Here is a 72089-nt window from a genome sequence, read left to right as displayed (position 1 = left end):
GCCCCAAGCAAGATGCTGATAAAGGAGACACGCCGTACCCCTGAGATATGCTTATTAGGACTCATGCACACAGCCAATACGGGGCAGGTAGGTACCAGGGGGTTGTGTCAAGTTGGGGTGCAAGGACAGCACAACTGCTACATCAGATTTATCATCCTTGCTTGGTTTGATACTTCTAGAGTAATGCAATGCAGAGACAAGTGCTGCATTGCGTTATTCTGCCCCAGGAAGGCTTTCTTTGGGTGAGCGTTGGTGTTCCCGCGCATCCGTCCATGGATTTTGGTTCATTCCTAGATTTACCATAACTAGTAGACCTGAAAATGCGTCAAAATCCCCAGGTGAGGCGTAGCAAAGAGAAATATATTCCTCAGAAAAATGCCTCAAGGGATTATTTTGTGCAAGAAGGTGTCCCTTCCTATACAAAAACAATCCTGTCTGCAATGCAGATACCTTTGCACCATGGTGTTTGTGCTAGGCAGCACACTGTGCGCCAATGCAAGATGTTCTTCTTTAAATAATGATAAATCTGCCCCTAATTATTAACATTAGCACTCACGTCAGCCAAGCAGAGTATTGCTATGCATTGGAAGGCTTAAGACACACAGCCAATCACTGGTTGGAAGAGAGATGTATCCCAATGGGCCCAGAGCGAACATGCAGTGCTGAAGCAAGAGGAAAACAGAGGCTGTAGGAAATACCCAAATGCAGATACCTTGGGAGAGACCCTAATGGCATTTTGAGCACCCAGACCCAACACCACCCAAAAGGCTATCCTAAATAGCTTATAGAATTCACTTAATGCCGCAGGAATGCAGGGGCAGCTTCTCTGTTTTAGACTGCTGGGGTAGAGAAAGACCTCCAGTGTTCTTAGGAGCATTGAGAGGCCTGCTCTATCCAATCCTGGCACTGCTTTCAGGCTGAGAGACCAGCACCAGGATTGGTTAGTGTAGTTTCCTGTCCCATCGTGGAGCCTGCCTGGAGGGTAGACGACTGGTGGAGGAGGATGTCGTGATGTGCCTCAAGGTAAGTTATTATTTTATTTTTGTAATCACCCCCCCACCCACCCTCGGTACATGGCAGCCACCACTGAGGAAGCAGGTTTATTTACCCACAGCACACAGACCGCAAACACAAGACGTGTAGGCAGCAATGCTAGCAACCAGAACCAGCGACAGTCATGTTTAATATCCTTATGTTGTATTTTGGATGGCAAAGCAAATCTGTTTTTGCTTGCAGCAGCTGCCAGTCTAGGAAAATAACTGTATTGAAAATGATTCTTGTAAACTGTATAATTGCACCCTCTGAATACGATATAGATGTGTGTCTATGGCTATGGGCTAAAATCCTTGCACAAAAACGGAAAATGCAATGAACAGCGTATGAAGAAAAGACTGGTATTTGCACACATCCATTCCAAGGGAGCAGCGACATAATCCACGCAGTCATCAGTTACTTCGTTCAAAGACACTTTTCCTCTCAGTCTACATTCAACAGTTCTATGTATGGCCAGTGGCGTAGTGACCCCCCCAACCCCTCACTTTCATAGCTTAGTGTGGAAGGGGGAGTTGCCGCATAATTATTTTCAAGCCTGTTGGGTCAGCAGCTCTGCAGCGAGAAGCTATTAACAGGCATTTGCAATGCAATAGGTCTCGCATTTACCAGAGTTTGAGCTATTGGCAGTGCAAATGTCAATGGTTTTTATTTATCTGTTTTATTTAAAACAGATAAATAAAGGGCATTGTCGATTACAATGACAATAGCTTGAACTCTCGCAAATGTGAGACATATTGCATTGCAAATGCTTTAGGAGAGAGCGTGCCCTGTCTTTTCCTGCCAACAAGAGCAGGCAGGACAAAGCTCTTTGAGAAAATAGTGCTCGTATGCTGTAATTAAAGCCTACTGAGCAACAACACACGTAATGGAGGTGTCCTCATGAGAGGTTACAAAATGGGAAAAGGTGGTACTAAGGAGGGACTACAAAGCCTATTGACTAAAGAAAAGCCACAGTTTACAAAGGACAATGACACAAGTCAATGAAAAAACTGGGCGGAGAGTGGGCAGAGCTTTACGTCCATACCTTAATACAGCATGCCTTGCAGAGCAGCGCATGCGCTGCCAGGCGCGTCCTAAAAAACTAAGCAAGAGTTAACTGTAACAGAGGACAGGTATGCAAAGCCAATCATAGAAAAAGAGGCCCAAAGGGTGAAATGATGTGGAAAAGAGAGGAAAAGAGTGTGCAGAGGCATAGGTTCCGTATGTGTGGCAGGTACAGTGGCACTGAGACCCAGAGGCCCAAGGGCCCACTGAATTCAGATTTCTGTGCTGTATTTTATCAGTTAAATAGCAGCTTGGGGCCTATTTATTTCCCTTGCACTAGGACCCGTAATACACTGGCTATGTGGCAGAGACTGTTAGAGATCGAGAGGGCTGGTGGAAGGAAGAGTGAAATGAAGGGCATCTGAAAAGAAGAAAGAAACTGTGACAAAAAGGAAGGCCAATCCATAAGCATGACAAGATGCATGTGAAGGTGAAAGGACTGATGGATGGTAGTGTAAAAAAATATTTGCATGGGTTGTTTGCATGAAAGAAATAATGGCCGGCATGATGAAAGTCTGGATTGATGAGTGGATGGACGAGTGGAAGTCTAGATGGATGAGCCTATTGCTAAAAGGAGGGTGAAATGATGGATGGATGAAAAAGAATGACTGTATGGATGGAAAAAAGCTGGGAGAATGGCTCTGAGTGGAAGGATAGAACGATTGATAGAAGAGTGAAATGATGAAAGGGTGGATAGACAGAATGATAAAAGGAGGATGGATGGAATGGTGAAAGGATGGATGGAAGCATAAAAAGATGGACGGATTGGATCACTGACATAATATCGCCAGCCAGAATATCGAGTTACCAGAATATCGTGTCCAAAATATCGATGGACAGAATATCGACTTCCTATATCCATAAAAGTAAGTACCAAAATATTGATTCCAAAATATCCTTGTTAAAAAATATAGTTGTATAAAATATCGATTTTTTTTAATGTCTTAAAAATAATATAACATTAATTAAAATATAAGTATAATTAAATAAACATAGAATTTTTTTTTAAATGTGCAAAGTAATATATAATAAATGTAATATAAAAAAATATTAAACATGCATATTTAATTTCTTTATATATATATTAACTTAATAATATTAATAATTAATTATCAAATTTAATTATAAAGGTGGCGATTCCGATCCGTTAAAAATAATTTGCGTACAACCCGTATCCGTATTTTTATGTCGTACAAGTACCGTACAAACGGCCAAGTACGATTCTTACGTGAAAAATATCTACGAATAGCGTCGGGAAAAGTCTACGAGAGTGCGTCGGAAAGTTTTTACGTCCGAATATCGTCGGGAAAAGTGTACGAGAGTGAGCCGAACATTTTTACGTGCAAATCGTAAAACACAAGTCCGAGCACGCAAGTACGATCCCGACCGTCCGTCCGAATACACAATCGCACGAAAAATGGCCCGTACAGAGCCAACGCAGTAGCACACATGTACACGGGTAAACTTATGCCCGTGTACGAGCCGTAAAGCACCCCCACACCCAAATATGTCAGCACCGTACACCACCCTGTCCGCACTGTACCACAGCCCCGCAACTGTACGCGCCGTACCCCCCATGTACGCGCCATACCCCCATGTACGCGCCTTACCCCCCCGTCTGCACTGTACCCCAGCCCCGCACCTGTACGCGCCGTACCCCCATGTACGCGCCTTCCCCCCATGTACGCGCATCATCCCTGCATGTACGCGCCGTACCTCCGCATGTACGCGCCATACCCCAGGGCCGCACATGTATGCACCATACCCCCACCGCATGTACGTGCCTTACCCCCCATGTACGTGCCGTACCTCCGCATGTACGCACCGTACCCCAGGCCCACACGTGTACGCACCGTACCCCCACCGCATGTACGCGCCTTACCCCCCTATGTACACGCCGTACCTCCGCATGTACGCACCGTACCCCAGGGCCGCACGTGTACGCACCATACCCTCACCGCATGTACGCGCCTTATCCCATGTACGCGCCGTACTTCTGCATGTACGTGCCGTACCCCAGGGCTGCACGTGTACGCACCGTACCCCCACAGCATTTACGCGCCGCACTCCAACACCGTACCCCAGCACCCTCACCCAGCATCACGTATGTACGGATCGTACCTACGCGAAAAAGACTCTTACAGAACCAGGACACTGTAAAACAGCACAAGGAGGGTCAATTCGACTCGCAACAACACCACAAAACACGTCTACATGACAAAATACATCTCAATGACTGACCTGGCACATCCAAACAGGCAAACAGAGGCCCCAAATCACAACCACCTCATAGTACACCCACCAAAATTCAACCACAGCCACACCCAAAAATTGACCAATAAAAAGGGCCCACACACACAACCCATGTGCCTTTGCAACAGACCCACTGCTGCCAGACCCCACAGAGAAACAACTCCACATTGCTCATACCTTCACTACACCTTCACTCACACACCTTCACACAACCTCCTCCACAAACATCCCCCTCTTCACATTCACACACACACTGTCACATTCACACCCACACACCCACAACCATCCACACCCACACCCACACCCCACACCATGCCCACAGACAAGAATCCAAAGTTCACAACGGTGGAGCTGGACCTCCTTGTCAACGAAGTCATCAGAGTCAAGCCACAGCTGTTTGGAACATTGGTCAGACAGACCAGCATAGCTGAAAAATCTGCCATGTGGCAGAGGATTGTCGACAAGGTGAATGCTGTTGCGCCCATCCGAAGGACCAGGCATGAATTCCAAGCCAGGTGGTACGATCTGCACAGGGTGGTCAAGAGGAAAATGAATGAAGAATATGCCCAGAGTAACATCACTGGAGGTGGGCCGCCCCGCAGACCCGTACACTACCATCCCTGGGAGGAGAAGGTGATGGCCCTGCTACCGCCGGTGGGAGTACACAGAGTCGAAGGAGTCGCAGAGCCTGGTGAGTACACAAACAACTTACGTAACATGGGGGCAATGGGGTCCACACCACATAAACACCAAATGCACGCAAGTTCCCCCAAGCACTCACCGCACACAACCACACTCAAAAACCACGCTCATGCCACTAACATCTCCATGCATCCTTCATAAATCAAGGCAAGGCCATGTCCAAGGCTACAACAACCACAAACACAAGACTGGATGTCTGGGAGGCTGGGAGGGTGGGCCCCACACAACACATTGTGAAAATGAGACGCAGACACCAATGCCCTCAGCCCATATGGCATAGGTACATACCCATGCACAATGCACAGGGACTGGCAAAGTACTGACAAGGTAGCTGACACTTGGCCCTGCTGTATGCAGCACAAGGCCCTCCTGGGACCACTGTACACTCAAACACCAACTCCACAAGCACAGGTATCTAGCACAGGAACTCACACTCACTGTCATGCCAGCATGCACCATGAGGGGACAGACACATCACCTGGGAGACCCAATGACAACTCACACTACACACAACAGCAGGCACGGTCACAACCCCCCCCCCCCTAACACAAGCACACACCCCCGGGGCAGGCAACGGATTTACACACTCCCACAATGGACATGTGACACAACAAGACCAATCCAGAGCCAAATAAGCATCAGAGCCAACAATCTACAGGTCAAACACTCAGGAGAACATCCCAATCTGTCCCCTGCAACATACCCATCCCCAAGTGGACATTGAGAGGAATGCTAGGCACATCCAACTACCTGGAGGAACTGTGTCAACTTGAATATGTATGAAACATAGATGTCGCATGAAACACCATTAACATTGTCTCTCTCTCACACACAGGGCAATGTTATCGATCTCCCCCCAACACTGGGGGGGAAGAATCACAGTCCCAGGCTCCGCGTGAAGACGATCCCACCGGCAGCGACGACTCTCACCACTCCGTGGATGACCCCGACCAACCTGGACCCTCTGGTGCCCAAGCCCCTGCAGTACCTGCGTCAGGTACATCTGTGCCAACCACCCCCCCCATTCCTGCCACATCCCAGGACACACCCAGGAGCCCTGCTCACACTGAACAACAGAGCCAGTCTGACCAGGAGGGACAAGGTTTCCGGGCACCCAGGAGGAGGCAGGCAACCCTGCAAATGCCATCCCTCAGGGGTCCCGTAGACCCGATGTGCCCACAAGGGCAGGCCAGGCTCAAGTGGGCAGGGGTGGTGGGAGTGGAGGCAGGCGGAGGCGCAAACCTGACCAGCCAACTCAGGACACCGGTATGTCACACATACGCAACATCCTGGAATCATACCGGCGTGACACCAGAGGCATCAACCAGGTTGTGTCAAGACTCTCTGAGATGCAGGGGACCCTCGATGAGATTAAGAACCTGCAGGTCGAGCATCATGCCAGTCATCAACTACACCAAGGACGGATGGAGGCAAGACTGGCTGAGCTCCTGGCGGTGCACAGGGACATGAGCCAATCACTCCGTCAGATCGCCCAAAGCATGGGCAATCCTCCCTGTGCCACCAGGCGTAGACCAGCACCAGACACAGGGAGGGAGGAGGAGGAGGATTCATCTGACGGAGCGTCCCCAGCATCGTCAAGGCCTGCATCTGAGGGTCCCCGGAGGAAGGTGGGTCATCCACGGAAAAGACCGTGAGAGTCAGCGGACCATCCCCATCTCCCAGGTCACCTGGCCTGGCACCTGGCCCTCTGGCGCAACAGCAGCACCTCATCCAATGACATTCTCTGCCACATGGACTTGCCGGTCACAGTCTGACCAATGATGACCAACACTGTGCCCTGGACTCTGATGACTTCCAATGCCAAGGATACCATCTCCCCCTGTGAACTTTGGATTCTATTCCCCCGGTAGAGCACCTAATTTCATCTACCAAAACACGAACCCCACCACAAATAAATATATCACTTTGGTCATGAGACGTTCCTGTCATTTTGAATTATTCAACGACATATGTGTGTGGAAATGTCTAACTATGCCTGAGTGTTGAACTAACTCCAGCCATCCATACCCTGGGATCAGAGTCTGGTACAGGACACACATGGGTCACAAGGTATCATTCAATGTAGGCATGGAGCACAACACTCACCTGTGATGGCCTCTGGCTGCTGAGGGGGTGCTTGCTAAACTGTGCGGAGAGACCTATTTGGGACTCTATCATCAAGGCGTAGAGGTCATGGCTCATGTGGAGGTTCCCGGGGAGGGAGACACAGGTATGTGTGGCCAGGTGGGAGAACAATGTCCTGTATGCTGGAGTAGGGTGGATGTGAAGAACGGTGGCCAGGGCAAGGTTGGATGCACGGAGATGGCCCAACGGGATCTAGGATGACAGACGTACAAGGTTGGTTTAGGGTCAGGGTTGTGGACTGCCTCCTGAGTGTGGGTGGGGAGTGTGGAGGTCATCATGCAGCAGACAGTGATCCATTGCAGCTATCTATGGTGGACGGTGAGGTGGCTGGGGCGCAGGGTGTTGAAGCTGAGGTGTGCAGATGCCCCCTAAAAGTGGACCAGTTTCCTGGGAGTTTGGATGTACTTGCTCCGTAGAGGGCAGGGCAGTATTTGACACGGATGTTGTCATGGACCTGGGGGATGGTCTGTCTTTTCTTGGAGTGGATCTATCTGTGGATCATGTGCATAATGCAGAGGGCGTTGCAGCATGAGGTACAGATGCTGTGGACTAGCATGGCATATGTGAGCGAGCCAAACATGATGCACACCATCATGTGTGTGTGGCCACTGGGTGCTTGTGCAGGGCTCTTGCGGTGGGACACAGGCACTTGACCCAGCTGGAAGGGGACAATCCTCAGATGATCACCTCAGTCCTGTACAAGTCCAGCCTCAGGTGGCTCGTGTTCAGCCATTCATCAATGGATCTCATGCATACTTGAATGATGGAACTGCCAATGTCTGTGTCTTTGTTGAGGGTGAGAAGCACCTGGCTGTCAATGGCATACGAATTGATGATGAAGTGCTGTGCGCATGTGATGGTGGGGAGGGGGGTCCTGGACACTCTGTAGATTGACATGCTGAGAGATGATACCTGTGCCATGTCCCAGACGATGACACCATACTACATGCTGAAGCCTTAAGTCCCACTCCCATGCCCTTGCTGGGCTACAGAGCCTGTGGGGAGTATTAGGGACGTGACCTGGTTGGTGTGACAGGGCCTGGAAGGTGGGGCAGTGCAGTGTAGGCAGTTGGAGTTGCACACTCAGCATGCAAAGGTGTCGTGTGTGTGCCCAGGGTATGTCTGACAGCAGGCGTTAGATGTGCGGATGGACATAGCTCGGAGTGTGGCTGATACATCAGACTGTAGTGTGATGTGGGTTATGCAAGGACAGGATGGTGGTGCAATGTGCACCTTGCATGTGCTGATGGTCCAGCCTTTGCCACCACGTGGCGGCAACAGTGGCATAGACAAGCTGAGGACAGCCAAATGAATGGGTGGAGGGAGGAAGTGAGGAGCATCTTGGAGGCATGTGTGTTGCCAAATCTGGATACTCTGTGGGCCCTTGCTGCAGGGGCCGCAGCAGCAGGCGGCATCTCCTTGCAAAATGACAGAATTTGCACACAAAGACTAGGATGTCAGAAGGACAACTGCAACAGGCGCGTGTGTAGCGTAAGTAGTGTCCAGTGTCACATGGCACACCCAGAGACAATGCATGCACAATCACCAAAGAAGCATGACACCGGATCAGGAAACTGAAGGCCGACCTGCGCACAGGAGACACACCCTCAGCAGCTGTTGATGGCCCATTGTGTGGCCCAACATGCCAAAAAACATACACGACCATGTACTTCATGCCCAATAGGGAGCCTAATCCATGAGCAACTGCATGCATGTTGCTAAACGACACATGGACTCCTATGCAAAATCTTCCATAACTATGCCAGATATGCCGCATGCAAAGTGGCAAGAGACCTGCATTGACAGAGATGAGGCACCTTGGAGTGTGACGAACACCTTTATTACTCAGCCTCACACTAAGGGAAATGCATCAATTGGAACAGACTCACAGGTCATTTGGCTGACCATGTGTGACCTACACTGGACACCCCCTTCAACACACAGATGTGGTAAATCCTACTGAGCTGGCACACAAGTGAAGGGGTTGAGCCTAACACCCCTTGCTGCACACGGAGAGTCTACAATTCCCCATTGAGCCTCATATGGGGATGTCCCACACTATGTCCACCATTAGCATCCCATTTGTTCCTGAGGGACGTTATACACACATTGATGACTTCATCAGAATCCACAAACCATTACAGATGACTGTCAGGAAGGGTGACTATCAATTCATGGGAGCCATGCAACACGTCATGTGGCCCATGGTGAGTCGACATGTATGCATGGTAACACAACATGCACAGGAGCAGACCCCACATATCACAAACACGTACCACCCACAAAATGCCCTCCTTACCCCAAATGACTTTTCACCATGTCTGTGCATGTAACTCTGATCCAGCACACGTTGCAATACTCATGAGGAATAGCAGGAGGGCAATGATGACATGAGCAGACGACAGCCGCAAGAACCTGGGGAGGCCAGACACACAACAAGTCAGCGAAGAGCTAGTAATCCTCAGACATGTACATGTACTCTACAGGAATGATGTTGTCACCATGCCCTTAATAAATTTAGTGTCCCAGCTAATATGTGTGGAATGACATCATCACTTGAATGACACATCAGAACACACCTCCAAGTCACTTAGCACACAGTCAGCTCGACACACACATTGCAACACATGCCACACAAGGCTCAAAGCGTGCACACTCAGACACAGGGACTCACCATCATGAGAAGAAGTTGCGGATAAGCTGACTCCGGATGTCCTCATCCTCACTTGCCCCGTGCCCGAGACCTTCATCCTCCACGGGTGGATGATCCTGCTCATCCGGATCAAGGATGAGTGGCACGGCCTTCTCCACTGCCATGTTGTGCAGCATGCAGCACACAATGAAGATTTTGCAGACCTTCACCGGGGCATATGGGAGGGCGCCGCCGGCCTTGTGGAGGCACCGGAACCAGCTTTTCAGGAGTCCAAACGTCCTCTCAATCACGCGCCTCGTCTGCCCATGGGTGTCGTTGTACCGGTGTTCTGCGGCTGTTCTGGGGTTGCGGAGAGGCGTCATCAGCCATGGCATGTTGGGATAGCCAGAGTCCCCTACATGGAAACATCATGTGAAGAAGTGGGTCAGGAGATGCCGTAAGATACAAAGATAGCGCTAAACACAGGACTAACAGAGTATACCCACCAACAAGATATGCTCGTTCCGCGTGCAGCTGCAGCATCGTTTCTGGCACCCTGCTACGCCTCATGATGTATGCATCGTGTGCAGACCCTGGAAAACGGGAACAGACATGGGAAATCAGCATGTTAGCCACACACACCACAAGGGCATTAATGTGGTGGTAAGGTTTTCTGTTTCTATAGGCTACCTCCTGTGCCTGCGGTGGTACCAAAGCCACATGTGTCCCATCGATGGCCCCAATTACATGAGGCATCCCTCCCAGGGCATAGAACTCACCCTTGACACCTGTCAACTGCTCACGAGTGGGAAATGGATGAATTCATCCAGGTGCACCAACATGGCTTCTATAACATCATGCAGGACACGGCTGAACATTGTCTGGGTATGCCACCGACATCAGCTATGGTCAATTGAAACGTGCCGGTGGCAAAAAAATGTAGGGCTGCCATCACCTTCATCTTGGGGGTCAGAGCTGTAGGATACCTGTGTTGTGGTCGGAGGTGTGGTGCAAGCCGGCGGGTCAAGTCCTCTATCAACTCTTGCGAGAAGCGGTATCTGTGTATGCAGTCATGTTCACGCATGGCATCCAGGTCTGGCATTCGTCTGGGGAGAGGCGGTGCCCTGCAGAGATTTGGAAGGAATAACGAAGAGTGAGTACATTACCACACCAATGTCACTGAGGTGAGCACATGTTCAACAGCTAATACACATCTGCTTAATACGGAGTCTGTGCTGTGCAATACATCCAGGACACGTAGGCCAGCCAGGTGATACTCCTACGAAGAGCCAGCCACAATAGTTGCATGGCAATGTTGACGTGACATGCCATTAAAATAGCTGTGGGCCAGTGTAAGTGACAAGCCAGACAAGTTAAATGAGTGACAGACATCCACATATCAGCATTTGAAGGATGTCATCTCAAACAGACAACTGGCGGGAGTCTAGACGCACAGGTCACATGTCATCTGGAAAAGGACAGATAACACACATTTCCATGAAGGGGTACATGTCAAAAACTGATGACACAGACATTGAGAGAACGCAGATATTGCCTCATGTCAGGAAGTCATCTTCGAACCATCACGACACATGTAACGTGTGAGTCCACATGTGGCATGGTGTGCGTATATGTGTGTCATGAACATATGCACACAGACACATGTTGGATGCTGCAACAGCAGATGGAGTTGACGGAACACCAACGGAAAGCTCATGGGAACACATGACACACACATGACATAGTCACATCGTGGCACGCTGGGAGTCACATGTCAGGTGTAATTATCCATGTACCTGGCATCAGGGGACAGTTGCGGGTGTTGCTGACTGTGCCATACCAGTGATGCAGTGCTTGACACGTGTGTCGAACATGCACACATGTGCAAAGTGTGAAGGGGAAGTGTGCCATGTAGTGCCCCTTCACACATGACATGTGTAAACAGCTCATCACACATCTATTGTGCCACAACATGAGGAGACATGTGCCACATCACTGCCTGACACACCTAGGCCCTGCACATGAAGGACTGCACTGACAAGGACTTGATGTACAGCCTTGTGCGAGTCTGACACCTCCATTCCTTTCGTGTGCGCCTCCTATCACCAGTGTAAGCTGTGAAAGCCAGTACACACGCTCTGAGGGTGTGTGTAGGGCCCGTACTCATGCGTGAGTACCTGCTGTACACGCGTGAGTATGTGCCTATCACTATAGTTGTGTTACTGTAGGTCCGAGTGATACAGCACGTACTCACACGTGTACGTGCCATATCACTAGGCCCTACGGTAACACAACTATAGTGATAGGCACGTACTCACGCGTGTACGGGCCGTACACGCGTGTGTACGTGCCATATCACTAGGCCCTAAGGTACCCCAACTATAGTGATAGGCACGTACTCACGCGTGTACGGCCGTACACGCGTGAGTACGTGCCGTATCATTGGCCCTACGGTACCCCCAACTATAGTGATAGGCATGTACTCACAGGTGTATGGCCCGTACACGCGTTAGTACGTGCCGTATCACTAGGCCCTACGGTACCCCCAACTATAGTGATAGGCACGTACTCACGCGTGTACGGCCCGTACACGCGTGAGTATGTGCCGTATCACTAGGCCCTACGGTACCCCCAACTATAGTGATAGGCATGTACTCACACAAGTACGGCCCGTACACGCGTGAGTACGTGCCGTATCACTGTAGTGATGGTGCTCTAGGGGTGCGTGTGAAACGCGCCGTACCTGTGTGGGGATTTAAGAATTACAATGGGGACACATGAGGGACAAGTATTAGGGCCTAAATGCATGCTGGTTGTCATGGATACCGAGTTTCAAGTTCAAAATGTAACATCATGTGGTCTGGAAAAAGCAGTTGGCCACATTATACATTGTTGCAAAGTGGTTGGTGACTTGACATGATGCTGCAAAATCGAATGATGCAAAGGCTGTCACTGGTGTATGTTTAAAGGGATTGGAGGAAGCGTAGGATGCAAATGAGTTTGACCAATCACTCTGTACTCCTGTAAATGAAATAGGCCAGCAAGGCAAATATAAGGCAGGCAGAACCCATGAGAGGGCACTTTCCTGCACAACATGTCAGTCGATACCACTGCTGCTGTATTGTCTCCCTCTGGCACCATGTCAAGGACTGTGGAGAGGGCCCAGCCTTTCACCCAGGAGGAGAACGAGGCCCTGCTGGATGTGATCCTCCCACGGTACCCCATGCTGTATGGTCAACCAGGGGAGCAGGTGAGTGCTGACTCCACTACCTTTGCCTGTGCACCTTTATTGTGTCTGTCACTTCTAGCATTGTGGCCAGGTGTGACAGACATGCAATGTTGGTTGGAGTGGGTCCCAGGGGGGGGTGGCTTATGTCTCTCATGCAGGGCTTGATGTAGTACATGTGTGCACTCCTCACTTGCATTGTGCTTACTGTGACATTCACTGCATAGTGCATGGCACATTCAGCCAGCCTAATCCTCTTGGGCATTCTAGTTCTATTGCCCTGCGGTGATTCAGTGGTCACCCCGGTGTGACAGGTGACTGCACCCACAGATGTGTGTGAGAGTTGAGTGGAGCTGTGCTGAGAGTGGTGAGAGTGTCAAATGATGTGTATGCCCCCTGGACATTGATGTGTGTGAATGTTTCTTGTCATGTGGGTGAGTGTCTATGTGGAGTGTTGCACCACAGCTGCATGGAGGAGGCAACTGCTCAATCCATCTGACGTGTGAAGTAAGCCGTGCTGTGTGTCTGACTTGCTGAGCTAGCCCCACACCTGTGACCCCCCCCTGGCAAGTGGCACATGTGCAGAGTCAGGTATGCATCCGCTGTTGCCAATGGCAGGTGATTGATGTGTGCCTGTGTGTGTCTGTGTACTCTGCTGAGGTTTCGTCAGTGGCCTGGGGAATGTGACTGCTTTGCGGTGCTGTCCATCAGCCTTGTGTTGCTTGGGATGCACAGTGTGTGCCATGATCAGGGATTGTTTCGCCCCCCTCATGCCACCTGTGTACTTACTATTCCATGTAGTGCATTGGTGCGTCCACAGTGGAAAAAGTCCCTATGACTAAGATGCTATTACTTGCCAGCATACTATGCCCTGTTCAACAAATCTAAGATGTTCAAATGTGTGTCTCTGTGACATGGTGCAGGTGTAGTGATGTTGTCCCACTTTGTCATCCACACAGGTATCCCCCTACCACAAGGGGAAGATCTGGAAGGATGCAGTCAAGGCCGTGCAATCGGTGGAGGGTCGCAGTCGGCGCCTGCCACAAGTGAGGAAGAGATGGCAGGACATCCGGTGCTGGACCCGGAGGATCGCCCGGGACATGCTGAAGGACTCACCTCCTCGCAAACATGGCGGACGCCAGCGCCAGACCCACCAGATGCGGCGTGTCCTGGCGGTGGTCTTCCCTGACCTGGATAGGCGGATACAGGAGTTACAGCAGCAGGAAGGGGGTAGGTACATGTGTGTTTGTTGTGTGTCGCCAGCTTTTGGAGCTGCTCAGTCGCCTGGATACACTGCCAGGCTATATATGTGCAGTGCATATCCTGTTCCCCAAAGTCAACCTGTGCTGTTCTTCTTCCCTTCCCCTCCTTGACATGTGTTACCTGGTCTGTGTGTTATCACTATTGCACGTGGTCATCTAGGCTGCCAGTTTATCAAGGTGCACACTGCTTTCAGCATCATGTGTGGGGGTGGTCTGCCTGTGCCCTGTCCTGTTCAGTCATTTGGGGGTGCATAATTGTTGGCACTGATGCTGAGTCTCAACATAGGAGTGTGAGGGTTCAAATGAACAGACTTGCAGCATGCATTACCAATGTTGTGGCCTCAGACATGATGTGCATGAGTGGGATATATGCATAGTGCCGGGACGGTTGCTCCTGTAACAGTCAGCTCATTCCAGGACCATTGAGCAGTGTGCACACTACAGTCCCCTGACACAGCCTGCCCTCCTACTCATGTGTGTCATCCAACACTGTGCACATTCACTGTGGGTTCATCATGGCTCTGCCTCTGTGGCATTGTTCCCTGGCCTAGGTAGTAGTTTTCACATGTGTGATACATTTGCCCACTGGACAGGGATACACCAGTTTGCTTGTGCATACTCACACTGGGCAGTGCCTGTGTGGCTATTCACAACAATCTGTTGATGTTTGTTTGTGACCAATATGTTTTGGCAGCCCTACAAGGTGATGTCGTGTTAATGAAGCTAGTTTTCAAGCACAGTTATTGTAACCCTGAATAGGAGGTGTCACTTCTTGATCGGTATCAGTCACATTGACTCAGGTATGGGTGTGTGTGTGCGGGAGGGGCGTACATGTTCAACCCTGATGTTTCATTGCCAGTTCTGACTTGTGTGTGATGATTCGCAGTACGGAAAGTCATCGTGCAGTGCCCCCGTGATGTTGGCCAGTGCTTAATGTTCGTGCTTCATTGCCTGTGTCAGTTTTTGACAATCATGTATCCTGCTTGTACATTTTTGGCACCTGTGTGTGGTTCAGATGCTACACAGTTGTGACTTTGTGTGCTGACATCTGTGGGTACATTCTGGCTTGCCATGAGGGGGAACCCACAGTACAGCTAGGCTTTTTTGCTAAACAATTGCAGGCCCATTAGCTTATGCATTGTCCTGGGTGTGGATATGTGTGCCACTCCAGATGACAGTCAGTAGGTTATATGTGTAGCCAACTGTGTGATGAGGTGACGGATAGCCATGTGACAAATGACATTATTCAAGTTGTTACTCAGAGAAAATGTCCATTGGCACTCACTACACCTGTCAACATGTCTCAATGTTTCATATGCTTGACCTTGTTGTTTTGTTGTGAAGGACAATGATGTGCCTGCATGACAGATGTCTCCCAAGGAAGTGCACATGACACCACCTTTACACTTTCCAGGGACACGCTGGCACATTTTAAAGTAAGGCACAGTTTGAACAAAACTTGTTTGGAGCTCATACATATACATGTTCCCACAGTTTGCTAGCATTTGGGTTAGTCCTTGGTTGTTGCTGATACCAACTTACGAGTGTCAAGTCATCCAGACCACCCTGGTGCCATGTATACGTAGTTACTGATACGCCATTTCTGCCTAACAGTGGCTGATTTGAATGAGTCTGGCAGCACAGACAATGACTGTGTACATGTACTTTGGTGTGCACCTCCTTGTGTGACTTCTGCTATACAGACACATGTGTGTTGTGTTCACAGAGTGCCACATTCACACATGCTACACATGTCCATTGTGTAAAGGGTTGTGATTCTCCAGGAGTCACAATGTCTTTCTTTGGGGTGTCAAAAGTACTCACAGGTCTCTGAGTGTGGGGACACCTTCTGCATTGGCATGTGGTATTTGGCCTTGGGAGCGACAATATTGTTTGGTTCACAGTGAACAAGAGGTGGCATGCCTTCATAGTCTTGCTGTGCTCAACTGATCCCAGACACTAGCTTCTCATGATCTTGTGATTTCAAGTTATTTAATGTTGTGTCCTAATTTTCATTGTTTCCAAGTGGCATGGTGGGTCAACCAACTGGGGAGTGCAGGGCTTACATATGTGGGGAGTATCCTAGATGTTACTCATGATGCCTTTCCTGATATGCACTGTTGCCTATTTTGTTTGGACTAATGTGTCAGATGTATACAGGTGACTGATTTTTTCCTGTCTCTTCACCTTGCCCACAGCATCATCGGAGGACACCGAGGGAGACACTGGCACGGACGTGGAGGAGGGATCGAGTGCCACCACTGCTGAGGAGTCGGTGGAATCTAGTGGCACGGAGGGCGAGGGGAGTGAGGTGGAGGACCTGCCCAGTACCAACACTGACTACGAGGCAGACGGGTCCGAGGCTGAGCTCCCAGAGTGGGCGGAGGCTGCTCCCACAGCTGAAAGCAGCAGTACATCTCTCGCCGCCCCCTCCATTCCCATCACCGCCCTCCCACTTGCTCGGGTCCCTTCTGTCCGTGCTAGGCCACGCCGTGTCTCCTTTGTGCCAGGCACCGCACCCCCTGCCCCTGTCCCCCCTGCTACCCTCACTGCCGAGTCTGTGGACATTCAGCGGCAGTTGCAAGTTGGGCACACATCGATCCTGACTGTCCTCCATGGCCACACCAGACTGCTGACCCAGATGGTGTCATACATGGAGGGCATGTCATCAGCGATGTCTGACCAACGTCTGTTGCTGAGGTCCCTGGACTCGTCACTGATGGCAGTAGTGAGTCACCTGCAGCGCTGCGTCCCCCCCTACCCCTGCCCCATCCACAAGTCCCACACCCATGCCTGTCCCAAGCACACCAAGACATCCACACACACGCACCCCACCAGACAGAAGCAGCACACCACCACGTAAGGGCAAGCGCACACCTCCTGACACGCACACTCAGGGGGAAGCAGGCACACCCACTGGGTCTGGGGCACACAGGCAGGCACGCAGCCACAGTCCTCGTCCACATGACTCACTCCCCAGTCCCTCTGATGTCACTCCCCTTGGCTCCCCTGCCCCAGATTCGGAGAAGGAGGCCTACTTTGCTAGGCTGGGCCTCAGCCCCGCTAGTTCACCTGGCCGGAAACGGTCAAGGCACTCCACGGATAGGGGAGTTAAGTCCCCCAGCCCGTCCACCACCTCCCCCAGAAGCGCTGCAACCCATCCCTCCGACCCCCCCCCTCCTTGGGGCCTGTTGTTTCTCCGGGTGCAGGGGAGACGCTTGAAGAACTGGCAGAAGTGTACAGCGCCGAGCTCGCCTCCACCTTTGGCGCTGTCCCACCCCCTGTGGTGGAGTCGTCCGTCCCTGCAACCACACCTACCCTTCCCCCTCCTGTCCCTGCGGTGCCTGGTCCTTCCCCACATGATGCCCCCCCCCCCCCCCAGTCGACGACACAGTCTTGTGATGTGCAGGCAAGCTAGGGGAGACGCATGGGCCATGTGTTCCCCCCCAAGGACTGATGATATGGACTGGCCATTGGCCTTTGTGAATAGTCTCGTTTACACATTATTATTTTCATGCTGAATAAAGCATTTTCTTTTTCCTTCGAAAAGTCTTGCATTTCAGGTATTGATGTTGATGCTGATGCTACAGGAGTTGGGGTTGTGGGCATGTGTTATGTTTCAGGGAAATGTTGTAGTCTGCTGCTCATGGGGTGGGACCTGGTATCTGCGTGCCATCACAAGGTCTCTGCAAAGATTCTTTGTCTTGTATGCTCTTTGTGTTTGGAGACATTGTCCCAAGGAGTGTTCCTTCCTCTGTGCCACCTGACATCTCCCCTACAGAGAGTTGCACAATTGTTGTGTTGCCCTGTGTCTACATTTCCTTTGTTGATGATGGATCCCTTCAACTCTGGCCATGCCTGCTCAGCAATGTCTCCGGCTGCATCGTCTGTGCCATCCTTGGTACTCACTGTACTTGTGTATAGAGTATTTGGCATGCCTTCATGGAGAAATTGTCCCTTTTCCGCACAATGCATGTGTGTAATCCCAGCCTAGCACACATATGGTACTTGTTCTGCTGGGTATTTGAACACCTGACTGACAATTGTGGGCATTGTATCTGTGGGAACTCCACCCTATTCCTTCCATGACAGACAACATCTTGGTGGCTGGCCCAGCACCTGAACATTCCTATCAGTCCTGGGATGTGCGTGACAGTGTGTGTTCTCTTTGGCTCTCTTAGTTTATTAGGCAGTGACATGACTATACAGTCTTATGGCATGATCTCAGTGTGTGTATTGTGCAGCATCTGCCAGGGGTGGGTATGCATGTGTTATTTGTGCTCACACCCATATGTGGTGTGTCATGCAGTGGGGGAAAGACATCCATCCTCCTGGGAGTGCTACACTGCTGTCAGTGATGTGTTGTTATGGCACTATCATCATTGTCCAAAGTTAGGGATACGTACATTCACCCATGGAGTTGTGATCATCTGATAATGATGTACACCCCCCCATGTCTCTGTCCACTGCTGGGAGTCCTCTGCACCCACCCCCATGTCCCTGTCCACTGCTGGGAGTGATGGGCACCCACCCCCATGTCTCTGTCCACTGCTGGAAGTGATGGGTACCCACCCCTCACATGTCCCTGTCCACTGGTGGTATTCCTCTGCACCCACCCCCATGTCTCTGTCCACTGCTGGGAGTGATGGGCACCCACCCCTCACATGTCCCTGTCCACTGCTGGGAGTCCTCTGCACCCACCCCCATGTCTCTGTCCACTGCTGGGAGTCCTCTGCACCCACCCCCATGTCTCTGTCCACTGCTGGGAGTCCTCTGCACCCACCCCCATGTCTCTGTCCATTGCTGGGAGTCCTCTGCACCCACCCCCATGTCTCTGTCCACTGCTGGGAGTCCTCTGCACCCACCCCCATGTCTCTGTCCACTGCTGGGAGTGATGGGCACCCACCCCTCACATGTCCCTGTCCACTGCTGGGAGTCCTCTGCACCCACCCCCATGTCTCTGTCCACTGCTGGGAGTCCTCTGCACCCACCCCCATGCCTCTGTCCACTGCTGGGAGTCCTCTGCACCCACCCCCATGTCTTTGTCCACTGCTGGGAGTGATGGGCACCCACCCCTCACATGTCCCTGTCCACTGGTGGTATTCCTCTGCACCCACCCCCATGTCTCTGTCCACTGCTGGGAGTGATGGGCACCCACCCCTCACATGTCCCTGTCCACTGCTGGCAGTCCTCTGCACCCACCCCCATGTCTCTGTCCACTGCTGGGAGTCCTCTGCACCCACCCCCATATGTCTGTCCACTGTTGGTAGTGATATGCACCCACCCCTCACATGTCCCTGTCCACTGCTGGTATTCCTCTGCACCCACCCACTTGCGCCCTTGCTGTGGTACACTGCTGTCCTGGGCATACACCACCCCCAATTTACAGCTGATGTGCTGCACCAAGCCATACACCTACATCCGTGGCGTGTGTACGCCTTGTATCCATCATGTAATGGGGCTGTAGGCGTACGCGTGGTACGGCCCGTACCCATGCTCTGGGGGCGTAGGTACGGGCCGTACCACCATAGTGGCGGTGACGTAGGGGTACGCGTGGTACGGCCCGTACCCATGCCCCCCAGAGCGTGGGTACGGGCCATACCACCATTGTGGCGGTGATGTAGGGGTATGCGTGGTACGGCCCGTACCCACGCTCTGGGGAGCGTGGGTACGGGCCGTACCACCATTGTGGCGGTGACGTAGGGGTATGCGTGGTACGGCCCGTACCCATGCTCTGGGGCGTGGGTACGGGCCGTACCACCATAGTGGCGGTGACATAGGGGTACGCGTGGTACGGCCCGTACCCACACCCCCCAGAGCGTGGGTACGGGCCGTACCACCATTGTGGCGGTGACGTAGGGGTACGCGTGGTACAGCCCGTACCCACGCTCTGGGGAGCGAGGGTACGGGCCATACCACCATTGTGGCGGTGACATAGGGGTACGCGTGGTACGGCCCGTACCCATGCTCTGGGGGCGTGGGTACGGTCCGTACCACCATTGTAGTGGTGATGTAGGGGTACGTGTGTACAGACCGTACCCATGCTCTGGGGGCGTGGGTACAGGCCGTACACGCGTACCCCTACATCACCACTGCAATGGTGGTACGGACCGTACCCACGCTCTGGGGGCATGGGTACCGGCCGTACACGCGCACCCCTACATCACCACTGCAATGGTGGTACGGACCGTACCCACGCTCTGGGGTGCGTGGGTACGGGCCGTACACGCGTACCCCTACATCACCACTGCAATGGTGGTACGGACCGTACCCATGCTCTGAGGGGCGTGGGTACGTCCCGTACCACCATTGTGGTGGTGACGGGTACGTGTCCACGTCTACTTCCGTTGTGGCGGGACGTGGGATTGGTGGACACTCCCCCCGAAGTGACCAGACCATGGAGGTAATTAATGTGCAGGATATAATAATTTTTTGTGGGGTGTGGGTTATGTTTCATGCCCCTTGCACCCCCCCCCCTTTGCCCCTGGGGGTTGTTCTGACCTTCTGCGGCGTCTGCGTCGGTTTCTGAACACAAGGTCGTAGGCTATGAGGGCCGGGATGACGCGTAGGTTGGGGTCCATCGCTGTCCGTCACGTACCGGTGCTCCTTGTTCGCGTCGTCCTCCATTTCCCGGCAGTTTTTGGCTCCCATAAAAAATGCTACGTGCGGAGTGACGTAGGCACGAATCGTACTAGCTGGTCTGTAAAACGCTGCCTGACTCCGTCCGGACGTCGCGTATGCGCCGTCCATAATCAGATTTGTATGTATTTTTTTGCCGGTCGGTGTTTTTTACGACTTGTACGGAAATGGTATTTCTGTGCGAATCGTACTTGCGAGTTTGTAAGGTGTTTTTCCCGGGTACGAGTCGGACGGAGAAAACGCTCCGTACGCCCATTTGTACCCTGGTTTTACAGGATCGGAATCGGCACCAAAATGTTAAAAACATAATTCAAATTATAATTACATATATATCTAAATAAACCTGTGATACAAATAAAAAAACAAATGTTATATATAATAAATTAAATTATTAATTTTTTTTTTAAAAATCACATAATATTTCGCAGTACATTAAATATAACTGTAGGGAAAACATTGCATAGCGTAAGGGGTTACAATTACTATTCCCACTCCAACAAGTGTAACAGTAGGGAAAGTGTTGCATAGTGGGAGGGTACAAATTACTATTCCCACTCCAGAGAGTGCAACAGTAGGGAAAGTGCTGGATAGCGAGTGGGAATAATTCACTATTCCACCTCCACCAAGTGTAACAGTAGGGAAAGTGTTGGATAGCGGGAGTGTAAAATTACAATTCCCATTCCAGTGAGTGCAACAGTAGGGAAAGTGTTGGATAGCGTGTGGGAATAATTCACTACTCCCACTCCACCAGGTGTAACAGTAGGGAAAGTGTTGGATAGCGGGAGGGTAAAAATTACTATTCCCACTCCAGCAACTGCAATAGTAGGGAAAGTGTTGAATAGTGGGAGGGTAAAAATTACTATTCCCACTGCAACAGTAGGGAAAGTGTTGGATAGCGGGTGGGTAAAAATTACTATTCCCACTTCAACGAGTGTAACAGTAGGGAAACTGTTGGATAGCGGGTGTGTAAAAATTACTTTTCCCACTCCACCAAGTGCAACAGTAGGGAAAGTGTTAGATAGCGGGTGTGTTGGACCTGGCCTTTTTGGCCGGATGGTCCCTAGACTTTTCGCCTTCCACCTGTACTTTTTCTGACCTGTTGTTGGCTATTTTATGACTCTGGGCACTTTACCACTGCTGTTCAGTGCTAAAGTGCATATGCTCTCCCTATTTAAAATGTATATGTTGGTTGGATTCCATGATTGGCTTATTTGGTTTACTGTCAGACCCCAGTAAAGTACACCAGGAGTGCCCAGGGCTTGTAAATGCAAATGCTGCTGGTGGGTTTGCAGCACTGGTTGTGCCACCCACAGAAGCGGCCTGGTAAAATGTATCTAAGGTCTGCCATTGCAGAGCCTGCATGCATTCTGGTACTGTCATGCTGACTGGGCAAGTGCACACACTTGCCAGTCCCTAAACCTTCCCTTAACTTCATATCAGTCACCCCTATGGTAGGCCCAAGGGCAGGGTGCATTGTAAGCATAAGGTAGGACAAGCCCTGATGTGTGTGGCCTGTCCTAATAGTGAATTACATTCATTTTCGTTTTTCACTATTGTAAGGCTACCTGTTCTCCATAGGCCAGAATGGGCTGTTAGAATTGTTACATTCTATGATCCTAACAGACCCAGGGAACATGGTAGAAATTCGAGTTTAGTATGCCTGAACTCAGAATAATAAAATACATATTTTAGTAAAGTTATTTTAATATTCTGTGTTTGCAAATACCACTTTTAGAAAGTTGGTATTTGCTTTCCTGACCATTTCAGTCCGCCTCTGCTATGATGTGTATCTGCCTGTCTGGTTGTGTGAGTGACAGGGCTGGGGAAACCCAGAGGGGCAGGGCTAGGTAGCCTGGTGGTGAATAGGAAGATTGGCAGTCAGATGGGTGGGAGGAGTACACCTGGGCTCTGAATAGGGTTGTGCTCTGCTACCACAATGCTGGCTCCACCTCCTGCGGAGCGGCTGATGTCTCTGCCCTGCACCCTGAATAGAAAAGCAGAGTCATGTCAACAGAGTGCTCAAGAACTGAAGGAAGGGAAGCGTGCCGCCGTCGGAGCCGCTGTCGTCGCATCTCGCAGAAGGGGTGTCGCCGCTGCAGCATCGCATCGAGCGGAAGCGTCTCGCAACGTCGGACAAGACTGCCGCTGCCAAGGCCGCTGTCGTCGCATCTCGCCAAAGGTGACGCCGCTGTAGCTGACGCATCAAGTCGAGTCTTCTCGCAACATCGGAGAAGCGTAACGCATCTGGAAGATCCCGTCTTTATTTCTTTTGCACCAAGAACTTCAACGCATCTGCATCGCTGTAACACTTTCGTTGCCCTGCGTGTCGCATCTAAGGTACATTGACTTAAAGTGTCGCATTTAAGAACTTAAGAGAAAATAAGCAATCTTCTACCAACTAAGCAACCGTATTGTGTATTTTTAATCGTTTAATGGTCTTGTGATAATCCTATATAAAGAATCCTTATTTCTAATATAAATACCTGTGTGGTGTCCATTTGTAGTGTTGTCACTTGGTTACTGTATGTGTTCACAAATGCTTAACCTATAACGCTCTGAGATAAGCCTTGTCTGCTCGCGCCAAGCTACCTAGAGGGTGAGCAGGGGTTGTTTTAGTAGTGTAACCCCTTACCCTGACTAGAGGAAAGGTTCCCTGCTTGTCACAAGTACCTACCTGTGCCAACCAGAGAACCCGGATTCTAACATTGGTGGTCAGCGGTGAGGATTCTGGACTTGCATTTGTGACTCATGTACAGTGATTGGTGAACACTACTTAGTGAGTGCAGACCTTAAACGCAACCAATACTTGTTGGTAGATTTCTTTTTGGGACTTTCTATTTTTCAGTACTGCCAAACTTAACCATGGTGGAGAAAGCAGCATCCATAGTCTCTGTGAATACTGAATTGGAATGGGAAGAAGAGAAAATAGATAGTTACACTGTCAAGCAGCAAAAGTCCTTCTTCAGGAAATTCAAGGTTTCTACTACTGGATGTAAAGGCAAGGCAGAGTTCTACAAGGCGCTGAGGGCCTGGGTAGAAGCCAGGAATGCCACTGAGAATGATAATGCAGAGGAGCAGTTAGATGGACCAGTGGGTCCAAGTGGAAGGAGAACCCCTTCCCCTCCCGGTAGCAGTGTTTCTGGTAAAAATCTATCTCCAGAGGAGCTGGCAGATAGAAGAGAGTGTAGGATGCACAAAAAGGAGCTGACCAAGCTCAAGTTAAAAGGGCAGTTGGAATTGGAATGGCAAATTAGAAAGTTAGCCCTAGAGGAAATGAAAGTGGAAATGGAGCATGAGTTGAGTATGAGGAAGCTTGACTTAGAGCTCGAGAGGCTTGAGGCCATGAGTGTCTCAGCCCAGCAACAAGAAATGTGTGTAGCTCAGAGATTGAGCTTGGCTGAGTGGGAGGAGGAATCCAGCCCAGATGGTGGCAGCAATATTGAATGTTCTAGTGCCGAGAGAGTAGTACACACACCCAGAGATGTGGCGCCTGACTTGAAGGAGGGGGTTAACATACACCAGGAGGTTCGCGGACATGAGGTAGCTTCAGTAGTGCGCAGTGTCCCTGAGAGGAATAGGGTAACTGGCGCAGGGGTTCATGGTCCTAGTGGTGGGAGGGACACTCTACTGACTCTAGATGAGAGGTGCAGGGAGTGGGGTTCCCCCAAATTGAAGTCCTGGTGGGTGAGTGTGAAGACCGCCCAGAAGAGTGTGGGTTGTGTTACAGAGACAGTCAGATACTGTCTTGCCAGTCTCAGGAGAGTGGTGTGGAGTATGTGTGTGAGGCACTGAATGGTAAGGTGAAGGATAGTTTGGTTAACCCTGCTAGGGGGCTGTGTGATACAATTGTGGGAGAGCATATTGTAAGTCCCTGTTTTCCAGAGCTATGCCAACACCTGTTGGAGAGTGAGTTCTCTGACCCCAGGGAACTCACATTGGAGGCAGACCTTTTGGTGGAGTCCAGAGGGTCTGGAAAGGCATTGGGGAGTGATCCCAAGATGAGTGGTTCAGGTATCTTCAAACCCAGTGTGGTGGAAGTTGCTCAGAGTAGTAGCCCAACTAGGTCCTGTAATAGTGAGAGGGGTGTAGGGCCTCACGTCCTGTCTTTAAGGGGAAGGAGTGAGAATGGGTTATGTCCCGGTAGTGCCCAACCTCAGTCTCAGAGCCTGGATGGTTCTTTAAGGGAACACCAGGTGGGGAGCCTAGTCTGTCCTGAGGGGCTGCCCATTGTGCGGGACCCCCTAGTGTCTGGTGAACGGGGAGTGTCTGTTAGCAGGCCTCCATCAGTTCTGGTATCTGGCAGTACCGCTCCAGTTGGGAGGGAGCAGAAGTCCAGAGTGAGGGGTGAGAGGGGGAAGGAGTCCCCAGTGGAAGAACCAGTGGGTCAGGGGCCAGCCAGAAGGGCTGCGTCACCAGTGCATGACCTTGGTGACACCACTTCTGTCCTGGGGGATCTTCGCGCACTGTCAGGTGGACAGGGGTTGGGAGATCTGCACCAGGCAGACTGTCACACGACACAGGAGTTATGTGTCACCCTCAGGGGGGGCATGCGTGCTCCCCGGGAAGTCCTGGTGCGCCAGGCGAGCGTTCAACCACATGGGTTGGTCCCAGGGTTGGGAAGCCAGGTTCAGGTGTTGTCTAACCTGGAGGGTGGGACAACTGTAATCAGTGTCCTGACCCATGTTGCTTCTAGGGGTACCACGCCAGTTGGGAGTGTGCAGTACTCTGTAAGGGGGTGCAGAGGGAGGGAATCCTCGCCTCTGACCCCGGTGCAGCCTGAGGGTTTAGACCCTAGGTTGGAGAGCCAGGTTCAGGTGTTGTCTGACCTGGAGGGAGGGACATCTGTAATCATTGTCCCTATCAGTCTGTCTTCTTGGTGTACCAATCCAGGTGGGAGGGTACAACCATCTGGAAGGGGGTGCAGAGGGAGGGAGTCCTCGCATCTGACCCCCGCTCAACTGAAGGGTTTAGACCTTAGGTTGGCAGGCCAGGTTCAGGGTGTCCCCCCTGACCTGGACGCCCAGTTGCAGGATAGAACCCCTGAACTGGTGGGCGAATTGCGCAGGACACCTGCCACAGGTGCCCTGGCAATTCTGGAAGGGGGTACCACTCCGAGTGGGAGGGTACAGAGCCCCAAGGAGGAGGACTTGGTGTGGGAGAGGCCACCCCAGTCTTTGGTCCAGCCGCCGGGTACAGGCCTGGGGCTGGTGGGTCAGTGCCAGGATGTCATACCTGACCTGACAGGAGGGAGAATGGACAAAGGGTGCCAAACACCTAGGGCTACTGCCCCCCGCTCCCTGGTGCCACAGAGGTTTGAGAGCCCTGAGAGGCACACGGCCTGGGTCTCATCCCTGACTACTGTCAGTGGCCACTGTAGCATTTTGCTGTCTGTCTGTTGGGACACACCTGTGAGCCAGTTAACGTTAGGTGCTGCACAGGTGGTGTCCACAGGTGAGAAGAAGGGTTCCCCATGGATTGGCTTGGTGGGCCCTGAGAGTATGGACAGAGGGATTCCAATAGGTTCAGATTGGCGTAGGACTGGAGTCTGCCCCTGCAGTTGCGGGCCAGGTCCTTGTTCTACCGCCTGCAGCAGGGAAGCCCATCAAGGTAGTGATTGGTCTAACCTGCGTTTTGGCTGGAAGGGGGTTGTGTTGGACCTGGCCCTTTTAGCCGGATGGTCCCTAGACTTTTCGCCTTCCACCTGTACTTTTTCTGACCTGTTGTTGGCTATTTTATGACTCTGGGCACTTTACCACTGCTGTTCAGTGCTAAAGTGCATATGCTCTCCCTATTTAAAATGGATATGTTGGTTGGATTCCATGATTGGCTTATTTGGTTTACTGTCAGACCCCAGTAAAGTGCACCAGGAGTGCCCAGGGCTTGTAAATACAAATGCTGCTGGTGGGCTTGCGCAAAAATTACAATTGATGGACAGAATGCAGAACAATGTCATACATTCACCCCAGTACAGAGATCTGGGCCTAAATCCATCGTTTTTTTGCTCACCATGCCATTCCAGTTTGAACCCAGCCATATGCAAATTAGTCTTGACCCTGTGCCCCATGGGAACAGTCCAGCCCGAACTGCCAAGCCAGGTCTTCCCTGGACTGGAAACAAGCATCCTAGGACCGGTTTCGGGCTTTCAGCCCTCATCAGCCAGGATAGCTTGATTCCAGTGGCATGGAGAGCAAGGGACTCACGTCTGAGCATACCCTTCCCACTCGGTGTGCCAAATGCAAAAATAACAATTGATGGACAGAATGCAGAACAATGTCATACATTCACCCCAGTAGAGAGATCTGGGCCTAAATCCATCGTTTTTTTGCTCACCATGCCATTCCAGTTTGAACCCAGCCATATGCAAATCAGTCTTGACCCTGTGCCCCATGGGAACAGTCCAGCCCGAACTGCCAAGCCAGGTCCTCCCTGGACTGGAAACAAGCATCCTAGGACCGGTTTCGGGCTTTCAGCCCTCATCAGCCAGGATAGCTTGATTCCAGTGGCATGGAGAGCAAGGGACTCAAGTCTGAGCATACCCTTCCCACTCGGGGTGACAAATGCAAAAATAACAATTGATGGACAGAATGCAGAACAATGTCATACATTCACCCCAGTACAGAGATCTGGGCCTAAATCCATCGTTTTTTTGCTCACCATGCCATTCCAGTTTGAACCCAGCCATATGCAAATCAGTCTTGACCCTGTGCCCCATGGGAACAGTCCAGCCCGAACTGCCAAGCCAGGTCCTCCCTGGACTGGAAACAAGCATCCTAGGACCGGTTTCGGGCTTTCAGCCCTCATCAGCCAGGATAGCTTGATTCCAGTGGCATGGAGAGCAAGGGACTCACGTCTGAGCATACCCTTCCCACTCGGGGTGACAAATGCAAAAATAACAATTGTTGGACAGAATGCAGAACAATGTCATACATTCACCCCAGTACAGAGATCTGGGCCTAAATCCATCGTTTTTTTGCTCACCATGCCATTCCAGTTTGAACCCAGCCATATGCAAATCAGTCTTGCCCCTGTGCCCCATGGGAACAGTCCAGCCCGAACTGCCAAGCCAGGTCCTCCCTGGACTGGAAACAAGCATCCTAGGACCGGTTTCGGGCTTTCAGCCCTCATCAGCCAGGATAGCTTGATTCCAGTGGCATGGAGAGCAAGGGACTCACGTCTGAGCATACCCTTCCCACTCAGGGTGACAAATGCAAAAATAACAATTGATGGACAGAATGCAGAACAATGTCATACATTCACCCCAGTACAGAGATCTGGGCCTAAATCCATCGTTTTTTGCTCACCATGCCATTCCAGTTTGAACTCAGCCATATGCAAATCAGTCTTGACCCTGTGCCCCATGGGAACAGTCCAGCCCGAACTGCCAAGCCAGGTCCTCCCTGGACTGGAAACAAGCATCCTAGGACCGGTTTCGGGCTTTCAGCCCTCATCAGCCAGGATAGCTTGATTCCAGTGGCATGGAGAGCAAGGGACTCACGTCTGAGCATACCCTTCCCACTCGGGGTGACAAATGCAAAAATAACAATTGATGGACAGAATGCAGAACAATGTCATACATTCAACCCAGTACAGAGATCTGGGCCTAAATCCATCGTTTTTTTGTTCACCATGCCATTCCAGTTTGAACCCAGCCATATGCAAATCAGTCTTGACCCTGTGCCCCATGGGAACAGTCCAGCCCGAACTGCCAAGCCAGGTCCTCCCTGGACTGGAAACAAGCATCCTAGGACCGGTTTCGGGCTTTCAGCCCTCATCAGCCAGGATAGCTTGATTCCAGTGGCATGGAGAGCAAGGGACTCACGTCTGAGCATACCCTTCCCACTCGGGGTGACAAATGCAAAAATAACAATTGATGGACAGAATGCAGAACAATGTCATACATTCACCCCAGTACAGAGATCTGGGCCTAAATCCATCGTTTTTTTGCTCACCATGCCATTCCAGTTTGAACCCAGCCATATGCAAATCAGTCTTGACCCTGTGCCCCATGGGAACAGTCCAGCCCGAACTGCCAAGCCAGGTCCTCCCTGGACTGGAAACAAGCATCCTAGGACCGGTTTCGGGCTTTCAGCCCTCATCAGCCAGGATAGCTTGATTCCAGTGGCATGGAGAGCAAGGGACTCACGTCTAAGCATACCCTTCCCACTCGGGGTGACAAATGCAAAAATAACAATTGATGGACAGAATGCAGAACAATGTCATACATTCACCCCAGTACAGAGATCTGGGCCTAAATCCATCGTTTTTTTGCTCACCATGCCATTCCAGTTTGAACCCAGCCATATGCAAATCAGTCTTGACCCTGTGCCCCATGGGAACAGTCCAGCCCGAACTGCCAAGCCAGGTCCTCCCTGGACTGGAAACAAGCATCCTAGGACCGGTTTTGGGCTTTCAGCCCTCATCAGCCAGGATAGCTTGATTCCAGTGGCATGGAGAGCAAGGGACTCACGTCTGAGCATACCCTTCCCACTCGGGGTGACAAATGCAAAAATAACAATTGATGGACAGAATGCAGAACAATGTCATACATTCACCCCAGTACAGAGATCTGGGCCTAAATCCATCGTTTTTTTGCTCACCATGCCATTCCAGTTTGAACCCAGCCATATGCAAATCAGTCTTGACCCTGTGCCCCATGGGAACAGTCCAGCCCGAACTGCCAAGCCAGGTCCTCCCTGGACTGGAAACAAGCATCCTAGGACCGGTTTCGGGCTTTCAGCCCTCATCAGCCAGGATAGCTTGATTCCAGTGGCATGGAGAGCAAGGGACTCACGTCTGAGCATTCCCTTCCCACTCGGGGTGACAAATGCAAAAATAACAATTGATGGACAGAATGCAGAACAATGTCATACATTCACCCCAGTACAGAGATCTGGGCCTAAATCCATCGTTTTTTTGCTCACCATGCCATTCCAGTTTGAACCCAGCCATATGCAAATCAGTCTTGACCCTGTGCCCCATGGGAACAGTCCAGCCCGAACTGCCAAGCCAGGTCCTCCCTGGACTGGAAACAAGCATCCTAGGACCGGTTTCGGGCTTTCAGCCCTCATCAGCCAGGATAGCTTGATTCCAGTGGCATGGAGAGCAAGGGACTCACGTCTGAGCATACCCTTCCCACTCGGGGTGACAAATGCAAAAATAACAATTGATGGACAGAATGCAGAACAATGTCATACATTCACCCCAGTACAGAGATCTGGGCCTAAATCCATCGTTTTTTTGCTCACCATGCCATTCCAGTTTGAACCCAGCCATATGCAAATCAGTCTTGACCCTGTGCCCCATGGGAACAGTCCAGCCCGAACTGCCAAGCCAGGTCCTCCCTGGACTGGAAACAAGCATCCTAGGACCGGTTTCGGGCTTTCAGCCCTCATCAGCCAGGATAGCTTGATTCCAGTGGCATGGAGAGCAAGGGACTCACATCTGAGCATACCCTTCCCACTCAGGGTGACAAATGCAAAAATAACAATTGATGGACAGAATGCAGAACAATGTCATACATTCACCCCAGTACAGAGATCTGGGCCTAAATCCATCGTTTTTTTGCTCACCATGCCATTCCAGTTTGAACCCAGCCATATGCAAATCAGTCTTGACCCTGTGCCCCATGGGAACAGTCCAGCCCGAACTGCCAAGCCAGGTCCTCCCTGGACTGGAAACAAGCATCCTAGGACCGGTTTCGGGCTTTCAGCCCTCATCAGCCAGGATAGCTTGATTCCAGTGGCATGGAGAGCAAGGGACTCACATCTGAGCATACCCTTCCCACTCGGGGTGACAAATGCAAAAATAACAATTGATGGACAGAATGCAGAACAATGTCATACATTCACCCCAGTACAGAGATCTGGGCCTAAATCCATCGTTTTTTTGCTCACCATGCCATTCCAGTTTGAACCCAGCCATAGGCAAATCAGTCTTGACCCTGTGCCCCATGGGAACAGTCCAGCCCGAACTGCCAAGCCAGGTCCTCCCTGGACTGGAAACAAGCATCCTAGGACCGGTTTCGGGCTTTCAGCCCTCATCAGCCAGGATAGCTTGATTCCAGTGGCATGGAGAGCAAGGGACTCACGTCTGAGCATACCCTTCCCACTCGGGGTGACAAATGCAAAAATAACAATTGATGGACAGAATGCAGAACAATGTCATACATTCACCCCAGTACAGAGATCTGGGCCTAAATCCATCGTTTTTTTGCTCACCATGCCATTCCAGTTTGAACCCAGCCATATGCAAATCAGTCTTGACCCTGTGCCCCATGGGAACAGTCCAGCCCGAACTGCCAAGCCAGGTCCTCCCTGGACTGGAAACAAGCATCCTAGGACCGGTTTCGGGCTTTCAGCCCTCATCAGCCAGGATAGCTTGATTCCAGTGGCATGGAGAGCAAGGGACTCACGTCTGAGCATACCCTTCCCACTCGGGGTGACAAATGCAAAAATAACAATTGATGGACAGAATGCAGAACAATGTCATACATTCACCCCAGTACAGAGATCTGGGCCTAAATCCATCGTTTTTTTGCTCACCATGCCATTCCAGTTTGGACCCAGTCATATGCAAATCAGTCTTGACCCTGTGCCCCATGGGAACAGTCCAGCCCGAACTGCCAAGCCAGGTCCTCCCTGGACTGGAAACAAGCATCCTAGGACCGGTTTCGGGCTTTCAGCCCTCATCAGCCAGGATAGCTTGATTCCAGTGGCATGGAGAGCAAGGGACTCACGTCTGAGCATACCCTTCCCACTCGGGGTGACAAATGCAAAAATAACAATTGATGGACAGAATGCAGAACAATGTCATACATTCACCCCAGTACAGAGATCTGGGCCTAAATCCATTGTTTTTTTGCTCACCATGCCATTCCAGTTTGAACCCAGCCATATGCAAATCAGTACTTGACCCTGTGCCCCATGGGAACAGTCCAGCCCGAACTGCCAAGCCAGGTCCTCCCTGGACTAGAAACAAGCATCCTAGGACCGGTTTCGGGCTTTCAGCCCTCATCAGCCAGGATAGCTTGATTCCAGTGGCATGGAGAGCAAGGGACTCACGTCTGAGCGCAGTCTTCCCACTCGGGGTGACAAATGCAAAAATAACAATTGATGGACAGAATGCAGAACAATGTCATACATTCACCCCAGAACAGAGATCTGGGCCTAAATCCATCGTTTTTTTGCTCACCATGCCATTCCAATTTGAACCCAGCCATATGCAAATCAGTCTTGACCCTGTGCCCCATGGGAACAGTCCAGCCCGAACTGCCAAGCCAGGTCCTCCCTGGACTTGAAACAAGCATCCTAGGACCGGTTTCGGGCTTTCAGCCCTCATCAGCCAGGATAGCTTGATTCCAGTGGCATGGAGAGCAAGGGACTCACATCTGAGCATACCCTTCCCACTCGGGGTGACAAATGCAAAAATAACAATTGATGGACAGAATGCAGAACAATGTCATACATTCACCCCAGTACAGAGATCTGGGCCTAAATCCATCGTTTTTTTGCTCACCATGCCATTCCAGTTTGAACCCAGCCATATGCAAATCAGTCTTGACCCTGTGCCCCATGGGAACAGTCCAGCCCGAACTGCCAAGCCAGGTCCTCCCTGGACTGGAAACAAGCATCCTAGGACCGGTTTCGGGCTTTCAGCCCTCATCAGCCAGGATAGCTTGATTCCAGTGGCATGGAGAGCAAGGGACTCACGTCTGAGCATACCCTTCCCACTCGGGGTGACAAATGCAAAAATAACAATTGATGGACAGAATGCAGAACAATGTCATACATTCACCCCAGTACAGAGATCTGGGCCTAAATCCATCGTTTTTTTGCTCACCATGCCATTCCAGTTTGAACCCAGCCATATGCAAATCAGTCTTGACCCTGTGCCCCATGGGAACAGTCCAGCCCGAACTGCCAAGCCAGGTCCTCCCTGGACTGGAAACAAGCATCCTAGGACCGGTTTCGGGCTTTCAGCCCTCATCAGCCAGGATAGCTTGATTCCAGTGGCATGGAGAGCAAGGGAGTCACGTCTAAGCATACCCTTCCCACTCGGGGTGACAAATGCAAAAATAACAATTGATGGACAGAATGCAGAACAATGTCATACATTCACCCCAGTACAGAGATCTGGGCCTAAATCCATCGTTTTTTTGCTCACCATGCCATTCCAGTTTGAACCCAGCCATATGCAAATCAGTCTTGACCCTGTGCCCCATGGGAACAGTCCAGCCCGAACTGCCAAGCCAGGTCCTCCCTGGACTGGAAACAAGCATCCTAGGACCGGTTTCGGGCTTTCAGCCCTCATCAGCCAGGATAGCTTGATTCCAGTGGCATGGAGAGCAAGGGACTCACGTCTGAGCATACCCTTCCCACTCGGGGTGACAAATGCAAAAATAACAATTGATGGACAGAATGCAGAACAATGTCATACATTCACCCCAGTACAGAGATCTGGGCCTAAATCCATCGTTTTTTTGCTCACCATGCCATTCCAGTTTGAACCCAGCCATATGCAAATCAGTCTTGACCCTGTGCCTCATGGGAACAGTCCAGCCCGAACTGCCAAGCCAGGTCCTCCCTGGACTGGAAACAAGCATCCTAGGACCGGTTTCGGGCTTTCAGCCCTCATCAGCCAGGATAGCTTGATTCCAGTGGCATGGAGAGCAAGGGACTCACATCTGAGCATACCCTTCCCACTCGGGGTAACAAATGCAAAAATAACACTTGATGGACAGAATGCAGAACAATGTCATACATTCACCCCAGTACAGAGATCTGGGCCTAAATCCATCGTTTTTTTGCTCACCATGCCATTCCAGTTTGAACCCAGCCATATGCAAATCAGTCTTGACCCTGTGCCCCATGGGAACAGTCCAGCCCGAACTGCCAAGCCAGGTCCTCCCTGGACTGGAAACAAGCATCCTAGGACCGGTTTCGGGCTTTCAGCCCTCATCAGCCAGGATAGCTTGATTCCAGTGGCATGGAGAGCAAGGGACTCACGTCTGAGCATACCCTTCCCACTCGGGGTGACAAATGCAAAAATAACAATTGATGGACAGAATGCAGAACAATGTCATACATTCACCCCAGTACAGAGATCTGGGCCTAAATCCATCGTTTTTTTGCTCACCATGCCATTCCAGTTTGAACCCAGCCATATGCAAATCAGTCTTGACCCTGTGCCCCATAGGAACAGTCCAGCCCGAACTGCCAAGCCAGGTCCTCCCTGGACTGGAAACAAGCATCCTAGGACCGGTTTCGGGCTTTCAGCCCTCATCAGCCAGGATAGCTTGATTCCAGTGGCATGGAGAGCAAGGGACTCACATCTGAGCATACCCTTCCCACTCGGGGTGACAAATGCAAAAATAACAATTGATGGACAGAATGCAGAACAATGTCATACATTCACCCCAGTACAGAGATCTGGGCCTAAATCCATCGTTTTTTTGCTCACCATGCCATTTCAGTTTGAACCCAGCCATATGCAAATCAGTCTTGACCCTGTGCCCCATGGGAACAGTCCAGCCCGAACTGCCAAGCCAGGTCCTCCCTGGACTGGAAACAAGCATCCTAGGACCGGTTTCGGGCTTTCAGCCCTCATCAGCCAGGATAGCTTGATTCCAGTGGCATGGAGAGCAAGGGACTCACGTGTGAGCATACCCTTCCCACTCAGGGTGACAAATGCAAAAATAATAACAATTGATGGACAGAATGCAGAACAATGTCATACATTCACCCCGTACAGAGATCTGGGCCTAAATCTATCGTTTTTTTGCTCACCATGCCATTCCAGTTTGAACCCAGCCATATGCAAATCAGTCTTGACCCTGTGCCCCATGGGAACAGTCCAGCCCGAACTGCCAAGCCAGGTCCTCCCTGGACTGGAAACAAGCATCCTAGGACCGGTTTCGGGCTTTCAGCCCTCATCAGCCAGGATAGCTTGATTCCAGTGGCATGGAGAGCAAGGGACTCACGTCTGAGCATACCCTTCCCACTCGGGGTGACAAATGCAAAAATAACAATTGATGGACAGAATGCAGAACAATGTCATACATTCACCCCAGTACAGAGATCTGGGCCTAAATCCATCGTTTTTTTGCTCACCATGCCATTCCAGTTTGAACCCAGCCATATGCAAATCAGTCTTGACCCTGTGCCCCATGGGAACAGTCCAGCCCGAACTGCCAAGCCAGGTCCTCCCTGGACTGGAAACAAGCATCCTAGGACCGGTTTCGGGCTTTCAGCCCTCATCAGCCAGGATAGCTTGATTCCAGTGGCATGGAGAGCAAGGGACTCACGTCTGAGCATACCCTTCCCACTCGGGGTGACAAATGCACTGGTTGTGCCACCCACAGAAGCGGCCTGGTAAAATGTATCTACGGTCTGCCATTGCAGAGCCTGCGTGCAGTCTGGTACTGTCATGCTGACTGGGCAAGTGCACACACTTGCCAGTCCCTAAACCTTCCCTTAACTTCATATCAGTCACCCTTATGGTAGGCCCAAGGGCAGGGTGCATTGTAAGCATAAGGTAGGACAAGCCCTGATGTGTGTGGCCTGTCCTAATAGTGAATTACAGCCATTTTCGTTTTTCACTATTGTAAGGCTACCTGTTCTCCAAAGGCCAGAATGGGCTGTTAGAATTGTTACATTCTATGATCCTAACAGACCCAGGGAACATGGTAGAAATTCGAGTTTAGTATGCCTGAACTCAGAATAATAAATTACATCTTTTAGCAAAGTTTATTTTAATATTCTGTGTTTGCAAATACCACTTTTAGAAAGTTGGTATTTGCTTGCCTGACCATTTCAGCCCGCCTCTGCTATGATGTGTATCTGCCTGTCTGGTTGTGTGAGTGACAGGGCTGGGGAAACCCAGAGGGGCAGGGCTAGGTAGCCTGGTGGTGAATAGGAAGATTGGCAGTCAGATGGGTGGGAGGAGTACACCTGGGCTCTGAATAGGGTTGTGCGCTGCTACCACAATGCTGGCTCCACCTCCTGCGGAGCAGCTGATGTCTCTGCCCTGCACCCTGAAAAGAAAGGCAGAGTCATGTCAACAGAGTGCTCAAGAACTGGTTTGGACTGGGCAAAGGCCCCTCAACCCCAGAGGAACAAAGGAATTAGGGGTATAACTATTGGGACCCTGCTCCCAAGAAATTAGATCCTGCTGAAACAAGAAGAACCTCTGCCAGAGGAGAAGGAACTGGGAAAGCTGTAGGAGGAGTAACTGTCCCTGACCTGGGGGATTGGCCTGCAGTGGTTGCCTTGCTGCTGAAGGAGAGGAGAAAGACTACTAAAGACTTTGCTTCAACTTGTGCTTTGAAAAAGATCTCCAAGGGCTTGAACTGAGCTTGCCCCCTGAACGAAGTCCCAGGACCAGTGGACTTCACCCCCAGCTCCCCAGAGTCTCTTTGGAAGTGCCTGCTGTTGTTGTTGGGCCTTCTGAGGGACTGCGTGTCGCAAGGAGCTGGAAGCGCGACGCAAGGAAGAGAAGCATGCCGCCGTCGGAGCTGTTGCCGTCGCAACTCGCAGAGAGTGTCGCCGCTGCAGCATCGCATCGAGCGGAAGCGTCTCGCATCATTCCGGAAGTGTCTTGCAACGCCAAAGAAGCGTGTCGTCATCGCTGCCGTCGCAGCTGACGCATTGCACCACATCGAGAGAAGAGTCTCGCATCGAGGAGGAAGCGTGTCGCCATCGCAGCCATCGTAGTTGTCACATTGCACCGCAACCAGAAAAGCGCCTCGCATCCACGGAGAAGCGTGCCGCCGTCGGAGCCGCTGTCATCGCATCTCGCAGAAGGGGTGTCGCCGCTGCAGCATCGCATCGAGCGGAAGCGTCTCGCAACGTCGGAGAAGAGTGCCGCTGCTAAGGCCGCTGTCATCGCATCTCACCAAGGGTGACGCCGCTGTAGCTTACGCATCGAGTCGAGTCTTCTCGCAACATCGGAGAAGCGTAACGCATCTGGAAGATCCCATCTTTATTTCTTTTGCACCAAGAACATCAACACATCTGCAACGCTGTAACACTTTCGTTGCCTTGCATGTCGCATCTAAGGTACATTGACTTAAAGTGTCGCATTTAAGAACTTAAGAGAAACTAAGCAATCTTCTACCAACTAAGCAACCGTATTGTGTATTTTTAATCGTTTAATGGTCTTATGATAATCCTATATAAAGAATCCTTATTTTTAATATGAATACCTTTGTGGTGTCCATTTGTAGTGTTGTCACTTGGTTACTGTATGTGTTCACAAATGCTTAACCTATAACGCTCTGAGATAAACCGTGTCTGCTCGCGCCAAGCTACCTAGAGGGTGAGCAGGGGTTGTTTTAGTAGTGTAACCCCTTACCCTGACTAGAGGAAAGGTTCCCTGCTTGTCACAAGTACCTACCTGTGCCAACCAGAGAACCCGGATTCTAACAGGGTGGGTAAGAATTACTAGTCCCACTCCAGCGAGTGCAACATTAGGGAAAGTGTTGGATAGCGGGTGGGAATAATTTACTATTTCCACTCCACCAAGTATAACAGTAGGGAAAGTGTTGGATAGCGCAGGTGATTAATTTAGTATTCCCACTCCTGCAATATAATTAACATTAATTAACAATTAATTAATTTAAAAAAATTAATTTACCTCCTATTATATTCCCCTATAAACATCACCACCAATATTGTAAAATATTAATCAATTAACATAATGAACTCTCAATTAATTAATTAACTAATAACAATTAACAATAAAATAATAACCATCAAATTTAAATTAATTCACACAATTAACACTATAAAATAACTTTAAAAAAATAATATATACAAAAATCAACATTTTTAATAAAAATTAAATTACTTCCCACCCTACTCCCCTATCAACCCTCAACCCACTCCTAAAAAAAGTACACAGTTAACATATTAACATATTAACATATTAATTATTAATCATTAATATCAAATTAATAACTAAGTAATCATGTTTAACACAATTAACATAATCACCAATCCATTATTATTATAAATCAATTTACAATTAATTAATAATTAATTAATTAACACAATTAACAATATAAATTATTAAATACTAAAATATTAATTAATTAATTTATTACTTAATTAGTTTACATTAAATTACTTCCCACCCTATTCCCCTATAAACCCACAACCCACTTCGGAATAAAATTACGCAAAAATGAACATATAATTATTAATTTAAAAAAATCTTAATATATTATAATTAAATTACTTCCCACCCTATTTCCCTATAAACCCGCAACCCACTACGGAACTAAAATACACAAAAACATAAAATTCCTTATTTTTAAAAAAATCAAACATACATTACAAAATAATATATACTTTTAACACAGGCTCAATGGTTAGAGCGGCAGACCCTGATGCAGAGGTCTGGCCCGGGACCAGGGTTCAATTCCCGCCTTGGCGGGTCTTGGGCTCATAATTCCTCGGACCTGATTTCTTGCCTCGGTGCCTATTCTAATCATGGGTCCCCACTGCAACTCTGGGCAATAGCTTGCTTAATCTCCACAACGGCCCCAACAGCGCTGGGATGCCTGGCTTCACCCTGGGGATGCCCAGGAGTGGACATTTCACAGGGAAAAGCCAGGAAGGGTTCCCTAGCGGTATGAGTACAGCGCCGGGAAACCCCGTAATGGGGTAGCTGTGCGCTATATAAGTACAAACACATTTACATTCTATAGTTACATTTCCATTTACTAACATTTAAAACCATTAAAAAAATCGATATTTTTAACAACGATATTATGACTAACAATATTACTAACTTCGTTATTATAAAAAACAATATTTCTTACCTGCAAATCGATATTCTGCACTACTATATTTTTGAAAGTCAATATTCTGTCCCCTCGATATTTAAAACTCATTATTTTGTCATTTCAATATTTTAACTTCGATATTTTGACTGTTTACTGGATGGATTCATGAAAGTCTTTAGGATAGAGATAGATGGATGGATGGTGGGATTAAGAGACCTTATCTAGGTTGGGTGGGGCTTTTTTGATTCGCTCACCCCATGCCATTCGAGGAATGGATCAAAGCGGGGAGTATTTTAATTTTCTGACTACTTCCCTGTGTCAGCCTCTCAGCCTGCACTGACTGTGGATAGCCATTACATGTTTTATCATTGCAGCACTTTAACTGTGCAAAAAGCTTTTATTAGGTCACTGAGCATGTAGGGCTTGGGTTACAAGATACACTCCAACCGGTCAACTGAGGTAAAAAGGGGCACAGGTGAAAGAAACCATCTGGATCCTGGAAGTTCAGTGTAGACAGCATGGCTCTCTTGAAGTGTCTGTTCCTTTCGAGCTCTTAAACAAGGACTTTGCCTGCTTCTCATATAAATAAGCACAGTATACACCATGCTCATCAGGGGCATAACAAAGGCCTCCACAGCCCCCAACCTCCAGGGGCCTCCCTCAGCACAGTACAGCGGCCTGAGAGCTCCTGGGTGGGGTCGGAGGAGGGGCCCTCCATGTACTTTGCAGGGAAGCCCCCTCAAGTTTTGTTATTCCCCTAATGCTTATCCTATTCTTCGAAATGAAAAGACAGGGAAGGAAGGGGGCTAGAAATCCTCTAAGGCAACGTTCAACTGAAATTGATTCAGAGCATAGACTTATATGCGGTAGGTGCAACCCCATGATCAGTTAAGATGCTCAGTATTTACTTTTGCATAGGTGATAGTAACCCCCCACGTTAGCAGGTTGAGTGGGGACCTTGTGCCATTTGGCAGTTCTGTGTAACATAAAGCATTTAAATAGTGTTTTATTGCTCCTTTGACTTAGGTGGAGACTGGTCTCCAAAAAGAAACTCATAAGTTTGTCCTCTTGCAGTGGAAGAGAGGGATACATGTGTAGAGAGAAGGATGGATGGAGAGAGGATAGAGGAAGAGAGGATGGATGACTAGATGGATGGATAAATGTAGTGATGGATGGATAGAGGCTAGGATAAAGAAATGTATAGTAAGAAGTAGGGGGAGATGATAGGATGACAGATAAAGTGATAAATGGGTTGATGCAAAGATCAGTGGAAGGAGATGATGGGGATAGATGAGGAGAAGGAAGTTGGATGGAGAAGAGGGAAGGGCTGGATGATGGATTGATGGAAGAATGGAAGGATGGATGGATGGATGTATGGATGGATAAGACAAAAAGATAGGAAAATGAAGAATGTATAAAAACAGACTAAGATGGAGAAAGGATGATGGATGAAAGGAAAAGGATTGATGGCTGAATTGATTTAAAGAGTAATGGATCTGGAAGAGGATGGAGGAATGAATGGAGAGAGGGATGGATAGAAAGTGGAATTGATGCTGATGCATGGATGGGGAGAAGGTTGAATGGGTGAGAAGAAAAGAGAGTGATGGATGGTAAAAAAGAAAGAAGAAAGGTAAGATGGATGGATGAATGGGTGGTTGAAAGGATGAATCATTGGTAATAAAGAAGACATGAAAAAGCAAAGAAAAAAGGTATGATAAAAGAAAGATGGGTGGATGGACATACAGACAGACTGACTGACTGTCTGGTAGGTACAAAGTACAGAAATGATGGAATGTAGGGAGTGAAGCAAGATGGAACAGAGAGAAAGAAGGATGGAGAGAAGGGAGGATTGACCATTAGGTATTTCATAATTCCTCAGGGAGAGCGATCTCCTCAATGGCTGCTAGCTTCACCTGATTCACCCACTTGCTCAATGCAATTTGGGACATGGTTTGAAGTGCAGGGAATTTTATTTTCGAGCTATCCCCTTGAGTTAAAGATTAAAGTCATAGAAATCCTAACTGAACTCTTGCAACACATCAATATACATATTCAAATGCCATTTGTGTCAAGATGAGTAGAAACACCATCAAATTGAAATACACCAATTCGTACTCACCATTAAAATATATGACTAATATGAAATTGTGTCAAAAAGGGAAGGACATGGAGCTTATTATCAGGTCCAGACCCATGCTTCTTAACTGTGACAGTTAATCACAGAAAGATGCTGTTCCTCAAGAAAAAGGGAGACGAGGAAAGAGAAGCTGTCGGTTGGGAGAGGGTTGATCAACTGGATCAGGGGATTGGATTGCTCAGAAGCAATAGCCCTTACACAGCAAGATGGGTTTAATGCTTCATCATTGGGTGGTTCCTCCTTGGGCTGACGCGGCAAAGCCCACTGAGACCCCTCAGGGGGCTCTTTGCTGGAGATCTTTAAAGTTGGATGCCGTAATGATGAGTGCAAGTGAGGATATCGTGAGTGTAGGGTGGTTTAGTAAGTAATTAAAATGTTTCAGGGGTACCGAAGACAGTTTAATAAGGTGGTCCCCTTGATAAGAGTAAAAACAAAAAAATGCTGTCATGGTAACCAATGAACCTAGACATCTCAAAATACGTGAATTAGAGTCAACATGTTTCTTGCATTTTTTGGCACAACCGGATCTTAGGCAATTTGTCAGGACCAGAGAAGTGACACCTAACCTACACCTGATTAGGAATGAAGATGTGATTTAAATAAATATGATGGAGCACGATGGTGCTCCTTTATTGTAGGGGTGCATTATTATCACGGATAGTCAGCATCCACATATATACTCATTTGTCGTAACAATTTCTCATTAGGTTGTGCTCAGCAATAACATGTGAAAGTGTAATGGTAGGAAAGGTATTGTGCCATGCAAAGAAACAACGTGGCACTTGTGTTCTAATATCGTAGTGTTATGCCAGGTCTAACACGTAGTTTATAGTATTTGATGTCATTTGCCTAATGAAGTTACTCACATGTAATTTAACGCACTTGATTAAAACGTGCACCATATGAAAGTTGCACATAGTTGTGATTGTGTTTAACGTGTAGGATTTTATAAGTAATTTGCAATGAAATATTAATTTGATGTGCTCTTGTAATGCTATGATGGAGAAAGGCCTAAATGAAATGTTCACTTATGTATGTATTTGAAAGGCCTATGTGTCTCATTCTTATGTTAGCCGATTTCTGTAGGCCTGAAATGTATTTTCCCTGGAGACTCTCTAGTAAGCCTTGTCAGTGAAATTCATGTGTGTGTTGAAATTGTTCTGTTCTCAGGTTTCTGTTGCAGGCAGAGAAAGTCATTTTTGTTAGTTAGAATAATGCTTAGGAGAGTTAGGCTTGGGGAGGATGCAATACAAATGTGTAAGGAATGCTGATAATTGGGATACAGTGTTCTTTCTCAATGAGGGAGGCCTGGGAATCAAGGTCATCGAGCCAGGAGCTGGGAGTCCGACACCGCATGCAAAATCACCTATGAGAAGTGTCCAGCAGGATTAGGTGATCAGTGGACGTGTTTTACATTCTGTATTTTTGTATTAGGGACCGGGCTCCGGGTTGGAGTCAGGAGATGAGGTGAGGAGATCGATGGAGAAAGAAGGAGCATCTTAGAACAAGCTCTGTAGCTTTGGCTACTTGACAAATACAATGTGAGTGTACTTTTTAGGAAGTCTTCACGCGCTGACACCTTTTCCTGATCTTGCCTGGGAAATGCTAAGTAGCGATGTCACAATAGAGTTTGTGTAGGGATAGACTAATGCTCTTTGTTCATTCACCGCAGATGAAGACGGATCTGGATGTGGGGGCAATCATTGCCTGCATTCTGCTTCTGGAAATTGTTATTCTGTTTATGATCCATCGCATAAAATTGGCTTGTAGGTCTGGATTTGAATTAGTTCCCATGTATTTCTACAACCTCGTAATGAGGTGCTTGTACAGCCAGCTGATGTTGGCTTTGTAATAAACCTACTAACTTGGAATTCGGAGTCAATGATTCTTCAGAGCCATGGTCTTATGAATATTCATCTGTTTAAATGAGTAATATCTCACCTCTACAGCAGGTAACAAAGGTCCAGCGGCCAAGAGTTCCACAGTAAATTGGTAGGAAGGAAATCAGCCCCATTAAATAAATGTACACAATCTATATGTTGCGTCAACTGTACCTGATATGGCACAGAACATCAGAAGTCTGACCCTATTTGAGTGGAGTTTGTGCCTCTTAGGATTGGGCAGAGGATTGCAGTATGCTGCAGGATAAATGGGCCAACATGTTAATTCACCCATGACCTACCCTCCTCTGGCTGCCTGGAGGAGTGTAGGTCATAGGTGATTTACCACATTGACCCTAATTCACATATTTTGAGCTGTCTAGTTTAAATGGTTGCCATGACAGCGTTTGTTTGTTTTTACTCTGGTAAATCTCTGATTCATTTGATCAGACCCCGGCTGACTGACAGCTTCTCTTTCCTCAACTCTTTTTTTCTTGTGGAACAGCATCCCTTTGTGATTAATCTGAAATTGTGCAACATTCTATTGTCAGTAACAAAGACATCCATTAGGATGGCGGGCGGAAAAGCACCCTGACCGCCATGGAAGCGGAAAACAACCGCCCGCCAGCACCGTGGGAAAACCGGCGGCCAAATTAGGATCAACCGCCCCAAAAAAACGACCGCAGCAGAACGAGGCCAAGAAAAACCACCCGTAGCCGGCGGAGGTGGCCAAAATCCGTCTGCCGCGGTCGGATTCGCGGTGGAAAAACACCAACCCCCCGCAAGTATAGTGGAGACACTGCACCGGAAATTAGGATATCCCCGACAGTCCCGCAGTATGTACCGCTGTCTCCAGCCGCCGTAGTCGCACAATGGGATGAATGTGAGAGCCAGCGGAAGAGCTGAGGCACAGGCAACGCGGCGGACGATACATAAAAAATATGGCGGACGAAGCAAAAAACCCACAAGAAGGCCAAAAAGTGCACACAGAAAACTACCCATGCCCCCCAAATACACAAAACACACTCCAATGACACAACCACATGGCAAATAGAAAAATACAAATCCCAGGACAACACACCTGTCAGAACACCCCAATAGGACACACCCACATAACTGAGAATAAAACCAGCCCCTTCCCTGACCACAATCCTTTGCAATACTCCAGGAGAGAAGGGACACATACCCCAGCTAACAGGAGAGGCAAAGGACACAACATCACTAGCCACACCACACACAGCACCACCACCACCTCCACACCTGCACAACTAACCCCCTGCACAACTCACACCATACACAGCACAACCACAGCCGCCACTCACACTCCTGCACCCACAACCACTTTGCACACCACACAACATGGCCACACAGAAACTGCCCAAATTCACTGAGAGTGAGTTGAAGGTTTAGGTAGATGAGATAGTCAGAGTGGAACCACAGCTTTTTGGTACCCTGGTCCAACAGACTCCATTAGCCACAAGGATACAAATGTGGGCAAGGATAGTCCAAAGGGTCAATGCAGTAGGGACCACCCCAAGATCCAAAAAGGAGATCATGAAGCGGTGGCATGATCTGAAGAGGGTGGTCAAGGAGAGGAGGAGCAAGAACAGTGAGCTGTCTCAGAGGACTGGCGGTGGCCCTCCCATTCCACCAAAACCATTCACACAATGGGAGGAGAAGGTGCTTGCCATACTGCATCCAGAGAGTCTCACAGGAGTAGTCGGGGGAGTGGAGGCTGGTAAGTACAAACAAATGACTATCGCCACTCTGCTATGTACTGTCTTGCACAACTACAAAGCTACACCACCTAGGACACATACCATCCATCTGCACCACACACTCACAAAAACATGGCTCAGAGATCCAACATTCACCCACTCCCATTCACCCCGAACATAGCTACCAACATAACCAAGGGGGGCATGTGTACAGGCAGACAGCACTACAACTCCCACCAGACCCCCTGGCCCACAGCATCAGCAAGATGGATCCCTCCCACCACCCCACCCAGAAGCATGTGTCAGCCATTACACAACCCACATCAAACTCACAGGTAGGTAGCCATCTTCCCTGGGAGGGTGTCTGGGGTGGGGGTCCTGCACCACTACTCCCACCATGCCCCCTGTCCCATAGCCTATCAAGATGGATCCCTCCCCCCACCCCACCAGAAGCATGTGTCAGCCATTACACAACCAAACATCAAACTCACAGGTAGGTAGCCATCTTCCCTGGGAGGGTGTCTGGTGGTGGGGGTCCTGCACCACTACTCCCACCATGCCCCGTGTCCCACACCTGAGAAGGATGGAACCATCCCCCACCCAGAAGCAGTTGAAAGCCATTGCAGTACACCAAACAAACTAACAGGTAGGTAGCCATCTTCACAGTGAGGGTGTTTGTGGCTGGGAGGCCTACACCACTACTCCCACTATGCCCCCTGCAGACAGCACTACAACTCCCACCAGGCCCCCTGGCCCACAGCATCAGCAAGATGTATCCCTCCCACCACCCCACCCAGAAGCATGTGTCAGCCATTACACAACCCACATCAAACTCACAGGTAGGTAGCCATCTTCCCTGGGAGGGTATCTGGGGGTGGGGGTCCTGTACCACTATTCCCACCATGCCCCCGTCCCACAGCCTAGCAAGGTGGATCCCTCCCCCACCCAGAAGCATGTGTCAGCCATTTCACAACCCACATCAAACTCACAGGTAGGTAGCCATCTTCCCTGGGAGGGTGTCTGGTGGTGGGGGTCCTGCACCACTACTCCCACCATGCCCTGTGTCCCACACCTGAGAAGGATGGACCCATCCCCCACCCAGAAGCAGTTGGAAGCCATTGCAGTACACCAAACAAACTAACAGGTAGGTAGCCATCTTCACAGTGAGGGTGTTTGTGGCTGGGAGGCCTGCACCACTACTCCCACCATGCCCCCTGTCCCACACCTGAGCAGGATGGAGCACTCACCCCAGCAGTTGGAAGCCATTACATCGCCCTCATCAAACTTACAGGTAGGTAGCCATCTTCACAGTGAGGGTATTTGTGGGTGGAAGGCCTGCACTACTACCCCCAACATTCCCTCAGTCCCACACCTGAGCAGGATGGAGCCCTCCCCCACCCAGAAGCAGTTGGAAGCCATCGCAGTACACCAAACAAACTAACAGGTAGGTAGCCATCTTCACAGTGAGGGCGTATGTGGCTGGGAGGCCTGCACCACTACTCCCACCACGCCCCCTGTCCCACACCTGAGCAGGATGGAGCCCTCCCCCCCCAGCAGCTGGAAGCCATTACATCACCCTCATCAAACTTACAGGTAGGTAGCCATCTTCACAGTGAGGGTGTTTGTGGGTAGGAGGCCTGCACTACTACTCCCAACATTCCCTCTGTCCTACAACTGAGCAGGATGGAGCACTCTCCCACCCAGAAGCAGTTGGAAGCCATTGCAGTACACCAAACAAACTTACAGGTAATTAGCCAGTACGTGCACCCACCCATTTGTCAGAAATTAAATGGTGCCATATGACAACACCAGCCCTCTCATTGCACAAAGAGGCATACCTACCCCATTGCCAAGCACAGTGTGCACACAGGTAAGCTAAGGAAACTGTCACAGCTACCAAAGTGTGACACACCAATGCACAAGTAGAAGAAAGTCAGGACACAATCATGCACAGCACCTAGTTACATGTGCATCGCCATGGGGCAAGTGCAACAAGGACCATTCGAAAAATATGAAAGCATGTGTGGTGGCACAAATCAAGATATGCACATGACAGGACAAAGGGATGCAGGAGATGACAATGGCCAGTCCATGGCCAGATGTGACGTCTGCCAGGTCAGACAAATAAACAATAACTTCTCAATTAAACACATGTTGTGCCAGGCCCTAGATGGCAACAAGTCCCTGTAATCCTTAATTGTGCACGGGTCGCATGGTACGCCTTGAAACCTCACACCATGAAATGAAATGAAATGAAAAAGGCTCTTATATAGCGCATGGCTACCCGTAGGCATCCCAGCGCTTAGGACCAACAGTGAGTTGAAGCGGAGAGCATAAGGCCTCTACGTGGCAGATAGTTAAGTCCGAGGGAACAGCCAGGTCTTTAATCTTTTGCGAAATGCGAGGAGATTGGGTTCCCGGTGAAGGGGCGGGGGCAAAGAGTTCCAGAGTCTGGAGGCGTTATAGGAGAAGAGGCGTCCGCCCGAACGGGACCTGCTGATTCTGGGAACTTCTGCCAGATTGAGGTTGTTGAAATGCAGGTTTCTGGGTGCTTTATATGGTCTAATCAGTTTGGCAAGAATAGGGGGGCCTCTGCCATGGAGGTTTTTGTGAACCATGCAGAGGGCCTTAAAATGTATCCGTTCCTTTATTGGAAGCCAGTGCAGAAGTTCAAGCGCGGGTTATGCTGAGGAGCGATGGCTAGTGCTCGTCAGCAATCTGGCTGCAGAGTTCTGCACAACCTGAAGTCGGCGGATTACCGAGGTCGGGGCACCAGGGTAAATGGAGTTTCCATAATCGAGCCTGGATAGGATTAGGGCCTGGACTAATATTTTTTTGGCTTTTTCCGGCAGCTGAGGGAGAATTTTACGGATGGATTTTAATAGGCCGAAGCAAGTGGCCGCAGTTTTCCTCGCTTGAATTTTAAACGAGAGGTCCACATCTAGCCAAATGCCCAGGCTCTTGATCTCACTTTTAGGGATGGGGCCAGGGCCCAAACAAGGGGGCCATAGCGTGAGGGTGTCAAATGAGACCTGCCTGCCTAGAAGCATAAGCTCTGTCTTGCCTCCGTTTAATTTAAGGTGAGACTGATCCATCCAATTGGCTACTGACTCTAAGCAGCTAGGTTTGAGGGAAGTGATTCTGCTTGATTCAGAGAGACCACCAACTGGGTGTCATCAGCGTAGCTGACTAATTCAATCCCAAAGGGGGGCACTATCTCTGCTAAGGGCGACATATACACATTAAACAGTGTGGGGCTGATGGTAGAGCCCTGCGGCACCCCACACTGTAACGGTACCAGGGAGGAACACCGATCACCTTCAAATACCTTGACAAACCTATCCTGGAGGAAAGATTCGAGCCACATAAGGGCCTTCCCCGTGACTCCGAGTTTGTTAAGGCGGGATAGGAGGATCCGGTGATTCACTGTGTCAAAGGCGACACTGAGGTCTAGGAGGATAATGGCCACCCTGCCTCCTGCGTCCAAAATCCTCCTGGACTCCTCGACCACTTTCAACAGGGCCGTTTCTGTCCCTTGCCCGGGGCGAAATCCAGTTTGAGAAGGGTGAAGCAGGTTGAATGTTTCTAAAAATGAGGGGAGTTGTCTGTTTATAAATTTTTCAGTTAGTTTGCTGATGCCGGGGAAAAGGGAAATGGGACGATAATTAGAAAGGTCACCAGGATCGAGATTGGGTTTCTTTAACAATGGCTTGACCATGGCCATTTTCCAATCTCGTGGAACTATCCCTGATTCTATCGAAGAATTAACCAGATTGATGATGAGCGTATTGATGTAGGGCATGGCTGTTTTTATAATATTCATAGGGGCTGGATCAAGCGGGGAACCGCTTTTTATGGCATTGAGGAGGGGGGGGTAACAATTCCTCTGTAAGCGGAGAAAAGGAGGAGAGCTGGGGGAGCGCCTCTTGAACAGGTGTGTTAATGGGAAGGCATGAATCTATGAAGGATGTAGGGGGAAGGGTTAGAAGGATCTTTTGGATTTTGGTGTAGAAGAAATTTGACAATTCTTCACAGCGGGCACCTGTTTCATCTGGGATAGGGGGAGGTTCAGGGACTTTTAACAAAGTTTTAGCAATTCTGAAGATCTCTTTTGGGGCGTTAACGGAGGCCTCAATCTTTTCTGTAAAGAAGGTAGATTTTGCAGTTTTTATCGCAGATTTGTAAGCCTTGATAGAGGCTCTATATTTGCTTTTCTTCTCAGGAGTGAAATCTTTCCGCCACTGTCTCTCCTCACGTTTGCACTCTTGTTTGAGGGTCCTGAGCTCTGGGCTAAACCACGGAAAATTATTAGAGCCCTTTTTATGGATTATAGACTTTCTAGGGAGTACAGTATCGAGCGACTGCTCGATCCACTGGTTAAACTCAGAATTAGCTGAGTTTATATCCGAGTTAGCACGGGGTTCAGTTGCCCTCAGAATTTCAGACCATTCATTGAGCTTGAGCTTGGGCCAATATCTGGCTTGAGCTTTGTGGAAGGGTTTGATCGGGCCGGGGAGAGGTGCGTTCCAGGCAAAAGGTATTACCATGTGATCCAACCACGGGACCGGACTCGGGTCCTTAATAGTTAACTCTGGGATGTTTGAAAAAATTGGGTCTAGAAGGTTGCCCTTGGAGTGAGTGGGCAACTGAAGCTTTAAGGTAAGTTCACAGGAGCCCAGGTCTTTAATCAGATCGGTGGCTATGGTATCTTGCGGGTCGTTAAAATGAATGTTCATGTCCCCTAAAACAGTAAAATTGGGGGCTGAGCTAGCCAGGTCCACTACCGCTTCTACCATGGACAAGTAATGCCTGTACCACTGCATCATGTCAAGAAGCACAGTAGTGCACATAGTCAACAATGTGATGATCTGTCAATTGTGCAGTGTACAAAAAGTGAATGACATACAGCTAACACAAAGCTTGCTGGGTGCACTACAATGACCATTTCCCATCTGACCCAAAGGTGACCAAGAACTCACTGCAGAGGACAACACCAGCAACCTGCAGAGCCAGTCTCCCCCTGGGACATGGACTCTCAGATGTTGACTCCCAGGATTCCATGGACGATGAGCACGAGGCCGGCCCATCTGGTGTGCCAGGGAGCAACAGGTCCCAGGACCCCATCGTCCCCCCCACCACATATGCACCAACAACAACTTCATAGCAGACCCCTGCTGTCACGGCCTGTGCGGCCACCGCCACCACCATTGCTGACTGCAACACCCTCCCTGTCCCAGAGGATGACCAGCACACACCACCGACGGAGGAGGGCAGGGAGAGGATGCGGGAGCCCACAGTGGTGAGGCAACAGGTCCGTGGCAGCAGGGCAGGTGGGAGGGGCAAGCTCACCCACGGATACCAGGAGGCTGGGACCCACTCCCTGGAACACATTACCAGAGTCCTGGGCACCTACGAACAGGCCCAGGGACGAACAGGCCGGTCGGACGAACTGTTGCACGAACTCATCCTGCTGATGAGGTCCATCGACACCCACATGGGACAAATCGTGGACCTCTTGGGCCAGCAAGTGGCGATACTGAGGGACAGGCATGCGCCACAGACAACACCTCCACCTCCCTCTGGTGGGCTGCACGATGACAGTTCACCATCCTCCCCTGTGTCCACAGAGAGGGGTGAGTCCTCAGACCCCACTAGCCCTGCAGCAAACGACGAAGGTGCCGTCCCAAGAAGATCCTGGAAGTATCTTGAGGCCAAGCACCTGCCAGACGCCAGTCAAGGAGCCAGCCATGATGGCAACCCTCTCCACCACTGCAGTGACTTTTTGGACTGTCCTTCCCCACACTGCCTTGTGAATGGCATCTGTCTGTTGGACTGGGTCACCAAAGCAATGTGGTGACTACTCGATTATCTCATCTACCACAACTCTCAACTCACTGCTCCACCCCACCCCTCAATGGAAATATACACCCCCCTCGCATCTCACCATTGCAAATAAAATATCCTTACACACATGTTGTCGTGTCTGCTCCATCTCTATTGCAGGATGTAGAGTCTTCAACATGATCACAATGTACCAGGAGCATGGCTGTATGTAGGCAAGGAGAAGTCAAAGGAACCTAGGGAAACACAACAGAACTACTTTCACTGGTCTGGGTGTGGCATCACAGACATCACACAACCCCTACATTAGGATAACCCAACATGCACATGTCACAATGACCAACAAGTGTCAACATACACGTCCTGTTGATGTTCCCAAATGACATGTCCCAGAAACATTTCCAACCACCACTGAGTCTACAACTGGCTGCTGCTACAATTCTTACATGCCCCTTCATGACAACAACAATATCAGCAGACAATGGGTATGTTGCACATTGACACCCACCTTCAAGTGAAGTAGCGGGTGATGAGCTGTTCACGCAGGTCAACAACTTCCTCCTCTCCACTGTCCTCATCACTGGGCATGGCTTGGTTTGCAAGCTGGGGCCTTGGGTCCTCACCATCATCCAGGAGCAGGGGAATCTCCTTGCGAATGGCTAGGTTGTGGAACATGCAGCATACCACTACAATCTGACACACCTTCCTAGGCGAGTATGCCAGTCCACCTCCGGTCTTGTCCAGGCAGCGGAAACGTGACTTGAGCAGACCAAAAGTACGCTCCATCACACAACGTGTCCTCCCATGGGCCTCAATGTAGAGGACTTCATCCAGGGATCTGGGATTCCGCAGTGGGCTCAGCAACTAGGGACGGTTGGGATATGCAGAGTCACCTAGGTATGGCAAACACAAATAGACATTGCAATGTCGCAGAGGCTGAGGGCAGCAGGTCACATACCCGGCACGCCACACGACTAGGCAAACTCACCCACAATCCATGCAAGCTCAGGAAGAAGATCAGCCATCAGCTGGGGCACAATGCTGTTCCGCAGGATGTAGGAGTCATGGGCCGAGACTGGGAATTTGGCACACACGTGCAAGATGGTCATATCTGCCAGGCACGCCACCTGCACATCGATGAAGTGGTAATGCTTGCGATTGCGGTAAATGTGCTCACTTGCCTGTGGTGGCACAAGACCAAAATGGATGCAATCAATGGCCCCAACAACATTGGGGATGTGTGCAAGGGGATAGAAGTCTCCCTTCACAGCTGGCAGTTTAGCACCCCTGGGGAAATGAATGTATCTGTCCTTGTATAGCATCATGGCGGACACTACATCATGCAGCACCATGCTGAACATTGGTTGTGACATCCCACCAGCGCTGGCCACTGTCTCTTGGAACGATCCAGTGGCAAAAAAATGCAGGGCTGCCATCACCTTTAAGTAGGGGTGAAAGCTGTTGGATATATCCTGCGGGGCTGCAGATGGGGCTCTAACAGATCACAAAGGGTTTTCAGGGTGGCTCTGTCCAGGTGGCATTTCCGTATGATCGCAACATCCTCCATGTCCTCCAGCACCGTCAAGTGACAAATCAAATTTGGTCTCCTCCTAGTGGAGATGATAGTGAACACGTGTCAATGCAATACATCATGAGGTGTGCACAGCACATCACGTTCTGGATGAAACAATGACAACAATGACTGACATCAACCTTGACTAACAGACCAGCTCACATGTAGGGACACCTTCATGTGCACAAAGGCCACACCTATCAACTTACACAAGACGAGTACCTCAAACTCCACCTTGGTCAATGTGAATGCACATAGGGATACGGCCACATTTCAAATAGGCACGCCTGGGAGTACAGCATCCATCAAATGTGTAACTAATCTAACCCACTGTCTCGTACCTAGCTGCTGTACCTGTCACACCTCAATGCGTCATTACAACCTGGCACAAATCCACCACACAATGACCACAGTCGGCGCTCGAATGACGAATGTGTGCATGAGCAGACATGAGAGGCAATGCAACATAGTTCATCATTCATTGGGACGAGCATTGCTGTGATTGTCACTCCACCTCAACACATTGACATGTGTACACATTGTAGAGTCCAGAACAGCACTGTCCTGCATATACCAACATCACATCCATAAATGACATGTGAGTAGGTATAGGCCAATCTACGAAACAGACACACAAACATGGCATGTGTAGCCATCAGTGGAGTAAATGGGAGATTGGCCTCGTGTGCACGGTGAGGTTCCATTGACCATCTTGGCACTGTACCCAGTTGATGTTTGACTGATGGGCATTGCGATTGTATGGCACCCATATCACGGTAGCTACCGCCTGGCCCCGGCGGTGTGTCACCAGCACCCCCATTCACACAAGTGCGGTAGTCATAGGCATGTAGACATGTGGAAATGGCGGTTGGCATGCTCCGCCACTAAAATTGCGGTAGCGCACACCGGGCCCCCTGCGGTGTGTCACTGCCATGGAGCTTGCCCTAGAGCCAATGCAAAACTCGATAGCGGTGGCATGATGTAATTTTGAAGATCAAGGTAGGCGTGCTCCGCACTGCGGAGGCGGACATTGGCTGCATTTGAAAGATGCACCATTGTGGTAGCGCACCCCGGGCCCCAGCGTTGTATCACCGCCATGGAGCATGCCAATGGGAGCCATGATTGTGGTCACATAATGCAATTTTGAAGATTGCGGTAGGCATGCTCCACCACCGCGGAGGCGGTCATTGGATGCATTTGAAAGAGGCAGACCTGGATCACCAATTGCTGCACCTTGGCACCTTTGAAACGACCCCAGGGGGCTATATATGTGTGGGAGTGAGCCTCACATTGCCACTGCTCCCACAGCCTGCTGCCTGAGACCCCTCACCTGCTGCTGCCTCCAGGGACTGCTGCCTGAGACCCCTCACCTGCTGATGCCTCCAGGGACTGCTGCCTGAGACCACTCACCACCCAAATCCGCTGTTGTTGTCTCATGTCCACAGTGATGGCAAGGACAGAGAAGATCCGTGCCAGTCCCTTCACGAGCGAGGAGCTGGAGGTCCTGGTGGACAAGGTGCTCACACAGTACCCAAGGCTATATGGTGCCCCAAATGTCGTGGTAAGTCTTCAACAGTAGTGGGGTAGGACAGGGGGGCCACACATGTAGTTGGACTGATGCAGTATGTGCTTGGGAGTGTGGGGTAGTGTCATGCACTGCCTGACATGCTGTCTCCAGTGGGAGGGTGTGTGTACCCAATGCCACAGCTTTCCTTCCCTGCACATGTATGTATGAGTGACCTGTGTTGTGTTGTCAGCCATACAGTGACAAAGAAGGTTATTCATGCTGTAGTCAGGACAGTGATTGCTTTGCTGTATGGCTGTGTGTGCCCCTGTAGTCCATCTCAATGTGAGCCCAGCTGGCCTACACAGTCCCCGCCTACAAAGACAAGGACAACTCACTTGACTTACAGAGTATGACATCAGTCTTTTCACATTGCACTCCAGCTATGGTCCATCTCAGCACTGTAGTTTGCACACAACTGCCCTTGTGAATAGCATTTTGTATTTGTGAGATCATGTCCCTCTATGTGACCACCATGACACATTCATCTATTCACAGGACATGAACATTGATGGCTGCGCAGTCTTGGACACAGTGAGTCCACCCCCAAACACAGGTTGACATGTGATGTACGTGTTGCTCAAGCCAACAATGGACTGGAGATGTGGGCATGCTATATGGGTGTTTCAGTGCTGGCATCCTGCATGTGTGTGAGATGTGCAGGGACTGTGTTCCCCCTCACACCTGCATGCTTTAACATCAGCTTTTCCCATGCAGGTGTACCATGTGAGCTGTATTATAGTCTCTGATTGACCCATCATTGGATATGTGATGATTTTGTATCTTGCTGCTATACTGATAGATGTCGGTACATGACACTGTGTCACTGATTATTTCCCCCTCTTGTCTCCCATGCCTGCAGCTCAAGTTACACCAACGTAAGGCTGTGTGGAGGGCCATTGCAGCGAAGGTGCGAGCTCTGGGGGTCTCGAACTGACGACGCAACCACTGTCACAAGAGATGGGACGACATCAGCCGGCTGGCAAAGAATTGTGGTGGAGATGACCTTGGGGCTGCTTCCTCGCACTGGGCGTCTGGCACGGCGCAGCATGACACCACTAATGGGCTGCATCTTGGCGGTGACACAGCCTGAGCTGGATGCACGTTTGAAGGAGCATCAGCAGCAAGCCAGGGGTGAGCATTTGGGGAGTCTGACGTTGGCTGGGAGTGGCTGCATGTGTACAGAGCCTGTGCCAATGCTGGCCTATGTGATGTTGGTAGTGTGATGCTGTGGCATGTAAGTGGCTGCTGGCCTGGGTGCCGGTGGCATGCATTTGCCCTACCTGTACTTACAAAGGTGATTTGGATGCTTTGCCTTCACATTACATTCTGAGTTGTGCTCTTCAGGTTTCTTCTGCATTGGGGTAGTCTTGGGAATCCCATGGGAGGGAAAGGCAGTGTTCCTGATCTGACTGTACGTACATCAATTCGTCCATTACATGCACCCATATTTGGGAGGCCTACACATCTTACAGCAATGTGCAGCATTATATTGTCCCCAAGGTACGACATGGTGGGTGGCATGGGCTAATGTCCATTGTGGACTGTCATGTTGTAGTCTGTGTTGTCCCCTCCTGTTCCATCCAGTTCTGTCATTGGCAACAAGTAGTGTGCCCCATCATGCCCCTAGGTGTGCTCAGAACTAGTTGTGTGTCTGTTTGAACAGAGCCACAAGCAGAGTGTTGTGCTGTGTGGTCATCACATGGCTCACTCATGCCTGAGTTTCCAGTTTCCACGCACTGCTTGAGTCTATATAGTGAGTTGGCATGATGTGATTGCACAGGGTGGTGTGCAGCATGTAGATTTGGTCAACTTTTGTCATGCATTGCTTGCATATGTTTGTTCTGTTGCTGCCACTGACCTAACCCTACATCTCTCTCTCTCATGCAGCATCACCTGTGGTCATGGAGGGACAGGAGACGGACACCAGTGGGGGTGAAACTAGCACAAAAGCTGCCCAGGAGCTCAGTGACACAGATGTCACCAGCGCCTCAGAGGGGGACAGGAGTCTGCTGGAGCAATCCCAGCCTGAGACGCAAAGCACCACATCATCCAATGCCAGCGGGGATGCATCCATGTTGGAGGGCACAGGGAACGTGGACTCTGCATCGACTTCCACCACACAGCGGCCATTGCCCACCCTCCCAGCCACTTCCTCTGGTGCTGCCCGTGTCTGCCTCAGTACCCCCTGCTGCCATCAGTGCTGAGTCTGTGGAACTTTTGCGCAAGCTGTGTGTAGGCCAGACAGATCTCCTCAATGCCTTCATTGACCATGACAAGAGATTGGCCCAGGTGGTTGCTTTCATGGAGGGCATACATTCCGCCGTGGGTGGGCTGCACCAGAAAGTCCAGGCTTTGTCATCAACAGTGACGTCTGCCCTGCAACAGGCACATGCTCGCAGTCCAGCTCCGGTCCCTTTGTCCACCCCCCTGGCAGTTACCACGTCTGACGATAGTGACCACGCTCCACATACATCAAACTCACGATACAGCACACGAAGCACACAGCAGCAGCAACCCAAGCGGTCCCAGGCGCAGACACCATCCCCACAGAAGACCAAAGCCACCCCAGAGCGCAAGGAGAAAACCCGTCAGGTGACACCAGTGGTCAAAAAGCAAAGCAGCAGACCTCAGGCACACATGCCTCAGTGGCATCCCCATCCAAGGACTCTCCTACCCCTGAAGCATCGTGCAAAGATAATCGTACAGTGTCTGTGCCCACCAAGGAGGTGGTGCATGCCAAGGGTACATCTAGGAAGGGCTCCAAGGCAGAATCACCAACCACCTCGACTCCCATTCCAAGCCCAGTGAAGCAGGGGCTGGAGGGCACTGTACGGGTAACACCTAGTAAACAGGGGAAGGGGAGGCAGAGGCAAAGCCAGGCAAAGCGTTCCGCTGGGTCCAGCACATCACCAGACGGGCTGCCAGCGCCTGCACCTGCTGCAGCTGTGGTGGTGAGTGTGCCTGTTGTGCCCACACCACTTCCATTGATCCCAAGTCAGGCAAGCCATTTAGGATCCCCAAGAAGTGGAAGGGCACCCCTCCACAATCTCCCAGCCACACCGTGTTTCCCGTCTGCATGACTCCACCTCCACGTGCCACTACACCACCTGGTTCAAGCAGCCCTCCAGCTTGCCAAGCCACTGATAGCTCTACTTCAGCTGTTCCGCTCTCTCCCCGGTCAAGTGCCCCGACAGTGCCCGAGACACAGCCAGCTCCCAGTCCGCCTGAGTGGTAGTCCCCCTCACACACCTGTCTCTTACAGAAGTGGGCCTGTACTGCACATTATTGCTCCCTGACTGTTTTGCTGACCATGGAAAGGTACAGTCACACACATTCCCTGTGCAGCTTCTCATAGACATACTCTGCACCCCGAACTGGCCACTGGCCTTGTGTTTTGCCCCCAGCCTGTGCAGCTTCTCATGGACTCAGTCTGCACTTTGTCCTGCCCACTGGTCTTGTCGTTCACTGCTGTGTGCCCCCTGCCTGTGCAGCTTCTCATGGACTCAGTCTGCACCCTGAACTGGCCACTGGCCTTGTTGCTCTTTGCTGTGTTGAACTCTTCCCTGTGCAGCTTCTCATGGACTCAGTCTGCGCCCTGAACTGGCCACTGGCATTGTTCCTCTTTGCTGTGTTGAATTCTTCCCTGTGCAGCTTCTCATGGACTCAGTCTGCATTTTGTCCTGCTCACTGGCCTTGTCATTTACTTCTGTGTGACCCCCGCCTGTGCAGTTTCTCATGGACTCAGTCTGCACTTTGTCCTGCCCACTGGCCTTGTCATTCACTGCTGTGTGCCCCCTGCCTGTGCAGCTTCTCATGGACTCAGTCTGCACTTTGTCCTGCCCACTGGCCTTGTCATTTACTTCTGTGTGACCCCCGCCTGTGCAATTTCTCATGGACTCAGTCTGCACTTTGTCCTGCCCACTGGCCTTGTCATTCACTGCTGTGTGCCCCCTGCCTGTGCAGCTTCTTATGGACTCAGTTTGCACTTTGTCCTGCCCTCTGGCCTTGCCGTTCACTGCTGTGTGCCCCCTGCCTGTGCAGCTTCTCATGGACATGCTCTGCATCTTGTGCCTTGCTTTTCTCTTCTCATGGTACCTATCTGTGCAATATGTGAATAAAGACAGTTGCTCCTATTGTCTAATTTGTCATTGTCCTTACTGAAGAAAGTTCTTTTGCTGTGTGCAAATGGTTTACTGTATATATGAATCTAAACACCCTAGGCAGTCTAGATATTACAAATATGTAATAATAACAACCGTGACCTATTCAAAACGGAACTCAGTGTACACAATATTTATATTGTATATAGATTACAAAAAACATTTTTATTATATATATATCTTCAGGCTAGTTTTTTCTCTCTGATTGTAATATATTAATTAATTTTTTCATGTGCTTTTTTTACACAAACACTAAAGTTTTTTCGATTTTTGTTTTGTGTTCCTCTCTTTACATACAGGTAGTTTTTACATCCACAATTGGTCTTTATAGGCTATACATATATCGACGATTATCTACGAAGTAAGATATTTTAAACATCACAGCTTATCTCTGGTCATGAACTGGGCTTTGAATCCGGTTTCCTTCTCCCTTTTTCTGTTTCGTTCTTTCTTATTATTTATCTTTTCTGTTTAGCTGTTTGGTGTTTTCACCACTTACAGGTATCTTCTATGTGATTAAGCACGAGTCTTTATTCTGCACACATTCTTTCTCCTTGTACTCACTCTTTTTCGTTCTTTCTCTTTCACATTGGATGATCATTTTATTCTTGGGTCTTTTATGACAGCACACAATTATCATTGGTTGAACATGTATTAGGGCACTCAGTGTTTTTAAAGAGTTGTTTATTTATGTTGATTATTTTTATATTAAGGGAAAAGAATTTGTGGCTCTCCTGATGAAGACGCTTTCTAGCGTTGAAACGCGTGTTGAAAAGATCTTGATTACAGCCACCGTTTTTGTCTTTGTTCATGTGTGATTATGTCTGTCATACTGTATATTGTATATTGATCTGTCATATATATATTTTTTGTGTAATGTATTGTATTCTTGCCTTATAATTTGAAATTATACATACATCATTGTTTCCAATGAAGATATATATATAATAAAAATGTTTTTTGTAATCTATATACAATAAAAATCAAACATGTTTTAATAAATATTGTGTACACTGAGTTCCCTTTTGAATAGGTTACGGTTGTTATTATTACATATTTGTAATATCTAGACTGCCTAGGGTGTTTAGATTCATATTTGCTATTTGCCTTGCCCTAGGAGACTTTCAGTCTTAGCAGGGGGTCCTTTATATATGCACTGTAAATGGTTTACTGTGCCACATGGTCTGTGTGGCACTTTAACATAGTCAATGTTTGGGCTCACTTACTCTCTTTTTTCAGGGGTGACAGGGTCTTCAGTTCTTCTTGACCCAGATACTTGTGGTGGCAATGGTGTAGTCATTTACTTGATTAGTTCATGTTGGCTATATTGTACACATGTCAGGTTGGGGGGCACTGCCAGCACAGAGTGGGTTTCTGCACACAGCATTGCAGGCAAGCTGTCCAGGGTCATCATGTGTGTGTGTTCTTCCTATATGTGTGCCCAGTGGTGTGTGTGTGGTCATCTTGTGATGGCCAGTCATCCTAGTCCCATGGCTTACTTTCCATTTGTGCTCTTGGATGGCCAGGTAGTGTGCAGTGCGAAGGGGGTGAGTTTGTGGGGAGTGTTGATGTATACATGCCTCTGCAATGTCAACTACACACATGTGTCACCCAGAAGTTGTGTGCCTGTTGTTTTGATTGTTCATCCCTGTGGATGTGGCTGTATGCCCATGTGTGAGTTGGATGTTGTGCACTGTGCAGTGTGTTGTTGTGTCCTTGCAGTTCTGTCTGACTCCTACTTGTTGTTTTTGTCACTTGAGAGTGTTACTGGCAAGTCAGTGTTGTGTTTTGTTGCACATCCGTGTATCAATTGGCTGTTTGTGGGGACTGTGCAGACCTGCTGCTCCAAACTGCCATTGTGGTTGTGTTTCTCATGCCTTGCTGTCACATGGTGCCTTCTTGTCTCCAGTGTGGCATGTTGTGTGTGTTGTCATGCCATCCCCTATCTGTGATTCAGCTGCCTACCCATTGTGGGTCTGCACTCCCTCTTTTTGTGTATGGCACACTCCTGTCATGTCCCCTGCTGACATGCAGTACTCTTCACTTTGGTGTGAGCTGTCCCCTTGGTTTGTATGTGTGTGCGCCTCCCCATGACTTCATTTGTGACACTGTGCTTTGTGGTGCAGTTCTTTGGCCAGGGTCAATGTGTCACTCAGGGCATTTCCCCAATGGACCATGTGTGATGTTCTGGTGCTGTGTGTCAGTCATGGTTGCTCCTATGCAGTTCAACTGTGTGTGCTGCCCAGTCCTGTGGTCAAGTTGTTTCCACCTTTGTGTCCCAGACTTGTGCATCTATTGGGTGTTGTGTTGGATGCATGTGTGTTGTTTGGGTTTTTGCTTCACTTCCTGGGTGTGCTGTTGTCTTTGTGCTGTGCTGTATGGTGTTGTGTGGGTTGCTGTTCTGTCACTGATGTCTGTGTGTGTCTGGTATGCTTGGTGTACATACACAGCTTGTTGTGCATTGTTGGACCCGGCCTCGTAGAATGGTCCTCCGTGCCCCCGCACCACCGAAACCTGGTACCTACAGCCCAAGCACCCGGCCCAGCCGAACCTCCCCACCAGGACACACGCACCGGCCCGGACATCCCCGTCCCTGGCCTCTCTCCTTTCGGCCACCCCGGGCCCGCGTGCCCACTTCATGCACCAAGATGGCCGCCCGGCCCCAGCGCGACCCGGGCCTAGAGGCGCCACTCCGGCTGGAGGACATCACGCTTCCAGGGGGAGAGAGGGAGGAGCAGTTTCTATCGCACCTCTGAACTCCCCCGGGACGATGGGTTTCGATCGGCCCTCCGGCCTCCCTGAGGGCTGGCTCCACGCCTGCTGGGTGTCTGGGACTCCTCCCGACCTGGCCCTGAAAGGATCAAAAGACTATAGCAGGAAAACCCGACAAGCGACCCCCAGGTGACAAGACCCCTGCCTGCACAGACTCCGGACATCAAAGAGGGGTCGAACTATAACAAGGGGTGCTCTGGGGCTATCCGGCAGATTCGACGCTGGAACAACGAGAGCCTGCTGACGTGGTCGCGGCTCCTGAAACTGGAACTCACCTGAGCCCTGCTGAGTGACTCGCGGCTCCCTGAAGATCGTAAGACCTCCGAACTTGTACCTGAGCCCTGCTGAGTGACTCGCGGCTCCCTGAAGATCGTAAGACCTCCGAACTTGTACCTGAGCCCTGCTGAGTGACTCGCGGCTCCCTGAAGATCGTAAGACCTCCGAACTGTACCTGAGCCCTGCTGAGTGACTCGCGGCTCCCTGAAGATCGTAAGACCTCCGACCTTGTACCTGAGCCTGCTGAGTGACTCGCGGCTCCCCCAGACTCTCACGGTCCCGCCGGACCCCAACTCCGACCACGTATCCCCCAGCTCGAGGATTGGGAGCTGTGCGCCGGATACGACCCTGCTTTGAACCGTTACCAGAGACAGTCCCGCTACCCCCTACCTTTCCGAGACTCTTGAGCCCGTGCTCACCTTGTACATATTTGCAGTGATACCTGTTTGATAAAGCTTGTTCTGAGGATACCCAGTGTGGTCTCTCTGTGTCGGGTGGTGCCAGAAGTACGACCCTAGTTGCGAGATTCCTCCCCCCTGGGGAATCTCCCGCCAGTGCCCGGCTACGATACTTTGAGGGTGGGTCTCAGGGTAGTCAGGACCCCGTTCCGGGCTCCTCTGAGGTCGCCGTCTAACATGCATGCAGTGCTGTGTGTGTATGTTGCCTTGTGATTGCCTGGTGTGCATCCCCTGATGTCCTGCTGTGTTTGCTATGTGATTATTCTGCCTATGCATCTGTTGTTTGTTTGCTGTGGCTGGGTTGTTCTGTGATGGTGCACTTCTTGTGTGTGTTGCAGTATGTTGTCTGTGCATTGTTCCTGAGTGATGAGGTTGTGCACTCCTGTTGTGTCTGTGCTCCCATTGCCTTTCCCCAATTTAGCTGCACTGGGAATGTCTGTTGTTGTTGTTGTGGCTCTGTGTGTGTTTTTGTTGGGTTATGTGTTTGTCTGTTGTATTTGTTTCCACATTTGTGGTGGTATCCCTGTGTGTGTGTGATGTTTGTGGCTGAGCCCAGGGTATGTGGTTGTTTGTGTGTGTATTGCCTGTCAAGTATTGCCAGCCTTCAGTGTGTTTGGCACTCATGTTGTGTGCTGCTGGTGTGAGAGGGGTATGCGTGTAGATTCTTACTGGTGTTTGTCAGACATGAGGTGTGTAGATGGGCCCTGTGTGTAGTGCTACTGGTGTACTCCTGTGAAGTACTTGTATGGATGTGTGGCTGTTCACAGTTTGACTTCAGGGCCTTCCTTTCATCCTTGTGCCTATACGTGGTTTGCCTTGCTGTCTCCCTGTGTTGTTGCACTGAGTTGTCTGTTGTTTGAGTTCACTGACTGTGCCAGCCATGTGTGCTTTGATGGTGTGAGGGTGTTGTGCTCTTTTCCTTGTCTTGCATGTGATGTACACATGCTTGTTGTGTGACTCCCTGGCCTTTCATTTGTGTGCAACCCACCTTGGTTTCCATATTTGTTGTGCTCCATTGCTGTTGGCATGTGGGGTGTGTATGTGTTTGTGTGTCAGTCTGTGGTATGTATGTGTGACTGTGCAGGCTGTGTGTCCATTTTGATGTTAATTCCTTGTATGTGTTCATTTGTTGCTTGTCCTCATTTATATATCCCTGCGTGTGGTGGTGTGGTGGTGTGGTGGTGTGTGTGTTTCCCTGGCCCTGTGCTACTGTGATGTGTGTTGTGTGTTCCTGTGCAGCCACTCCTGCAGTGTGTGTCTCCATGATTGTTTGTTGTGTGGTGCAGGGTGTGCATTGCCCTGGCTTGTTGTTGTGCATGGGGTGCACAGGAGGGGCACATGGCATGTGCCTTCATGGGGTGTGCTAGTGTGTGATGGGAGGGGGTGTGGCCCTGTGGTCTTTGTGCCCTGCCCATGCCTGGCACTGGCCCTGCCTTCTGCATCATGGGCATGTATTTGCTTGTGTTCGCCACTGCAGTGACGTGACTGGGACATTGCTGCATGGTGGCGGTAGCTGTGTGTCCAGGATCCAGCGGGGTGACTTTGTGGCAGGTGGGTGATGTGTGGGTGCCCTTGTGGATGTGTCCCTGTCACCCCTAAGGTGTCTGATGTGAATTTGGACCCTATGTCAGCCCGTGTTTTGTGTGTTGTGTTTGTGTTGTTGCGTACCTGCGGTGGCGTCCGCGACGGTCCATGAGTTCCTGGTGATGTAGCAGGTACAGCACCGGAAAGATGTGTAGAGGTGGGTCCATGGCGGTCATGACTGGGACTCTGGTTTCGCGCTCCGCTGTCGAGCTTCCGCCGTCTCTGGTTGGGCTGTGTCTCCGCTGCGGTGGGTCTGCTTGCTTGAGTCATCCTAATTTGTGGAGCGGGCCGAACGTCATTCCGTACGGCGTTGAGTCTCCATTGGCTCCCACCACCGCGGTGGCGGGCGCACTTTGATGGCGGTGCGCGTCGCACCGCGGCGGTCGGGAAATGGCCTATGTTTGGCCATACTAATATGGCGGGCATGAGGACCGCTGCTCACGGGTGGAAAAATAAATTTTTCAGCACCGCCAGCGCCGCAGTGGTGCCATCGCCCAACATCCTAATGGACCCCAAAGTACGTGTGAAGGGAGTGTGATAAAAACGACCAAATTATGACTGGCCTAGATATTTCTGACCCCTGTGTAAATTCCCTGTCTCCTCAAGGCTCACAGTTGTGAGGACTTTACAACACACAGTCATTACCGGGAACAATAAAGTCTGCACCCCTGTTAGACCTCGGAGGTTCAAATCTGGAGGAATTTAACAAGACAACAATGGCCTGGTCATTACCAGGACAAGCAGATTTTGGTGCACTAAGTATCCAAATTCAGATGTTATTCCCCATTACTGAGGAAAACTTTGAGTGGGTGCTCTTGTTGCAGCAGATACATTCTAAGCCATTAGTATCAGATTTTGGCAGGTGTGTTAAATACCGTATTCCCCTGTGAGGTACACTGAGGCCCAACCTATCTCTATGTGGCATAATGGAAAGTCAAAAGAGAGATGGGGAAACTTAGACAAGTAAGTGAATATTTTATTAAATTAACATCTAACATATTCCATGTGAAACAATTATTATCTATAAAGAGGCAACTCTATCAATCATTAAAGAATTTCTTTGTCCTCCATTAAGCAATTATCGCTCTCTCGTCTGAGTGTTAATGCAGAGGAACCAATGCTGGAATTAGACATGGATTTCTATTTCATTTAGCCTGTGTGTGGGTGTAATTCATACTCATTAACCATGGATATGTGCACGGCTGTGAAAAAGGTATTTCTGAAATTAATCTTCTGTACTGATATTTAGACTCTACCGCTGTCATTAATCAAAATACTCCTATTAGCATGAAATACACGTGCTTATTATTATCATACTTGCCAGCAGGCCATATTGCACACCCTATCTGTCAGAAATAATCATTGGCTTCTAATTCTTAATATGTAGCAAACTGCACGTCCTGAAACTCAACTAGAATATATCCTGAATGGCAAATTTTACTTTAGACCAGTGGTTCTTAATCTGTGGTCTGAGGATCCCTAGGTGTCTCCGAACCCTACCTAGGAGGTCTGCAGCTGCTTAGAAAAGTAAACCATATTAATGCATAAATAAATTTTAATAAAGTGAAATGTAAAAATGAACATTTAAAAATGTTCTGGTAATGTAAAGTAATTTGAAATTGGAGGTTAAAAATGAGGCTGGTATCGCCATATTGATTCGTGGAGGCAGTTCAAGGGCATCAAACAGAGATTAGCATGGGCGATCGTGGCCTCAATTGTAATTGTATTTATATAGCGCTTACCACCCATGATGATGTGTTGAAGCACTTTATGGCGAGTAGCATTCTACTCCAGAACCCAAAGTTAGTGGTTAATCCAGTGGTTAAATGTTGATTATTGGGATTAGTAATGTGCTTTCAAGAAAAAAAATAGCATGCTTTTACTCTAGTGACTTTGTGGCAGATTATATTAACACCAGTTAGGAGTGATCATTAGTGGGGGCTATTCGGTTTTAGGTGAACGGTTGGTGTGATAGGCTGGCGGTAATGTTAGGTTGCAGAAGTAGGGTTAAAAAGCAGGAGAGTTTGTGATCTATGAAATAAGGTGTCAGCCTTTTACAGAATTATAATCAGGGAGATTAAGGCAGACAAGCATGAGACTGGGAGGAGACAATACTAAGACATAAAAGGCATAGGAAAGATGGAAGGGAAGAAGAGAGTCACACTGAAAATAGAAAAGAGAGGAATCATGTGGAAGCCAAGGCCAATTTTGCATGCAGGGTTTAGGACTATTGTGGAAGAAGGCTTTCTGAGACATCAGGCAATCTAAGAATACAAGGTATAAAAAACAATGTATGGTTGTAAGCTGTAGAAATAAAATACATATCTGGTTCAGACAGCTTACATGATGCAAGTTTGAGTGTATACAGATTAATAGCCCAAGCATGTTGTATGCCAACCCTAGGAAAGACCTTTTAAACATAGTGTGGAGTATGTCGACCTTGGTACAGGGTTTGTATGCTGCACAAGAGGAGTTAGCACAGAAAAGAGAAACAGTCTCATTTAATGATTTTCCCAGACTATTCTGTATTAAAGATTTTGTTTTTTAATTCACTCACTGAAAATGAGTTGTTTGGCATTGGCTGAGAATCTCTCGTCAATGCACAGTCAATTCAGAAAAGCTCTAACCTTTCCATTTTTTTGATAGCTGTTTGTAAATTCGATAACATATTTCATAATCTGTGCATTTGTTGATGAATGCTTGTTTCTGTATTTTTGTGCATTATTGTGAAGTTTAAATTATAAGAATTGCTTAGGCTGGGGTCCCCAGATTCCAATACTGATTCAGTAGGGGTCCACACATTCCAATAATGACTCGGTTGGGGACCCAGGATTTCCATAATAACCCAGTGGCGTTCTACAGATTCCAGTAATGATTTAGTGTGGGGCAACAGATATCAAAAGTTTAAGAACCAATGTTCTAGGTAGAATATTGTAACATATTTGTTAGGCCTGTCAGCCTTAGGGTGGCCTTGTCCCAAACTTTTTGCCTGATTTCCCTCATTTGTTCCTGATCTGTTTTTGTTGGCCTTAAGACTCTTGGCATTTTACCACTGCTAACCAGTGCAAAAGTGCATGTGCTCACTCCCCTAAAAATTATAACATTGCTGTATCCACAATCTGCATTTTTATTTTACTTATAAGTCCCTAATATAGTGCACTATTTGTGCCCAGGGCCTTTAAAGAAATGCTAGAAGTGAGCCTGGGAGGACCTGGCTTGGCAGTTTGGGCTGGACTGTTCCCATAAGGAACAGGGTCAAGACTGATTTGCATATGGCTGGGTCCAAACTGGGGTGGTGAGCAAAAGAATGATGGATTAAACCCAAATACTTGTGACTGGGGGTGACTGTTTGCATTCTCCAGCATTCCATCCATCAATTGTTTCTTTTGCATATGTCGCCCTAAGTGGGAAGGGTACACCTAGATGTGGGTCCCGTGCTCACTACACCATTGGATTCAAGCTAGCCTGGCTGATGAAGGGTGATGCCCTGAAACTGGTCCCAGATTGCTTGTTTCCGGTCCAGGGAGGACCTTTCTTCGCAGTTCGGGCAGGACTGTTCCCATAAGGAACAGGGTCAAGACTGATTTGCATATGGCTTTGTACAAACTGGGGTGGTGTGGTGAGCAAAAGAATGATAGATTAAACCCAGATCCGTGTGACTGGGGGTGAATGTTTGCATTGTCCAGCATTCCGTCCATCAATTGTTTCTTTTGCATATGTCGCCTTAAATGGGAAGGGTATGCACAGACATGGGTCCTGTGCTCACTACACCATTGGATTCAAGCTAGCCTGGCTGATGAAGGGTGATGCCCAGAAACCGGTCCCAGGATGCTTCTTTTCGGTCCTGGGAGGACCTGGCTTGGCAGTTCGGTCTGTATTGTTCCCATAAGGAACAGGGTCAAGACTGATTTGCATATGGCTGGGTCCAAACTGGGGTGGTGTGGTGAGCAAAAGAATGATGGATTAAACCCAGATCCTTGTGACTGGGGGTAAATGTTTGCATTGTCCAGCATTCCGTTCATCAATTGTTTCTTTTGCATATGTCGCCCTGAGTGGGAAAGGTATTCCCAGGCGTGGGTCCCATGCTCACTACACCACTGGAATCAAGCTAGCCTGGCTGATGAACGGTGTTGCCCTAAAACCGGTCCCAGGATGCTTGTTGCTGGTCCAGGGAAGACCTGGCTTGGCAGCTCGGGTTAGACTGTTCCTATAAGGAAGTTGTCAAGACTGATTTGCATATGGTTGGGGTCAAACTGGGGTGGTGTGGTGAGCAAAAGAATGATGGATTAAACCCAGATCCTTGTGACTGGAGTTGAATGTTTGCATTGCCCAGCATTCCGTCCATCAATTGTTTCTTTTGCACCAGTGGGCCTGCAGCGCTGATTGTGCCACCCACTTAAGTTGCTCTTTAAACATGCCTCAGGCCTGCCACTGCAAAACCTGCACGTTCAATTTTACAACCAAGTCGACTTGGCATTTCAAGCCCCTTGTCAAGCCTTAAACTCCCCTTTTATTACACATGTCATCCGTGAGGTAGGTCCTAGGTAGTCCATAGGGCAGGGTGCTGTGTAAGTGAAGGGCAGGACACATACATTTTAGTTTTGCATGTCCTCATAGTGAAAAACTCACAGATTCATTTTTCACTAATGTGAAGCCTACCCCTCTCATAGGTCAACCCATGAGATTTCTTATTACATTTAATAAGTGTAATTCCTGATTGAGAAGGGGCAAAACTATCATGTTTGGTACCGCCAGACCTGTAATAATAAACCCTCTTTAATGGTAGAGTTGGATTCATTATTACAACTTGAAAAATTGCACTTTTAGAGTATTGTCAAGTTATGCTCTTAAGCCCTGTGTGCCTGCTGCGTGTCTCTTATACATGTCTGGAGTGGGTGACAGCTGGGCCTTGTGCATCCCTCTAGAAATTCCCACACAAAGGAAGCTTGGGTGTGCCTGGTGGGCTATTCACACCCTGATGAGTTATCCTGGGTAGGATAGGAGGGAGAATCTGACACACCTGAATGGGCGGCATCCTGCTCACACACAAAGGGCTGCTTCACCCCCTGCAGGGGTTTTGGAGCCAGGGTAGGAAGGGAGGACTTCTTTGTACTTCAAAGCCTTTTTTAAAGTCACCCCCACTTGAAATGCATCAGTGAGCATAAGTACTGGACTTCTGATCCTGCCAAGACAGTATACTTCTGGGCCTGTGGATACTCTGCCAGGAAGAAGAACTGCTATGCTGCTGAAGGGCTGCCACTCTTCTCTACTGCTGCTCTGGAACAACTGCTTTTCTGATGTGCTGACTGCTACCTTCTGCCCTCTTGGCTTGGGTGAGAAGGACTGGACCTACACCACTTGAACCCAGGGTGACTCCAAGGGCTTGTGTGCTAGCCTCCTGCTCTGCAGTCTCATTGTTAGAACTGGAGGTCTCTAGTTGGCTGAGGTAGGTACCTTAGCCCAAATAGGGACCCTTGCTTCTAGTCAGGGAAAGGAGGATCACCCTCTTAGATAACCCCTGCTCACCCCCGGTAGCTTGGCACAAGGTGCCAGGCTTATCTTCAAGGCAATGTGTAAAGTATTTGCAGCCACACTCCCAGTAACACAGTGAAAACACCACAAATGGACACCACACTGGTTTTATGAAAATAGCAGTATCTTTATCAAAAGGAATACGATGTGACCAAACGATAGAAATCCAAGAATCACTTGTAGATTCTTGCAGTATTAATGAGCCATTCATGATGATCAAATGCAGTCCTAATGCAATGCTATGAAGTTCGTAATGTAGTAATAAGATAGTCCTTAAAGCAAGAATAATGGGATTCGTAATGCAAGAATCAGGCAGTTAGTAATGCAAGAAGTATGCGGTTTGTAATGCAAGAATCAGGCAGTTCGTAATGCAAGGAATAATGTTATAAGCCAATCTGCGCGGTCAGCTCGGGCACCACTAGGCCCCAACAGCAGAGACAAATGTCGTAAGCTTAAAGAGGCGGCCCCGGTTCTGCTAGGCAGGTACGGGCCGCTCGGGAGAGAGATCGGAACACTCCTGTACTCCTCCTGCATGCCTCCCCAGGCCACACACGCTTAGGGCTCCCGGCCGGAGTCCAAGCCTTACCTGGGGGATGCGCTGCCTCGCTCTCTCTCCTCGCTCATCGGATGTCCCGCTGGGCGGCCCCGACTATGTTGCAGCTCCATTCCTAGGCAACGCTGTAGCTGGACGGGTTACGGCGCTGCCTTCTCCTTCGTTGATGATCTTGGGCAGATTCCTCATGGCGAACAACAATCAAGATCCCTTTCACCTTGCAGCTTCCTTAGCTTCAAGAAATCCTTTAGCACATTGCTGCTCGGGCCGGCGGCGGGGATCCTCACTCACAGCCTCAGCTACGATGACAGCTCGAGCCACAAACAGCAATGCAGCAGCGTCGACGATGTTTCACGTTGCGGGGGCAATGCGGTCACGAGGCACCTCGTAAACAGCACCACAGAACACACGGCAGTCTCAGGCATGCAAAAGCACATGCACCAAGCGTCGCTGAGACACGGTTGGAAACTTTGATGTTCCTGAGTTTCCACAACAGGGGCCCAGCTCTCCTCGGGCCCTTGGAGACGAGTTACTTCAGGACACAAGCACACAGCAAAGTCCTCTAATGCAGGGGGACACAGCACACAGCAAAGTCCCTTGTCCTCTCCTTAGTCAAACCAGCAAACTGCAGGCCAGCCCCAGAACACACAGCAAGGGCAGTCCTTCTCTTCAGTCTCTTCAGCTGCTCTACTTTGGCAGAGGTTCCTCTTGATCACAAAGTAGTTTCAATCCTTTTTCAGTCGGGATTTCAGTCTTGAGTCCAGGGGTTTCAGCTCTTACATTTATACCTCTGAATGCCTTTGAAGTCTTTGTGTGCAGGGGGCTCTGAGCCCGGTCCAAACCAGTTCTGGGTGTCTTCCTGCCAGTGCTCAACATCTTCCTTTGATATAGAGGGTTTGGGCCCCAGACACTCCGCAGGAGGTGGAGCTATTCTTTTTGTGCCAGCAGCACAGGCCTCTTCGCATCAAAAGGGCTACTCCTTCCCCTACACCAAATGCAGGCCAGCCTGTGCTGTCTCACCTACTCCTCCCTGTTGTCAGGACACTCCCCAGACCTTGTCACATCCAAACCCAGACAGTCAATACACAACCAGTCAAAAGCACACAGGATGGTTTAAGACAAGAAACCAGCCACTTCTAAAAGTGTGGTTTCTAAACACACAATTTAAAAACCATCTTCACAAAAAGATGTGTTATTAAATTCTGAGTTCAGGCACACAAAACTCTATCTCTCCATCTTATGCCTTTGGGAAGATATGCTGAAAACATGTGACCCAGCACTCACCCATTCTGTCCTATGGGCAAGATGGCCTTGCAAAAGTGAAAAACAAATTTGGCAGTATTTCACTGTTAGGACATGGTGCACACCTCAGTATATGTCCTACCTTTCACATACACTGCACCCTGACCAGGGGGGTACCTTGGGCCTACTATAGGAGTGTCTGATGTGCATAAAAAGGGAAGGGTAAGGCCTGTCAAGTTGGTGCACTTGTCAGGAAAACAAGGCAGTTAACAAACAGAGTGCAGGCACTGCAGTGGCAGGCCTGAGATCTCTTTTTAGGGCTATTTTGACATTTAAGCATGCTATGTGCTCCTTTCACAGAAACATTTCTTCCTTGAAGTTTGACATAGGGATCCATAAAGTTGTTGCTAATTACAACTAACATACACCCAAATACAGCAGGGTAGGCTATCCAAGATGTCAGTATAGCGTATCAGCCTATGCCGGGTACTTTAATCATGTGCACAACGGTATCAAAAGAAGTCTAACATAATTTGTTAGGAGAGTTTGAGAGTTTTCATTAAGTAGTTTGTCCAACCCTGGAAGAACTGAAGGCATGCAAGTCCAGGCTTGGGAAACCAGGCAGAAAATTGCTTGTTATTCTGATAGCCACGTAGTTGCACAAATAGAATATGACATGTATCTGGTGTGCATGCACCAGAACAAATAGCAGACATGGTTTCTAATTAAGTCCTATAGATCCTAGAATCTACACGGGCTATGGAACAATCCAATCTTCCACGAGCAGTATACAAAAAAATGTACGTTGCTAGAGGAAATAATTAATAAGACTTATCACACAATTTACTGATGCACACAATGTATTACCGCTGTCTTGCCAAACAACATCTAGGATAACGCGTTTTATCTTTATTATTTTTTTGTTCCATAGGTTACAAATGTATTTGTAATAATAATGTTCATATGCTTTATATTCGTATGCAATTTTATTAGTGGTTAGCATTTAAGGAGGCCAATGTTACCAAAAAAAGTAATTCCTATTTGCAGTTACTTTTGGCTGTTTAAATTTCGTTTTTTATGATTTTCAAAGATGCACGACTTTAAGGAAGTTAGTCAATCACGACTGGTAATTTATTTATGGCTTCAATGTGATTGGTAAAACGAGTTAAGGGGCCGGAGCAAATTACAGTTTTGGGCTTACTAATGTCTTAATCAATTGAAGACCTGGGAGAGGAAGGCATAAAGTGAGCAATGGAAGTGCTAATTTAAAACAGGCCTGTGCCACAGTTTTGGGCTTGAGCATGACTCAAGTCCTAAAAAAAGAAGTGGGGGAGGGACTCACCAGGTTTGGCAGAATGGGTGTGACATCACTTTTTGTGACATCACAGGAAGTGACATCACGACGCATGACAAATGCATGTGGCATCACAGGAAGTGGCATCACAACCCATGACTTCACAAAAAGTGAAACTAGATCGCAAGACCTCACATATGTTCAGCAGGTCTAGCATGAGTACATTTGGGCGCATAACAATATTCAACAAATTAGATTTTGCATTGGTGTTGTGCCAAAATATTGACGTAACCTAGATGCAAATCTGGGACTCAGCTTATACTTTTGTTTTTTTCAAAACTCTGTTGTAAAGAAATTGTCAACAAGTAAGGAAATGTGGCAGTAAATCTGTTTCTGCTTAATTGGTTGCAGTGCCTTTAAAATATCTTATGGGGTTAAGGCACCTGCTGCAAAGATCTTGGTGTGCCAGCTAAATCTCAGGGAATAAATAATAATAATGGTAAGATAACTCTGGAGGATAAAGTATTTGCTAGAGAGATTTGTGTTTTGCGGAGTCCTAGTTTTAAATCAAAGTAGCATAAAGGGTTAATATGTCGCCTGCAAAGCACATTATGAAACACGCAGATGGCAGATTTTTATTTTATGTAAATGGTTAAGTCGGTTGCTGCTTTTAAGACAGAGATCCATTTTGTTATTTGCAGTTTACAAATTGTAATCCTTATAATAGAGCACAGTGAGGTATGAAGGACATGTGGCTCCCA

This window comes from Triturus cristatus, chromosome 5_1 (assembly GCF_964204655.1).
Source record: "Triturus cristatus chromosome 5_1, aTriCri1.1, whole genome shotgun sequence".
NCBI lineage: Eukaryota > Metazoa > Chordata > Amphibia > Caudata > Salamandridae > Triturus > Triturus cristatus.
Note: the sequence above shows the minus strand (reverse complement) of the source record.